At 40.2% G+C, this 72,089-nt stretch overlaps 1 protein-coding gene across 3 annotated transcripts; it reads right to left on the bottom strand.

Annotated features, from left to right (window-relative positions):
- Nucleotides 1-12,099: 12,099 nt before the first annotated feature.
- Nucleotides 12,100-58,089, bottom strand: LOC131255056 (translocase of chloroplast 90, chloroplastic). 3 transcript variants are annotated; one of them, XM_058255753.1, is made up of 3 exons: nucleotides 57,789-58,089; nucleotides 33,933-34,060; nucleotides 12,100-14,881 (listed from the first exon to the last, which is right to left on the bottom strand). In XM_058255753.1, the coding sequence occupies exons 2-3, from the start codon at nucleotides 34,057-34,059 to the stop codon at nucleotides 12,627-12,629; spliced, it is 2,382 nt and encodes a 793-aa protein (XP_058111736.1). In that variant the 5' UTR covers nucleotide 34,060; nucleotides 57,789-58,089; the 3' UTR covers nucleotides 12,100-12,626. The 3 variants fall into 3 exon arrangements, with proteins under 3 accessions (XP_058111736.1, XP_058111737.1, XP_058111738.1); XM_058255754.1 differs by lacking the exon at nucleotides 33,933-34,060; XM_058255755.1 differs by lacking the exons at nucleotides 33,933-34,060; nucleotides 57,789-58,089 and adding an exon at nucleotides 21,953-22,297.
- Between the last annotated feature and the right edge of the window lie 14,000 nt (nucleotides 58,090-72,089).

The raw sequence follows: 72,089 nt of genomic DNA, 5'->3' as shown, positions 1-72,089 counted from the left end.
GAGCTACATAGCCATCGGTGAGGAAGTCGACAAACTCCTTGAGATTGGGTTCATCAAGGAGATTTACTATCTCGATTGGCTGGCCAATGTTGTACTGGTTAAAAAGGCCAGCAGAAAATAATGGGTTTGTGTAAATTACACCAACCTGAATAAGGCATGTCCAAAAGATAGTTTTTCCATTCGGAGGATCAACCAGTTGGTGAATAGTACTGCCTAGCACGCGCTCCTCGGCTTCATGAATGCATATTCAGGATATAATCAAAAAATGACTTTTGTCTGCTACTGAGTAATGCCCTTCGGGCTAAAAAATACCGAAGTAAACTACCAGCACCCAGTCAATAAAATGTTCGCTAAGTAGATCGACAACATGATGGAAGTCTAAGTCGACGACATGCTTGTCAAGAGTGCCGAGGTAAGAGACCACGTGGCAGATCTAAAGCAAATATTCACTATCTTAAAGAAGTATCGAATGAACTTGAACCAAAATAAGTGCGCCTTTAGCATCAGCTTGGGAAAGTCCTTAGGCTTCTTGGTCGACTAAAGAGGGGTAGAAGCCAACCCTAACAAGATATAAGCCCTCTTAGAGATGAGCTCCCCCAGAAGGATAAAAGAGATTCAATGCCTAACTAGCAAAGTAGCAACCTCAAACATATTTGTTTCCAAGGCCACAGACAGATGCTTGTCATTCTTCAAGCAGTTGAAGGGAAACATGAAGCTGACCTGGACGGATGAGTGTGAGCAAGCATTTCAACAAGTCAAGGAGTATATGGGGTCCTCTCCACTACTCTCCAAGCCAGAGCTAGGGGAGCCGCTACTACTGTACCTAGCAGTGTCAACCACATTGATCTGTTCGGCCTTAATACGTGAGGTGAGAAACAGGAAGCTACCAGTTTCTTATGGGAGCAAATCTATGGTCCAAGCCGATACGCGATACTCATACATAGAGAAGTTAGTGCTAGCACTAATCATGTCATCTCGACGTCTCCAACCATACTCCAAGCTCACACTATTGTGGTTTCAACTGATCAACCACTCCACCAATTTTACAAAGACCAGAAGCGTCAGGATGGCTGGTGAAGTGGCCAATTGAGCTCAGTGAGTTTGACATCATATACCGACCAAGGGCAGTGATCAAGGGACAAGCCGTCGCTAACTTCATCGCTGAATTTACTTACCCCATTCCTCAATAGGAGACAAAAGACGAGTAGGATGTCGACCTACAAGAATGGACCCTTCACGTGGACGGGTCATTGAACTCCCGGGGAAGCAGGGTAGGACCGATCCTCGTCACACCTGACCAATCCAATATAGAGTATGCCCTAAGGTTTAGGTTACCAGCTTCTACCAATGAAGCAGAATACGAAGCACTCATCGTCGGTCTCAGACTAGCCAAGGCAATGGAAGCCCGAGCATTGAAAATCTGCAGTGACTCCCAGCTCGTGGTCAACCATGTCACTACAGAATATCAAGAACGATGAGAGAGAATGATCGCCTATCTGCAAAATGCACGGGACTTGCTCAAAGAATTCAACAAGTACGAGGTCATCCTGGTTACTAGGTCAGAAATTTTCAAAGCAGATGCCCTAGTTAAGTTAGTCGTGGCGGTCAACGACGACCTCACCAAGACCGTGGCGATCGAATTTCTACAAGAGCCCAGCATTAACTAGCCGGGCCAAAAAGAGACCCTCCCAATAAACCAATTGTCGGGCTAGATGGACCCGATCATACGTTATTTACGACAGGGCGAGCTACCTAAGGACAAGCTAAAGGCTTGCAAAATCAAAAATCGTTCTGCTCAGTACATGATCCTTGGAGATGTCTTAGACAAAAAAGGGTTCTCGTTGCCATCTATGACATGCTTACAATTTGAGCTCTAAGGGAGATCCATGAAGGCATCTAAGAAAACCACATGAGCGGGAGATCCCTAGCCCAGAACGTGATTCGACAAGGATACTACTGGTCGACCATCCATGAAGATGCAAAGCAGTACACGAGAAAGTGCGACAAGTGCCAACACTTCTTTGTAGTGCCACGACAACCACACGAGTAAATGACCTCAATGAATGGTCCCTGGCCTTTCGCGCAGTAGGGGGTCGACATCATAGGACCGTTGCCGATGGGCAATGGATGGACTAAATTTGTCATTATCATCGTTGACTACTTCACCAAGTGGGCAGAGGTCAAGCCCTTGACAAAGATTATCGAGTAGAAGACCACTGACTTCACCTGGAAGAATATCATTTACAGGTTCGGTATCCCACACACTATTATTACTGACAACAATGAACAATTTGACAATACTCGTTTCTGAGGATTGTGTGAAAATATCAGCTTTCGCAATGCCTTCACTTCACCTTGGCACCTCCAAGATAATGGACAAGTGAAAGTTGTCAATAAAATCATAAAAATCCAATTAAAAACCAAGCTCGAATGTTCAAAGGAGCCTAGGCTGATGAGTTGACGCATATTTTATGGGCATATAGAACCACGACCTATAAAATGGCTAGGGAAACTCCATTCTCCTTGGCCTTTGATGCGGAAGCGGTAATACTAGTTGAGATCAGGATGCCCTCGAGATGAACAGAGTTGTTCGACATGGAAGAAAACAACGCACATCTAATGTTGGATTTAGATATGATTGAAGAACTAAGGGAAAAGGCACAGCTAAGGGTTTCTTCTTATCAACACAGCACTACTCAGCACTACAACACAAGGGTCAGAGTGTGCAGATTCTGAGCAGGGGACTTGGTCCTTCGAGAAATCTTCTAGAAAACCAATGAACCCGACTCAGGAGCCCTGGGACCAAACTGGGAAGAACCATATAAGGTAGTTAGTATGATCCACTTGGGAACATACTAACTAGAAGACATACAGGGGTCAGCTCTTACCCCATCCACGAAATGCTGAGCACTTAAAAATCTACTATCAATAAGGGAAGACATGAGGAAAATCTACAACCCATCAACTGCTCACCTCACGAGCAAGCTACTGACCGTCGAATAATTGCTACATGTAAAGGATTCCCTTTATGAAGGAATAAGACTTTTTTTTCTACTAACTCCATGACTAAAGTTCACATGCTCGACAATTGGGTCACTAGGTTAAGCCGACTATCTTATCTACTAAGTAATAATGCATGACCATCAACAAATAAAAATGTAAAGCTGGACAAAAAGAATTCTTCTCATTTATAAGGGAGAGTGTTACATAGTTGTCTAAAAAGATATACATTTACCAAAAAGCCCATCCCTATGGCAGTTTCTCAGCCTCAGGAGCAGCAACTTCGGAGGCTTCAGTGGCATCATCATTAAGGCACCCTAAGTCGAGATCAGGGTACCGGCGCTGAACATCTTCCCGGCAACACTTTAAGCCAGTGTTGAACGTCTCCTCCAGCTCAGTCGCATGATCCTCATATGCCTTTAGGGCCTCCATTGTGGCTTCTTCCCTCCCAGGAATCGCAACCTCAACATCTACTAGCTTGGCCTCTGCCACAACTGCCCGAAGTCCTACCTTGGCAAGGCAAGACTCCACTTCAGAGGCCCCCGCCTTCACCTCAACCACATGGGCCACCAAGTCAGCCTTCTCGTGTTGCTCCATAGCTAGTAGAGAGGACCTAATGGCTTGGTCCTCCTTGGATACCCTTAGGGCCTCACGAAGGACCTCGACCTCAACATGGGTCAACGCCTGGGCCCTCATAGCCGCTTTCAGCTTCACAGTCTTGACCCTAAGCTCGACCTCAACGGACTCAACCCTCCAGGTTTCTTCTTCTAAGAAGCCCCTTAGGTTGGTCAGAATGTGGCAGGCAGCGAGAACCCCAATGGTGCTCTGCAAACACGAAACGGATAGAGGTCAGCAAATGCAAACAAAAGAAAAAGGAAAAAAATTTATAAAATAAAAAAATAAAAGGCTTCGACAACATTAGCTTGATCTACATCGACACCACGGAGCCAAGAAGGAGATCTGGATGCATGGAAAGAATCGCATTAACCTCCTCATCGGGCACATGACCATGGCCCCAGTTAGCCAGCACAACCATATGTCATGGGAGAAGTGCATGGACCACTGTCCTCGACATCCTAGCACCCGCAGCCCCCTCAGGGGCAGAGCTTTGGTGCTTAGAAGCACCCCTAGCAGCAGCCTCCGCCCATTCCTCAACACAGGCAAGAGACGATTCCAAATCTGCTACCTCTCTTAAAGGCATGCTTGGGGAAGGAAACCTCTGTGTAGCCACAGCCGAGGCAGCTTCCTGGAGCACCGCAAAAACCGCCTTATGGCAACTCTTGCTATAGCGTCCCCTCCGCCTGGGTAGTTGGGGGAAGAGTCTCAGAGGCATGCCTTGTTGCCAACCTCTCTATCGGCCTCTCTGTCGAGGACCCCGCAACCTCGACCCTAGGCGCGCGCCGAGCAGGCACCTAAGGAGTGACCTTCCTAGCAGCAACCTTCGACCACTCCATCTCCGCCACAAAGGTGAGCCTTAATCTCTTTGCCCGGGGACGATCTACCATTTCTGTATTTAAAAAAAAAAAATTGTGCAATAGGTAAAACAAAAGTGCGTATACACTTACAAAAGCATTGCAAGGAAAAATATATATCTGATGACCCGGTCGCTGATAGGCCGACCTGCTCTAAGACAGTTGGAGTGATCAACCTCCTGCAATCTCGTTAGGTTACGGGATGCTCTCGAGCAATCCTGGCCTAGTAAAGGAGAGCCTCTGAGAGATTGGGTCAAAACTGAGGAAGAGCTGCAAAAAAGAGTAATTAGATAAGTTAAAAACTACAAGAAGATAAATAAAAAACATCTTACAAACATAAAAGCCACAACTTAGGACCCAACCTGGGAAGGCAAACACAGTGAAAACTCGAGCCCGCAGCCTACCTAGCTCCGATGCAGGGGCCTCCCACTCTCCTATAGCGAAGAACCACCTATCCTTCTAGTTCTTATTAGAAGAGGGGTTATTGGTCTGGCCCTTGATCGATCAGGAGGAAAAATAATACCAGCCACGAGAGCCCAGGCTGCTCTTGGCCTAGTACAAGTATAAGTGCTCGTCTGTAGAGAACTCAGAATGGTTAATCCAATGTCATAAGATATAGCACCCAAAGACAGCTCGCCACACATTAGGGTAAAATTGCCATGGGGCAAGCCTCAAGCAGTGCAGGACCTCTCTCGCTAGTGGATAAAAAGGCAATTGATGGCCGTAAGAGAAGAAAATTAGATAAAGAAGTACCTCCCCCAAGAGAGGACAAACTGGAAGTTCTCTAGCTCGAGGTAGCCGCAACCCCACCAAATTGGGGATCCCAAACTTTGACCAGAGGGCTTGTAAATCCTATGGCCGTAGCCAGGAAATAAAAATATTAGTCAATAAGGCCGCCACATGCGAAGACGAGGAAGCTGCATCAACTTGAAGTGGCGAAGCCTCCCCACCGCGAGGTCCCATCGCTGGCTATGTCTCCCTCGAAGACACGGCCAACCTAGAGTCTGTACTATCATGTACGAATTCCCCCATAGAAGGCTCCTGAGACAAAAGCAACCCTCAAAATGTCATCGGCAGACATAGCAGAAAGAAGAAGAGGGAGAGACACAGAAGAGACGTACCGGAAAGATCAAATCTCTGAACAAACTGAAGAAAGGATGGAAAACTAGGATAGAGGAAGAAGGAAACAGATCGGCACAGCTCGAACTTCGTTAGACTGGTAGGTTGACAATGAAGGGAAAGCCTCTATTTCTAAGCATCCCAAGGGATAATGCCTTTAATGGTAACAGCATTCATGAAGGCATGAAGGGATGTCTCGATCCATGATCTTCACCACGTTACAACATGGGGTTCACCCAAGAGAAGTATTAATGAAGCAAAGATAAATGCCCACCTATGAGTCGTCTGAAAGACGAAACGGCGCTCGTCACTCTATGTACGACTCCTCGTATGACAAAACTGTCATAATATCTTTTTTTTCCCACAACAGGTGCCGTCCTTTTCGATTCCCGCTCTCATCACTAGGTGATAAAATCGAGAAAGACAGACGAACTGAGCTAACCACTCACAGTTAAAATTTCAAATTCCTGCACTCATACATTAGTTTAAATCCTTAGTTTTCGAACTCATGGACATGTAACTCAGAAGTATAGGGCAACTGTTATGGGGAAAATCGAACTGACCATCCATATGAGACACGTGGCAAAGAACCAATAGGGCAACCTCCCTGAGCCACCAATGTATCTACCAACGGAGAAGCCGAGCTAAGCTCCAATGAAGGACCCATTTGCCAAGCTAAATTGGTCAATCTCAGAGCTCGGCAATAAGATTCATCAACCGACTTGATCATCTCGACCAAACTATCTAACTGACATCAATCTCAAAAACTGACATCGATCTCAGAACAGAAATATCTAGAGAGAATCTTGCATCATATTAGGGCAAGATCGATCCGACAAGATCCTAGTCAAAATCACGCTAATTGAGGTAAAATTAGAGATGTTCTCGAGAGCATATTCATACTCCAATACGGGCTCCTCCAATACATCTAACATATCCACTAAGATACACAGACTGTCATAAAAACCTATAAATATACTGCCTTGCTTTGGGTAAAAGGTAAGCTCAAGAATCTTGGCTCTAGTCACATAGACTCTAGGTTGGTTAACCTAATTTAGGCATTGGAGGGTCCTCGGCCACTATTAGCACTCCCATTGTCAATTTATCTTTAGTGGTGCAGGTACCCATTAACCTAAAGGTGGAGCTGCAGGTTCAACCATATTCGAGCGATAAATATTCTAGCAATAACACTATCAACTATAGTGGGCATTCCCTTCATGACACACCGTAGAATATCGCACCATGATGGTAATATAAGATGTTGGATGTTCCCTTGTTCAATGTTATGTTGACGGTTGATAAATTGGGTTTGGAAGCTATCCATTCGAATCTTTCAATGGGATGGATGGGATATTCTTATGATGTACTATATGTGCAATCCATTCGAATCTTTCAATGGGATGGATGGGATATTCTTATGATGTACTATATGTGCAATCCATTCGAATCTTTCAATGGGATGGATGGGATATTCTTACAATGTAGTATTTGTGCAATTGCCCATACACTATGGTTTTCACCCAATGCATACTTTAGATCAGCCGTACATTCAAACTTGTGGGGCCACCATGGATGGGCCAAGAGGGTTCAGCTAAGAAAGTTGAATAAGTGTCCGTTCTGGGCCGTATTGGGCCCACTAGGCCACAGGCCCAGGCCAGGCCTAAAATTTTATTAAAGGCCCTGGCTTAGGTTGTGTCTAAGACTCCAGCCTGGCCCACCCATTTGGTGTTTAAAATGCATTTATGTCATATGAGTTTTGCAATGACTGTGTTCGTTTCAAAAAGCTTGGATACTTTCATTGTGATGGATGATACGTAGGCACTCTAGAGATTACTTAGAAAATGCATACAATAAATCAAGTTAAACTGTCCAAAGTATAGTGCCTATTTAGTGGTCCAAATTTAATATTTGATCAATAAACTGCCTCACCCATTACCCAGGCTCACCTAATCCGCTCCCCGTGAACATGCCACATCCTAAAAATTATAATTATAGAAACACACTCATCAAGTGAGCCACACACGTACGTTGAATTTGGACCATCAAACTCCTGTTTCTAATTCCCATGATTTTGACCTGCCTAAGGAGTGAGCCGGCCTGACTTTTGGACCTTATCAATGTGGCCTATGAATTGGTAGGCCATAAATCGAGTTATATATGCCAATTGTGCAATCTGTAAGTGCACGTGCGTCATCTGTCACATTTTTCCAGATTATCAACATCTCTCTGCTTACCTATGACTGAATAATCACATGTGTTCAAATGCATATTAGTTATCATCAGTTCTAGAATTGGGGCCCACCATGATCTGTGAGTGCCATCCAACGCGTCCATTAGATGACCTTCACAATGTTAGGTCGGCCAACCATGATGAGCCATCCAATGCGTCCATTAGATGACCTCCACAATGTTAGGTAAGCCCACTATGATGACCTGGTCCATTAGAGGACCACTGGGGACTTTGGAAGCGTAACCGTGAGAATGGGAAGGGGGAAATCGGGCCATTGAAAGTTGGATGTAGAGTGTGTGATCCACCATGTTGTTTCCACGCTTCATCCAACCCAGCCTCGTAGAGAGCAAGGCCTTTTATAGCCCAACTAAGGCTAGGGCCAAGGCTCAAACCTGGCCAGCCAGGTCCATTGCCAACACCATTACATAGTGTTGTCAATTGGGTATCCGAACGCATATTACTCAATGGCGACCTGATTTTAACAGGTCGGGTTCAAAGTTTATAGAAATCAGGATAGACTCAAGTCTCACCTTTTTGGATCTGGTTAAAATCAGGGTGGGCCAGATTAAGTGGGTCTACTTAGTTTCAATATTAATATTATACACATTAAATATATATTGATTATGTTAAAGTCCTTTTGAGATACATTGATACACCATTCTCAAACAGCTCGAGCTTTTAGAAAAAGTGGTTGTTTGACATGATATCAAAGTAGAGTAGCAAAAATGCATCCCTAATATATTTTCCCATAGAGGGATAGGTGTGAGGAAAATCAAGCCCGGCCTATTTATGGTATGAGTATCCCTCCATCCTTGCCCAATATATTAATCATAAGTTTAAAAAATAAACATTAACTTGAAATCTAGTCTAGTCGAAGCTCGAACATCAGATGAATTCTCAAAAACTCGTACAAATGTTTCAATAAAAATATTTGATATTTTCGAAGTATAAATTATACATAAATAATGTGGAGTTGTGATAATTTAGTCAGGTTTTATAGAGTTTTGCCAAGTTTTAGAGTTGAGTTTTTGTCGAGATCCTTTTTTTTTTTTTTTTTTTTGTAACAAGTCATTGCCAGATCTAGTCTCTGTCTGAGTAATCAGACTTTTGAACCGGGCTACTCAAGCCAAGTTTCTTCGAGTTTCTAAACTATGGGTTCTACGGCCATTCTCCACGCCAGATCCAAAGCCTATGATCGGAGTTAGAGATGCAGTCCCCTAACTTAAAAGCCAATGAAAATGAAACAAACCCATGTTAAAAGGTAAAAAGGAAAAGCATTTATACAATCTTGAAATAATATGCTTTAATTGTTAAAACATTTTTCACGAGGGTGCCGATGGGCCAACAGGCTGGGAGGGTGAGCCCAACTGTCCTTTGCGCTTGTCTTGGGCCTATTTAGCTTGACCCGAGAGATGCTAGGGCCTTATATGCATGCTGGGCCTGGGCTTAAGGCATTTAGCCCAACCCAGTGTGGCCTAGCCAGCTTTATATGCACCTGTTCTGCATCCTATAAATGTGTGCCATTCCAATCCTCCGTTGGGTTGAATGTGGTTCATTCGTTTCTTTTCACCGGTGTGCCTATCTCATTGCACATTTCTAGCTCACTTCATCAACAGATTGACTAGGAACAACATTCAAATGAGAAATAGGGATTTTATCAATTTTATCTACCTGTTAAGGTTGCATCTTGACCATTGATGTTGATGATCATTGGTCTTTTGTAAACATGTTATTGTTACCATAATTACTATACACTTACCTTAAGCATACATGAGAACATTGATTAAAGGAGAGGGGTTTTTACGTTCTCCTTGGGAACTTGAGTTTGGGCACAGCTATTGCTAGTGAAGGGAGAGTTGTGTTCCATGGAACATACTACCAAATTAGTCAATGACCACATAGCAGGTTACAAATCTATGGTTATCCTGTGTTAATAGACCAATGACAAGTCAAGATGGAAAGTCTCCGCCATCTGGCTCTATCATGAGTTGGTGCCTTTACCAAACCAAACATGAAAGTGTGAATAGTCCACGGATGTGAGATCTTATTCTTAGACCGGTTAGAGAAACTTGCATGGGAAGATAGATTACTTTAGTATCTAGATCAAAAGACTCATCACACAGTCCAAATCAACTTATGTATATACTATTTTTTACTAATCCTTAAACTTAAGGATGTATTAAGGATGTATGGGAAGTTTAAGTTCCTAGTATAATAAACTTCTACTCCCTATACGAAGCTGATTTTTAGTGGATCATATGAGGGTCTAGTTTGATACATGCATTAGTATATGATTTAGGTCCATATATTCCAAAAAGGGAACCACTACTTCACTAGGAATACTATTATGGCTTAAATCTGATATATTGGACTACTTATCAAGTAGTTATTCTCCTGGGCCTAGCACTCGAAAGGTTTCAAATGATTTTTTACAAATGCATTCAAATCTTGATCTTTTGTAACGGGTAAAATATTTTAATCTCACTTGATGGCAGATCCAATAGTTGAGATCTTGTGGCCCATTACTTAGTTTGCACCAAAATTGAATCAAGATTGGATGGTTATGGACAATGAATGAATGGGTTCAATTTGGATACATGTTTTAAGGCAAGGTTACAGACTTCCAATGTAATAGAGTAAAAGAAGTTGTATAGTAGTAGAAAATCATATTGGTCTCTTCTTAAACCCTTGCTCCTTACAAAGATCCTATCTCAAAGAAATTACAAGAGAAAACATATACATTCCCACCCCTAGGTGTCACCTCTCTCTCTCTCTCTCTCTCTCTCTCTCTCTCTCTCTCTCTCTCTCTCTCTCTCTCAACATGCACACATGTGAGATCCACCCTGGGACAGTCATATCTCTCTCCCAACATGCGCACATGTGAGATCCACCCTGGGACAGTCATATCTCTCTCCCAACATGCGCACATGTGAGATCCACCCTGGGACAGTTATCTCTCTCTCTCTCTCTCTCTCTCTCTCTCTCTCTCTCCCTCTCTCTCTCTCAACATGCACACATGTGAGATCCACCCTGGGACAGTTATCCACACTCACCTGCTCTAAGCCAGCATATTAGCTCTCATTATTTTCCTTCATTAAGATAGATGGGGGAGAGATTTTTTTTATTTGGAGGATCAACATCAATATGGTGTATAAGCTCTCATTATTTTCCTTCATTTAAGATAGATGGGGGAGAGATTTTTTAATTTGGAGGATCAGCATCATTACGTCAACAATTTTGTAGCATCTTCAAAATATGTCATTCTAGTTGGTTTTTTTTTTTTTTTTTTTTTTGGGGGTTTTATAGAAACTTGACAAAACCTAGTCCAGGATCCGTACGTTAATGGCCCATTGCCTACCCCCATGCTTGGTAAGTTGGATTTCTCTTGCAATAGAGAGAGAGAGAGAGAGAGATCTTGTTTTTTAAACCGTGGGGGAAAAAAAATTAATCTGAACCATCCCTTCATAAAGATGAGACTTGTTAAAATCTAAACCACCATTCACGTGGTTACCCCCACCCGAGGTTTTGCACGGTATGCTCATATTTTCAGTCCAAACAAGTGGAGCCCGTGGCTTACATCCCAATGTAGATGGACCATGCTCCAACACTCACACATTGGTGGTGGGTGGATCCTAACCACCAATATTACCTTTTTTTCAATTGAATGTGAACCATTGCAGTATCTCTCTTCTTCACAACCCACAAATTGAGTACTGAGGAGATTTTTACAGTCCATCCAGGATGGTCTGGATTACTGAACTATGGGCCCCACTCAGCGGAACTGAAAACACATGCATACCATTTAAAGACCTCGATCCCTATAATTCCTCTAAATTTGTAGCTTGTAACAGTCAAACAATGCAGTGCACAATCATGAAGAATAAAATGGTGTGATAGAGGTGATTTGAGTGTAGGCACAAATACAAAGCTTCATATAAAAATGTAGAATCTAACAAAATGAATATAAGTTTAAAAGATAACCAAAAAAAAAAGGTCTAGCTAAACAGCTTCCCAACACAGCCACTTTTATACAGGTGTTTGCTCATCTAACTGTGGTTTGTATTTTCAGAGTACTGAAATCGACAATATCACATCTGTATCTACTGCAATTTAAAATTTTAGCGAATAAAATCATGAGAAAAATATTGATACTGTAGCAGGGTGTGATTATCAATACTCGGGCACATGTCCATCGTACATGTCATGCATGCAACTTAATCCAAACTATCCAAATACAGAGATGCACAGAAGATATTTCATCAACTTAAACAGATGATGTTGATTGAGCAATTTGTAGACATCTAATGGATTATTAAAATGAAAAATAGTTACCTGTTGGAAAGTAAGTCCATTAATCAGAAGCTAGGATTATCCAATCACTCTATGCCCCACATACAGCGGAACCTATGGTTAGGACAGCTAAGGTACAATACAACTGTGCAATGCATACAACTGGTGAATGTGCATCGCTCGGCCAGCACATCAAGTAACTCGAAACAGCATACACCTAGTTACAGAAAAAAAAAAAAAAACAAAAACAAACAACAGCATAATTTCTGACCAAATAAGAAGAATTCATTACCAGAATTTCTCAACCATATTATCACCTGATTCAACCTCATCTCGAATGATTACTGTACAATTTTTTGCTCGATTATATACTATCTTCGCTGCTCTTCCAGCTAATAAAACCAAAGGCTCAGCCAAAAGCTCATCTGTTTTATCAATACACATCCATGAACATTACTACCTCTATATACTGAAATCCCCTGTCAGAACAGAGCACTTCAACTGCAAGAAAGTCATCACCCCTCCATTTCTCTCCTAATTGAACTGTCCTCGACTGCCCTTCTTCCCCGGAAAAGGGCTCTAACAATGGGAACAAGAATTATCAATGCTATCTCAAAGTGTTCAGAGCTATTGGTCCTTATGGAAACCTGGCCCATTCTCCTACTGTTCAAATTCGCATTAACAGACATTTTCGTACCACGCCTGGGACGGAAGTCCGACTGAATACTTCCCCCAAGAACTGTCTCCTTATCAAAGTTGAGAACCGTCATGGCTAGGCCGATTTTATCATCCCTCACTGGGTAGTCTTTCCCTCTCAACGTCGCTTCTAAGCTCCCCCCATAAGCTGCTTTACTGTTGCCTCCAATACGGCCCGCGTTCAAGACAATCTTCAACCTTTTGCCAACTGAAACAGAGTCTTCTAGCTTCGCTCCAATAAAATACTTGTTCCCAAATGAAGTTAGGGAAAATCCACATCCCGTCATGTTGTGCTTCAAGTTCCTAAGTTTCGTATCTCCTCGAATGGTACAAACCAGATCTCTGCCTGAAGTTTGAATGTCAATGCCGGCATAGACAGAAGGTCCTTCCTGATTCACATATGCAGCTGCACACTCGGATTGAATCCTGAAATCATGCTTGTCCTTGCTCATCTGTCCCACAACAGAAGCATGAAGATTCTGTTTCACATCTACAGAAGTCTCCACGTTAATCCCATCAAACCCGACATCGTGATCCCAACCTTGAGAATCCAGAACGGGCCTCGCAAGCCATCTGTCATTACTTAAAAGACAGCGGTACCTGTATACGGGAAAATCAGAATCAAAACTTAGCGGAATGGTCATATCAGGCAATGGCACAGCTTCTGGAGATGTTTCATTTTCAAAATTATCGTCATTTGGTGATAATTCATCTTTGGAAAGCATGCTATTTCTGCGTCTCCTAAGCTCCTCTTTCAACTGCTTCTTCAGATACAGGGTCTCACGGTAGTCCAGTTCATCGAGATAATCGTTCTTCTGAGCATTAGTCAATCTTTCAAACTGGGCTTTCGTAAGAATGCGGATGGGAGGCAACTGATCATAGTCGTCATCATCATCCGTGTCTAAGATCCCATCCACATCACCATCTGAACCGCTCGAGGTAAACAAAGAACGGGGCTGGAGAAGAGATGAAAGGAGATGTGGCAGTGAAGGCAGCCGGGTACCAGTCTGCCCGATGTGAATACTGTCCTGAAATTTCAAAAGAGCATTTGCATCTCCTAAGACTTTCGTAGATGCACATAACAGCATGAACTGAGACCACCAAACTTGGCCATTTGGGAGAACTTTTTCTCCTTTCATATTAGTTTTACATGAAGAGTGATTCTCTACTAGTAGGATGGGATTCTCAAGTCGTGTATCTGATACTGCCTGGTGTATGTAATGTTGCACCAGACTCGTGCACCGAGTTACAAACCCTTCATAGCTGACTGGATAACCATCAGATCCCTCTGGAAGAGCTGAAGAACAATGGGTCATGACAAGGATGGTGTTGAACCAGATTGCAGAACCAAGAACATCTGTTATAAGCTTCAGCAGTGGGAAATCACTGTAACCCATGTTGATGACATCAAGGCGTTCGAAATACAAAACAATATCTGGGGGCGATTTTTTTATGTACCTCTTCACCGAGAGCATCATCTTCCTGTTCTGACGTTGATTACTGCATGAAGGTAGAAGACCTGGTGTATCAATGAATGTGATTTTGATTCCGCTGACAGTCCCCACAACTTCTTGAATATGTTTGGTGGCAGGTCGGAATGCATCAGTCGCTGCCTTTGATTGATCAAAAATTGAATTTATAGTTGCACTCTTGCCCACGCCTGTTTTCCCTAGGACAAGAATCTTAAAAGAAAAATCCAAGTCAGCTTGGCCATCTCCCTCTTGTGCTGCAGCTATTGCTCTAGCTTTATCAGTCTTATGTCCAACTCTTTTAACATCTGATTCCCCTGCTCGTATTAGGCTTGCTAGCTGTAACCGGTATAGGACCTGCGCAACCACAAGATTTTCCGATGACAGCCCGAGCCGGCGGACAAGGCATAAGAACTTGATTTGGAGTGCCTCGATTTTAGCCAATGGGCCACCCTTTTTATCATCAAAAATGTTTTGGGATTGACAAGAATCTTCAACTACAACAGACTGCGGAGGGGGCAGAGATTCATTCATCTGATTATCAGAATAACGGGAAGAAGTACCAGCAGGTACTGGTGCTGATATACTAGCCCTAGCTGGTGAACCTGAAAACAACATTATGCAAAACCGCATCAAACAGAAGTGACTAGTGTCAACAAGCAGTGTGAAGCTTAATTCAACACCAAAAACAAAGCTTTTCAACTGGTCAGATTTGCCGAACATTTAACATGGCTGATGCTACCTACCAAATGTATCAGATTTACAATCAAACCAACACTAAGCTATGCATGGCAAAAATCATTTTTTGATAACAAGCATGTGATTAAACAATAGTGGACAGGTAGAAGAACAATATGCAGGAATTTAAATTTTCTTAATTGGAGGGAGTTATAATTTTTAACTTTGATTGTAGGAAAATTCATCCATGTATAAAGGATATTTTGTAAGAATCTCTTGCATCTACAGTGAACAACTTGACTGATATTTGACTGACAAGTTTGAGGTGACCTCTAACTCTGGTGTCAGGATATCTACAATTTGGAGTTTAGACAACTGAAGATTTATTGTAGTTCTGCTGGTAGATAACAAGAACTTTGACTGAGAAATGTTTGCCTGTCACTGCAAAGAAAAAAAGCTAGCTATGAGAGAGGCAAAGGTCTGACACAAAGTGCTACTCTGGATGCTTTAGAGAGGGAATACTATCTTGCATCACCCAAAAAATAACAAAAAGAGACAAACTTTTTAATAAAATTCCAAATCTCATTAATTTAAAACAAGAATCTCCATGGTTCTTCATCTTGTTTCAACGCCTTTTGATGGCATTTAGCAAATAGCCTTTTCACCTATTAGAGGACTGGTAAATGATGATGTAAACATTATCAATCCTTTACTTAAAGCAGTCCATTCCGCTTTGTTTGAATATTTTACGACCAAGGACCAGAAAGATAAAATGACATTTTTGTCCCTACAGCTTGGTGGACTTAAAAATTGGCAGTAGACCTAAACATATTGCCAATATACCCCTACTTATAGGTGCGTACCTCAAGACGCTCGTCCACCATTAACTTTTTCAATAAACAAGGTGGTTATGGAGAGGTTTGGGACAATACATCCCAACGTATTGGGAATGTTGCCATTGGACCTGGGTCCTGTTTCAAGGATCTAAACTGGTTATACGATAGGCCTCACCATGGATGGGGTATGTCCTAAAAAGAAACTCTCAGCTTGAAATATTTCAACACTAAAATCATTTAGCTCTTTTCCTTTGACCTCCTTCAACCATTACTTTTCTGGCCATCAATAAATCTCAAAAGTAGAAGATTTTTTATTATCACCTATCCATGATGAGGCCTATCATATAAACAGTTTGGACATCTGCAAATGACCCTGATCCAACTGTTACAGTTCCCATGCAAGAAATAGGAATTCAGGTCCTGTATGGTAGCAAACCTTAGTTTGTTTTTGAGAAATAACAAAATTTTATTGAGAAAACCCAACTTAGCAAGGCTAAGATGGGATATTACAACCCTAATAAGGACAGGCCCTTATAAACATCCACCTCCTTTAGGTCGGAGATCCAATTAGCTATAAGATCTTAGCCTTTCTAACAACCCCATACATGAAATTGCTCCTATAATCGAAGCGCCAGCTGTTCTGTCTTTCCAAATGGCCCAAACAACCCCCACCAAAACCATCCTCCAAACCACCTTTCCTTCCTTTCCGACCCCGACCGCCCCAATATGAATGCCTCAATAGTTCCCAGCACAATCCAAAAGCATATGTAAGAGGGAGAAGAAACTCTCCCACACTTTCGTAGCAAAATAACAAGGAACGAAGAGATGATCAACCGACTCAGCATTGTTCAGAAGCATAACGCATATGTTGGGGATGGTCATAGCTCTTTTAAGGAGATTGTCACACCTTTTTTTTTTTCTTTTTCTTTTTTTTTTCCTTCTTCTTTTTTTTTTTTTTCTTCTTCCTTTTTTTTTTTTTTTTAATAGAGAGAGAGAGAGAGAGAGAGAGAGAGAGAGAGAGAGAGAACAACAATCTATTAAAAAGCATGCCAAAAAGCACAAACAACCCAAAAAAAAAAAAAAAAAAAAAAAAAAAAGAAGAGGAGATTGACAAAACTACCTACCTTTACATAAGAAGCCCAACCCAACACATTACATTTAATTTCCCTATTGTCTAGGAGCTTGTAAATGGAGGTAAATGGGAAATGGAATTGGAGGTAAATGAATTGAGAGTAAATGGTTTACTCGGTTGTGTTTGGATGGTAGAAAATGAAATGCATTTGAAATCCAAATATTCTATTTGGATGGGAGCACATGGGAGGAATTTGAATGCATTTGAAATTTGCAATATATTCACAGGAATATATGTGATATCTCAAATCTACTTTAATGTCTTAGTGTACATATGTGATATTTAATAGAATGATTGTAATAAACCCATTGAAATATTTACTTTAGCAAAAAATGAGGAAATATTGAGCCTTGAGTAGACCACAAACGCAAGGATCACAAACAAGCAACCTACCAACGTTAAAAAACCGTCCATTTAGATGGCCAACCTTTGGACGGTTTGGATCATTCTTTTGGTGTATTTTAGTGATGTATCCGATAATTGGATTGTTTTGGAGTATCATTAACGTACCACATGTATGACGGGCATGTGCATAACGACACCTTTGTTTACTCGTTTGACTCTCGAATGGAGCTCAAAAAGGCATTTCATCCCATTTACTTCCAATTTCCAAATCTTCTCTCATAGAGAGGATTTCATTTACATGCTCATTTACTCCCATTTCATTTCATTTCATTTACATGCATTTACTCCCATCCAAACACACATCAAATGCCATTTACCTCCATTTACTCGCAATTCCACCCATTTACCTCTATTTACTTCTATCCAAACGGCCCCTAATGACCTTATGAGACGAACCTTCAAGTGGGAAAAAGAATTTTATTTTATTTTTTTATTTTTTATTTTAAGGAAAAACCAGCTACATCCCCAGAAAAACTGGAATATCAAAATCCTTTACATCATTCAGTAAGGAAGCCCACTCATAGACAAAACTTTTAACCACAGACAGGACCACCTCCTCTAACCAAGAGATATTATAGAAGTAACGATTGTTCCACTAAAACCAAATAGCCCACAGCACGGCCAAGTGGACAAGGAACTAAATCAGCCTAAGGTGCTTAACCGTACACCCGCCAATGCCATGCCATGCCCAAAGAAGCTTGGAAGAGGATCCCGGCATGACCCACGTCATGAAGAAGTGGCCAAGGAAGTGTGACCACACTTTAGAGGTCAAAGAACAATGTATAAAAAGGTGGTCAATTGATTCCGCCTTTTGCTTGCAATGGGAGCACATATTGGGGATGAACATGCCCCTTTTTTTAAGATTGTCAATCGTTAAGACCTTTTTTCTGCCTACTAACCAGGTAAAGGCAGCATAGAACCATAGAACCAGAAGTGGCAAGAGTGATCGTTTCGGTGAGTCGGCCCGTCTATCCGAATCAAACTATAGAAGGAACAAAGCGAGAAACGGTTGGAACTATAAGCAATTCCATAGCAACAAATCCCTCTCCCTGGGAGATGGAGTTGGGACGCATTTCAAGCAGTCTAAGAGTAGCAAAAAGTCCATCTTCGAATCCACAAGATCCCTTCTGCAGGGGGGGCAATGGTCTAAAGGGCCACAATGCATATGGAGGTCGTTAGGGTTGTACATCGAGCCAAATCGAGTCAAGGTGGAACAAGCTTGGCTTGACTTGTCCTTGCTCTCCTCGAGCTCGAGCTCGCCCTCGAGCTTTCCATTGGAGCTTGGCTTGTTTGTCAAACCTTTCGAGGCAAGCTCGAGGCGAGCTAGTGGATCGAGTTGAGGCAAGCCTACTCCCAACCCAACCCAAACCCCAAATCAAAAATTCAAAACCCCGAATCTCAATTTTGGGATTTGGGTTTTTTCTATTTTTGAACAATTACATAAATTTATCAAATTATTAATAATAATAATAATAATAATAAATCAACAAGGAGATATAGATAGAGGTATCTTGTTGTTGAGAGAGAGAGAGAGAGAGAGCTTGAGCTTGGGCAAATGGCCGAGTGCGGGCCGTACGGCTGAGACAAGCTGGGCAGACGCTGTGTCAAGCTCGATTGAGTGGCTAAGTGGGGAGAGGATAAGGAGAGAGAGAGAGAGAGAGAGAGAGGAGCTCGAGCGCGGCGAGTTGGGTCAAGAAAGGAATATGTAAGAAAGTGATGGGTAAGATAGGGTTTTTTAATTTTTAAATATTATATATATATATATATATATATATATATATATATATATATTATTCGAGCCGAGTTCGAGTCAAGTTCCACTCTGCTAGACCTCGGCTCGGTTTCAAAACAAGTTGGATCATATGAAGCTTGGCTTGCCTCAATTCGACATTCAATCCGAGTCAAACTGAGCTAGTTCGAGTCAAGCAGGACGAGCTTTTCAAGCTAGCTTGGCTCATGTACAACTCTAACGGTCACTCACCTTAATGTCCCTGGACAGAGCTAAGCGGGCTAGTCTCGGGAAAGCTTGGGCAAGGGAAGAATCCCCGCACCAAGAATCCTCCCAAAAAACTCTAAAGCTATCCCCTATCGAGAAAGAGATTCCTTTCTTGAAGATTGACACAATCGAAGATATCGCCTTCCAAATGTAGGAAGCTCTATAGAGAGAGGAATCTTTCACCTCCCATCCCCCTTTCTTGAGACCGTATTTGCCTGCAACCACCTCGCGCCAAAGGCTTCCTTCCTAGAAGGCAAAGCGCCACAACCATTTGCCCAAAAGGGCTATGTTCATGCCACAGATCCTTCAATCCAGCATGTGAGAATGCTTCTGGACCTGCTGTCCAACAAAAGACTACACTCTAGTAGTCAACTAGAAATTACCAATGGGTTTTTTAAAATAATTTTTTTAAGAAATTACAATTGGAGATAAAAAAAAAAAAATGGCGGCTTTCACATTATAGTATTTTCTTCTTCTTTTCTTTTTCTTTTTAACCTTAGAATGACACATGTAATGTGAATAGTGACCAAAATGTTAACAGCAGATTCAAAAATAAAGAATAACAACTGTAGTATAGATCATCCAATGGTCCTTTTGAATTACAAATCATTTACGGTATATACATATGTAAGGAGAAAATGGGAAAATGCCATGAGTTTAAAAGAATATCACCTTAAATTGGTGAGTGGTGGCATCCAAACTTTTTCTTAAATCATAAACCGTAATGATGTTTTGAACACCCCAACTAATGATAGATGGAGTTTGTTTATGAAAGCCACCAATGCTAGTGCAAATGGTATTCCAAATTAAGACAATGTTCCCAAGGTGATTTTGGGAAAATTGGAGGAAATCCAATTCTAAGAGGATACGTGGTACTAGTGTTCGAAATATCGGTATCGCATTACGTATCGCATCCTTGGGATATAGATACGTATCGGTTATCACACAGGATATATCGTTTATATCAGGTAATTTATCGCACTTTTTGGGAAACATTGGGAAAATGGTTCAATTTTTCAATGAAACCTCAGGGACTGTTTAAAAAAAAAAAAAAAAAAAACCTTAATACACACTTTTAAATCATAACATCTCAAAAAAGAAGTGCACATAATAAGTTTCGTTTGTATAGCGTCCTAAGCTATGCGCTGTCTGACTTAACTAATGCAACTATATCCATATTGAATACATAACATTTAGAGTGTATGTGATGATCATTTCATCAAACGCTCCTAAATATTTCGAAATTAGTCTCAATTGATAGCTAGTTGAAGGGAAATTTTGAAAAAATATATTTTTTTATAATATTTTATTAATTTTTACTTCAAAATTATTTTTATTTTCTGAAAATTGACAAGGACTTAACAAATCAGTAGGTCAACCCTCATACATGCTTGATTTCATGTTTAAAATGCAGCATTGCAAGCAATTTGGGAGAAATTGTGGAAATTTTGAATTTTCCCCAAATCAGACCACCTACACTCAAGTGTCGAAATTAGAGTATGTGATGATCATTTCATCAAATACTTCTAAATACTTCGAAATTAGTCTTAATTGATAGCTGATTGAAGGAAAATTTTGAAAAAAAAAATGGAGAACATGAAGAACCAATGGATATCGAAATCAAAGCTCCAACTCCATGATTTTTCATGCAAAACATGAAGACCCAATGGATTTATAACCATTTGACACCGATTTAACATAATTTCAAAAAAAAAAAAAAGGGATCAAAAATTAAAAATGCTCACTGGATCAAACATGTAGGATATATCGGCACTACTTGTGTGTTTTGTATCGCACACGTAGAATACAACATATATCGTGGGATATATCGGCCAATATCGTCAATATCTAAAACATTGTGTGGTACAACAACAATGCTTTTTGCGCTATCCATGCACGACTGTAGCAGGAGAAAGAGATTACAGTTTGCTCAATTTTATAATAGGATTGGAAATCATCTAGTTTGATTGTTGATATTTAGAAGGCCTTCAATGATGAAGATACTGAACAACTCATCGGCCTAATAGAGTTCTTGAATAGGTGTCATTTAAGATTAGGTGAGGGGGACCAAAGAGATAGTTTATAACAGGCTAGGGCAAGGTTCTTGGTTGTTTATAATAGGCTAGGGCAAGGTTCTTGGTTGATGTGGCTCAAAATCTTCCAAGGATGTAAGTGTAACGCATCAAATTGTAGATTTTTGAGGCATGGATCATATTTTCTGTTTAGACTATTCCTCATCATCTCTGGTTGTAATTTCAGCTCTTTGAGATTTCTTTCAATGAACTTTTTCTCAAGAATTATTTTTTAAACAAATACGCAAATAAGGAAGTGGATGAGAATATAAAGAGAGCATTATGATGCTGTTTAAACAAAAATAAGTTTCTAAATGACATAAAATATCAATATTTCTTAACTCTTGTAAGCAGAGGTTCATTGTCTTCCTAAAAGGCTCTAATTAACTAACCAAGATACCAAGGGCCCCATAGAGAGGTTCCTTGGTATATGTTGTTTGCAAATAAAGTGCTGTTGGTCAATGAACTAGAGAGGGCACAAAGTTATGATCAAATCTAAGAAAAAAATTACAATATATAGATTTGATTTCGATCCATTAGTAACACAGGGAACATACCTTCCACAATTTTCCAAATCTCAATAGCATGGACAGCTTGTAGATTCACCTTTTGAGAATTTCATCCAATCCATATGCCAGAGAAATATAAAGCAATATAGAAGCTTATTGGCCAGGCACATCCCTCATGCAGTGGGGTGGTCTGTCATACCAATTCTCATATGCAATCATGCATCCAAAACCTTTGTGATGTCTTCCACTTCTACTTCATTCTAGAAACACGTCCTAAGTTCGTGTTCATTGCTCATGGTTGAACTTGATTCAATCCTTCAATCTGATTAGCCTCCTCCATCCAGTGCATTGTGAGAGTAAGAGAGAATGATTTAAGCTCCAGCAGGTTCTTTTTAAGATCCTTAATTGGCTTTTAGTGCAGTCTTCCATCTTTTATGCATAAAAGCATAGGTATTTGCCTGTTACACTCTTCAATCATACATCAGTGGTCTTCACTATAATGTAACCCACTGTTTTCCAGACAAAAAGGTCACTAGACCCCAAATCATATGTGGGAATACAGAATTACAGATGGCATTTGCCCATCCTACAAAATATGAATGCAAGTGCCTTCCACTTTCAACTTATCTTGTTGGCCCATTCTTGCCACACCATATTCAAATTACAATCGCAGTTAATCAGTAATTTGCATACCTTGTCTTCACACTGAACATTTGTATGGAAGATATTGATCTGCAACCAATCTTCCTCTTCTTCCTGTAGGTGCCGTCTGAATTCTTCTCATCACTAGTGTGACTTGTTCAAGGCCTTCGAGTATGTCTACTTCTATTTCTTCACATTGTTCCTCTTCTAGTTCCTCTTCATTTGAATTCTCTTCACAGTAGCTAATACAATTGGTAGGACATGCATTTGTGAAATGACCTACTCCCCACACTTCAAACAAGAGACATTGCTATTGTGTCTTCTCGTTGTAGTACTTGTGTCACCTTTCCCTTGAGCCCATTATTTTGGGTGGGGGAAATGAAATACTGGTTGCTACAGTGTCTTTTCTAAGAGTGTTCTGGTTGCTACAACAAAAGACATTCCTATTATCTTGAGGAGAAAAACTACATGTGGTGGAGATGTTTGTGGTACAGATAATGGTGCTGGCCATTGAGTACCCCTGGCCTTGGAAATTGTTGTCTGGTGGCTGCATTATTCATTTGCTCTTTGGATTCTTAGATTTGATGAGCCTCACACATGCTGTAGTGTATAACGGTTGGCAACTCCCAGTGAATCTCTCGCCGTAGCTCATCACAGTAATAAGCCACTGCCTGACATTCATTCTCAAAAGCTTCACATCAAACCATCAGATCATAGTATTTATATGTGCATGCCTATGTTTAGGTTTCTTTGACATATGACATAAGACCTCGAAAGTGGCCTCTTCATGGTCAAGAGGAAGGAACCTCTCTTTCAACTCGAGTCTCATCTCCTCCTAGGTACTCACAGGAGGATGCCCACCATGTGGTAGGTGTGCTTCCGAATGGCACCACCAGTTTCATGCAGAATCCTTCAATTTCAACTTGGACAATGATCTCTTCATCTCATCCTTGGTGGCATAGCATTCAAAATAGTCCTCAAAGGGCTAAATTGAATGCAATATTTACAAAAACTACATTTCTCTAAAAATCCAGTCCCTCGGGATCTTAGTTTCATAAATCTCTGTTAAGCAAGGTACAGTTTTTGTTTGTTCGGATGTCTCAACTAAAATTGGATTTCTCATCTCCTATGTCCGAAGTGAGTAGTGCATGGGTCAAAAAGAGAGGTATTAAATACCAAGAATTTCTGTAGTATGTTCGGGTTTTTAGTTTATACAAGTGGGCCCATGATTCAGTGATTCAAATTGCTGATGTGGTAGGAGGCTGGGAGCTACTGTAGATGGTCCATGAGACAAACATACTCTGGACTCTTATGATCATAGCCATAAAACATTTGGCCATTATTCATTAGATGTGGACCATGGTTGTTTTCCCTTGCAATCTATTTGTTAGCCACCACATAAAGGGGGGCTAAGATTTTCCTCAGGAGAGATATTTGACATATATGGCATCCATTTTGACCCATAGCATCTACAATTGGTTACTGAAAAAAGGACCCTTTTTGTACAAACGCTATGTATGATGTGAGTCCTCACTGGAAGAAGACATCTAGTAGTAAAAGATTTTCTAAGCCACGCCTGTAAAAGACTCCCCATTCATATACCACCATGTTTACCAATATGGCATACATGTATGATAACCAAGCTGTCGATCAGAACCATGTCATGATGTATGCCCCAGAAGAGACATGAAGCTAGTAAACATATCCAGTGAACCACAATGCTCGAAACAAGCAGGTGGTCGAAAATTACTTGACTGAGTTCTCTAAGGCCTGTTTGGTCTGTGGGATTAAATGGTATGGAATTGTATTAGATGGGATTAACATTATTATTGCACAATGATTGCATGTCTGGAAATACCATGGTATTTTAGCCATCCAATCCCCATGTTTGGGATAAAATTCTTGCTACAGGAAAAACATTGGATTAAGAAAAACCCCATTTGGTGGACCATGGAATTGTAATCAATGAACCAAATTTATAACGGATGTCAGTCACCTATACCTGTATATAACTAGAATGTCACGTGTAAAGGGCAAATATGGATGGACAGCATGGATAAAACCAGTGTTCAAAATATCGGTATCACGTTACATATCGCACTCTTGGGATACAGATAGTATCGGTTATCGCATGGAATATGTCGGTTGTATCGCGTAATGTATCGTTGTTGTTAGAAACATGGGGAAACATTGGAAATTGGTCGAATTTTTCAATGAAACTTCTGTGATTTTTAAAAAAGACATCAATCCACACTTATAAATCAAAACATTGCAAAAAAACAAGTGCACATAATAGGTTTTCTCTGTATAGGGTCCTAATCTATGCACTGTCTAACTGAATTAATGCAAGTATATTCAAAGTCTATTTATGTAATTCATAAATGTAAAAAGACGTGTGGAAACACAAGCAATAAATTCAAAAGCAAAAGAAGAATCACTAGATTAGGTCACAAACATGTTTGATTTTATGTTTGGACATAAAGATTGCAACCAATTTGCGAGCAATTGGAAAAAAAAAAAAGATATATTTTTTTCAATTTTCTGCAACTCGGTCCTTCTCCTCCAAATCTCAAAATCGAAGCTCCCAATCCATGACTTTTCATGCAAAACAGGAAAAATCATGGATTTGTAACAATTTTACACTGATTTAACGTGATTTATTGAAGAAAAAAATGATCGAAAAAAAAAAACTCACCAAATCGAACATGTGGGATATATCCTACTACTTGTGCATTTCGTATCGTATAAGTGGGAAACAAGATATATTGTGGGATATATCGGCCGATATCATTAATATTTAAAACACTGGATAAAACACATGCATCAATGCAAGGCCCACATGTGTAGTGGATTTCAAAATCCTTCGAAATCCTGCATGGGACCAAATGCATTTCCATCCCACCTAATCCCAACCCTTCCCGTCCTCCTCAAACACCGGATGGAATTTGAACGGGATCAAATGCAATTCCATCCCACCTAATCCCATCTACGCCCATGTATCAAACAGGCCCCAACTAATACAAGACAAATAGCCTAAACTATAATGATGCGAATGAATTAATGAACGGATAATTAGAGTAAATCGAAATATAAATTATTGCCAATCTATCACAAATCTAAAGAAATCAAGTAGTCGACTATGCTCAAATTCAAGGCCACATTACAATCCCGCAAATGGATCTTACGATTATCGATCAGAAACGGACTAATGGAAGGTAGAACTTCCATCTGACATAGGATTCAATCTAAATATGAGGATTGACTTGCGCTTTGTTATGGTTACAAAGAATCAAGGTTTGGAGATTTAAGGATTACAGAATTTGGGAGATTAGGCTTTGGAATTCTATCTTCTCGGGTTAGGGTTTTTAGGTCTAGGGTTATGAAGTTTTAAAGGAGAAGGATGAAAAAAGGGGGGGGAAAGAAGGGGGGAATGGGGCTGGCCATATAAACGGCCGTACGGTTGCGTCCGTATGGTCGTACAAACATGTAGGGTAGTCCGTACGGTTGTACGATTGGGTAGGGTTTAGGTCTAGAGGGTTTGGGGGATGGTGAGGATGGGATTTGGGAGGAAACAAAAGAAAAAGAAAGAAAATTGAGAGAGAAGAAGAAGAGAAAAGAGAAAGAATACCTTGAAGAGAAGATAGTTGGAATCACTCCATGGCTTCACACCAAACTCCCATCACAGGATGAATTTTGCTCCCAAGAAAAAAAAAAAAAAGCAAGAAGAAATTTTCATTCAATAACCAATAATGCCCTAGGCTTCACACGTCCAAACCTTATATACTCTATTTGGGGTCTTTTTTACAAAAAACACCCTTAATACTATATAATGTCCAAAACATCCATAATATCAACTAGATCATAAAATATATCAAAATAATCAAACTAACTAAACAAAATAACTAAAACTAGTGTCCAATATGAGTCCACAATCAAGACGACCCAACCATCACAATGGTCCAACCATCAAGATGGCCCATTGTGCGAAATCCAACGGTCTGATAGATGCATCCAATCGATCCAACGGTCCAATATTCTCAACTAAGCAACCCACATGCATCTTCCCAGTGTGGGGTCTTCGAAGATGCACAATCATGCATGTGGGGTCTTCAACGTGGTTAGAAAATCAAATTGGGCCCACTAGGCTCCATGTAATGATCACCTAGCTATAAAGTAACTGGGGCAGCTCTCCTCCTCCTCTGATAAACTTTAAAACATGCTCAAATGTCCTCATCAACTCCCCTCGGCTGAGAAGCGTTCGCCTCCAGCGAAATAAAATTGGGATAACGCTCTAAGAGATTCGGGTCTAGTCTCTGAAGCTCGGTCTCTCTAATCCACGTACTATCTGACTCTGACATGTTCTTCTACTTAACGAGATATTTCTGGAATCCTTCGTATTTGGTAAAAACCACTTGTTCATCCAAGATATCTTCTATCTCTTCACTTTTGGTAGGTATGGATGGTAAAGGAGGTAAAGGCTAGTTTGGCAAGAGCCACGAGTCACAGGACAGGTCGAAAGCACCACCATCTGGGCCAATGTGAGGGTTGGGAGAAAGGCTATTGGGTGGAGTTGTTAGACCCTTAAAAGACACAAATCTTCCACATTGAATGTAGAACTAATTCCTATGTTAGATGGAAGATCCACAACATACGCATTGGAACCTAATCTTTTCAATATTTTATAAGGTCCTACACTACGGGCTTGTAAATTCTTTACGGCCCCTTACAGATACTGTGATGGCCTTATCTGAACCATCACATAATCTCCTACTTGAAATTCTTTAAACCTGCGATGAGATTTAGCAATTAATTTGTACTTTTCATTGTTCACATTAATCTGTTTCTTAATTTCAGCATGCAAGTCATGAATGTGTGGTGCAAATGCATCTAGGGACTCTGAAGGTCTTATGGGAGACTGACATGGGAATGATATCTACTTGTAACCATGCACTACCTCAAAGGGACTCATGCCTATCGATCTATTGACTGAACTATTATATGCGAACTTTGTGACTAATAAACTCAATCCCAAGTCCTAATATGGTCACCCACAACACATCGTAACAAGTTACCTAAGCTTCGATTGACCACTTCCGTTTGACCATCAGTTTGAGGGTGGTATGCCAACGAGAACTGAAGTCTTATACCCATCATGTACCAAAGTGCCCATCATGTACCAAAGTGCCTTCCAAAAATAACTCATGAATCTCACATCTCTATCAGACATAATAGTTTTTCGCAAACCATGCAAGCGAGCTCCCTCTCTAAAGAAAAGCTTGGCAATGTTGGTGGCGTCAGATGTTTTAGAACATGGTAGAATATGGGTCATTTTCGAGAAACAATCCACTGCCATAAAAGATGGAATCATGCTTTCTGATCATCTTGGGTAGCCCAAGCACGAAATCCATACTAATATCTTGCCACGGAGTGTGTGGCACTGACAAGGGCATATATAATATAGTGTTTTGCCTTTTCTGCTTTGCCAGTTGACAAGTCCTATATTGCCCGATGATTTTGGCCATGTCTCGCTTGAGGATGGGCCAATAAAACCTATCCTCGACAAGGGCAATAGTCTTGTCTCAATCGAAATGATCGGCTACTCCTCCGACATGAAGCTCTCAAACTAGTAAACCCCGAAGGGAGGTGCGAAGAATGCAGAGTCTGTAGCCTTTAAATAAAAACTCATCGATCAAGACAAGCCCACTATCACTCCTCGACTTGTCATCCAAAAGTGACTACATACTTTCCTAAAATCTAGGCACGTAGAATACCCTTCTTTCAATTATTCGAACCCAGTGACTTCCACGCTCATGGATCGGAGTAATGCCAATTTATGACTACAAGCATCGGCAGATTTATTCTCGACCCCAGTCTTGTGTTTCAAAACAAATGTATACTCCTGGAAAAACTCAACCTACTTGGCATGTCTTGGGTTTAATTTCTTTTTGGAGTTGAGGTATCGTAAGGCCTCAGGGTCAGAAAATAAGACGAACTCTAGCGATAGTAGATAATGTCGTCAATGTGGCAAAGATTGGACTACCATGTAGAATTCTTTGTCATAGGTAGAATAACATTGCTTCGCCTCATTCAACTTCTCACTAAAATGGGCATCAAGGTGCCCTTCCTGACTACTTCACTTACACCTACGCTAGACGCATCACACGCAACCTCAAAGACTTTAGAAAAGTTAAGAAGGCGCATGCCAGGAGCATCAATCATTTTGCCCTTAATCTCATCGAACACCTTAGAGGCACATTAGTCCATTTGAACTCCTTATTTTTAATGCAATCCGCAATGGAAGCCATAATAGAACTAAAGCCTTTAATGAACAACATTGATTCACCTCGAATGAAATGCTTTGATTCTTAAACCTATATTGTAGCCTCCTGCGTCGCCTATAAAAAGTGGCTAAACCGTGGAGCTATGCACCTCATGAATGTTTTGTGGTTCAGGCCAACTTACTATAGCCTTAACTTTCTCGGAATCTACAGACATACCCTCAAATGAAACAATGAACACTAAGAAGATAACTGACAAAGAACACTTTTTCAGGTTGGCATATAACTTCTCTATCCTAAGGACCCCACAAATTTGCCTCAAATGGTGGAGGTGTTGTTCCTTTAAGGTACTATAAATGAGGATATGGTCAAAATATACCACCAGGAACTTACCCATAAAGGGCCTCAACACTTGGGTCATCACTCTCATGAACGTACTCGGAGCATTGGTCAAGCCAAAATGCATCACTAACCACTCGTATAGCCCATCTTTAGTCTTAAAGGTCGTCTTTCATTCATCTCTTGGGCGAATACATATCTGATGATACCCGCTTTTAAAGTCAATCTTGAAAAGGATCATGGCACTGGCTATCATATCCAACATGTTATCAAGATGCGGTATAGGAAATCGATACTTTACCATGATTTTGTTGATGGCCCGACTATCCACGCACATGCGCCGAGTGTCATCTTTCTTAGGCGTGAGGAGGGTTAGCATGACGCATGAACCCAAACTCTCCTGAATGAACCTTTTTCTAAGAAGCTCATCCACTTGCTTCTTCAATTCTGCATGCTTTGCGAGGTTCATTCGGTAGTGAGGAAGGTTTGGTAAAGTCAACCCAGGGACATTATCAATAGCATGCTAAATGTCCGACATAGGCAGAAGCTCCTCCGCTAGGTCCTCTGGGAAAACATCACTAAACTCCTCCAACACCAGAATCACTTCAAGTGGCAACTCTAAGCTGACCTCGAGTGTAATCTCTCTTGCCACAAGGGCATACACCATCGAATCGGATTTAAGTCTCCCTTTCAAACTCTTTGGCATTGATTATTTGGAGAGACTTAGGCTGGGACTTCCTCACATCTTTTGGGTTACCCTTCTTAATGTCCTTCTTCTCCAGGGTGCTTTTAGGCGGAAGAGTATTTAGCTTTATCCTCTTACCTTCATGAATAAATGAACATGTATTCGAATGGACGAATAGTATCACATCACGATCATACAGCCAAGGTCCGTCCAAAATGATGTGGCCTACATCTATAGGCAAAACATCACACCACAACGTGTCTTTGTAGAAAGCAAACAAAATAGGAATAAAACACCGCTAAGAAACCGGTATCGATGACACATCAACCCATGAAACTTGATAGGGCTGAGGGCGAGGGACAGGTTTCAAACCCAAACAAGATACAATGCTAGCGAAGACCACATTGGTGCAACTACCACTATCAATTATTACCTTATGGTTTTTGTCACCACACTTGATGTATGGAAAATTGAATTCCTGCGCCAATCATCACTGCGCATCTGACAACTGCAACTGGCACAGTCTCAATTCCTTATACTTCTTCATCACTAGCACCAATTTTGAGCTAATATTCTTCTTATTCGCAATCACCATGATCACCAGCACCATTATCAAACTCACCGATCATGAAGGCCCTATTTCGCTCTTTCATAGGGCAATGGTATGTCAAATGGCCGTATCCTTAGCAATTGTAACACCACGCTTGCTCACCTACCCTCGAGCCGGTACTATCCAGACCTTTGCCCTTAACATCCCTATTAGCAGATTGAGTACCAGTAGGGGCTTTGGCTTGACTCCCAAAATTAGGCTTAGCTCCCTGAGGAGTGGCCTTGACATTGGATTCTCGAGAGTTGAATCGCCTCATAAATTGCAGTTTCAGATATTGCTCCAACTCTTAGGGTGCTGATGTCGTAAAGAATAAGTTCTTGGTGAAGCTCGAGTCGAAGGCCCATCCTAAAATGAGAAAGGGTCATTAACCGGTCATGAAAGTTGATGTTGTAATCAACCACAAGCATTGATCCCTAATGAAGGGATTGCCACGGTTTTGGGCTTTTTATAATCCAGCCCAATTGCATGATTTTTTTCATAATCTAGCCCAAGCTCCTCTACTGAAAATTTTCACAGAGTAATCTTGTCATGGTTTGTTTTTATGACCCTTTTGTGTTTCCAAAATGATTTTGCTGCCAATGTTTATTCGTGCTGTGATCCATTTGATGAATGGTATAGTTTTTTACGTTTAATATATATATATTGACTAAGGGGTCCGGTTCCAGGTTCGGATCTATGGTCCGGTTCACGGTCCAGTTCAGTTCTGCAGAACCCCAGACCGAGAACCGAACCAAACTAACCGGTTCTTTGATTTTCAGAACCGGAACCGGAACTAGTGCACTTCAGAACTGAACCAAACTGTGCGGTCTAGTCGGTTCTGGTCCTGTTCTACCGATTCCATGTGCACCCCTAGGCATATTAAGCATGGGCGTCATGCTTCATTCAGCTATACTTTCAACACTCCAATGACCATGTCTTGGATTTAGCCATTTTGAGATTCTCTTCTCGCAAATGTTTGTCTTTAAATGTCTGGCAAGTGGCATTAGTAGATTGAAAGTAGGAGGGATTCCTTTGGTGAGGGACAAAAATCAAGCACAAATTTCATCTAATGCAATGGAGTGAAAGATGCAAGCCAATGAAGGTGGCGTCGGCATCAGAGACTTAAAATCTATGAATCTTACTTTGCTTGGCAAAAGGTTGTGATGATTCAAGTTGGAGGAAGGTTTGTGAGAGACAGGTGATTGCATGCAAATACAAAATAGAGGAGGGAGATGATTTTCCCAGAGGTCCTTATATAGAGTGTCGACGGTGTGGGGAAACATTTCTAGCTTGGCAAATGATGTCTACAAAGGTATCAAATTCTCAATGGGGAATGGATCATGCATTGAATTTTGGGAGGATGCTTGGTGCTCCAAGAGGCTGTTAAATCTGTGTTACCAGGGCTAGTTCATATTGCAGTGGACCTGAGGGTTGTGATTTCCGATGTTTCTATATGGTGGGTGGTCATGTAGTTTTGGCTACCTCATACCATAGAAACTTATTGATAAGGAAGTGGAGGATGTGGTTTAGATGCAAGGCATGCTCCATAGGCTTGCCCCACTGTTCATGGACAGGGATACTTGGATGTGGAGATGGGAGAAGTCGGGGAGATTCTCAGATCACTCTTTCTGTGCTGCAATTAGCTTTACAGGGCGACAGGATGGTGAGATCATAGGGTGGTCCCAAATAGCTGGGAGGGCTATGATGATGACGAGAGCTCCTAGGCAAGGAAATGGAAAGGAAATGTTATCAAATGGAGGGAGAGAGAGAGAGAGAGAGAGAGAAGAGAGAGAGAGAGAGAGAGAATGAATGAACTTTAGGAGCCGCTGGCTACTTGTTAAGTCAAAATATTCACTGGGATGGAAAGGCAGAGACAGAGAGAGGAGCACTGGCCACTGGTATGTTGAAAATGTGACAGCCTCGAAAATGGCCAGGAGATCATGCATATAGAGCAGTTTGCCCGCCTATGATAAGATGAGGTGTCTCAGTCCCTTGGACAGCAAAGGCACCCACCCACTTACTGCCCAAGAAAGCTCATGCTTTAGTTAGTTTCTGAAAGATCAAAAAATAAAATAATAAAAACTGAACTAAAACATCGAAAGTAGTGTTAGGAAAAGGAAGAGGAAAGAGCACATATGTAACAGTTATCATTGATACTCCATATATCCAAAAAGATGGATACACAAAAACACAATTCAGCAAAAAAAAAAAAAATAGAGCCAGGCATTGTTATGAGGCACAAGCTATCAAAAGATCTTTTCCCTAGCTATTTTATGTTTCAGCATTCCAACACCCTCAGTTCTGTAGGGCCGTGTTCGGGATCAAGGAAATGAAATGTGAATTTGGTAAATCAACGAACTTGTAAGGAAGTAACTTTCTATCTTTTAAAAGAGTCTCTCATTTTGAGTATTTGCCAAGTCCTTAGTTTTTGGGGGGATTTGGATTTTCCCTAAACCCTAAGGAGGTGAGGATTTGGTAAATCCATGGATTTAGCAAATCCCCAACAAAAACAAACAAGGAAGACTTGAAATCCATGGATTTCACAAATCCCTAACCCAAACCCCTCAGCCAGCCAAAACAACCCTAAAATCAACAACAGCCATGAAGCTGACCATTTCATCACTAATCTTGAAGCAAAGCAATCACATTTCTCTGCTCAACTTATTTCATAAGACCCTGGTTTTTCTATAGAATCCTGTATGCTTTCACCCCTAATACTGTTTTGGCAAAGGAATGATTCATTTGCAAAGGAATGATTCATTTGCCCAGCCAGACCATCTCACTGCTGCCATTTTTTTATCATCATAACAGCAGAACTCAATCCCATGTCTTCCCTGTCGGAGATGTATAAACTTTTTTCATCAACACAGCCACATCAACAGAAAGATCTTAAGACCAAGTGAAAATTAATTCTTTTGATTCCAGTCCATCAATGGACTTTTTTCCTTTTCCTTTTTTTTTCGGTTTTAATTCAAGCATGACTCAACAGGAATGTTGAGTTATGAAACAGAGAAACCATGCAATTTGCGAAAATCAGCATAGCCCACAGTACTGCAATCAGTTTTTAATAATAAAAAAAAGAAAAGAAAAAGGAAAGAACACATATAAAAAAAAACCTGCACGACCGTAATAATTGCTGTTCAACAAACAAAACACAGACTATAGGGGCCTGTTTACTTTTCGAATTTCCTATGAAATGCGAAATGAGCCATTATTATCATTTCCAGGTGTTTGTTTAAACAGGAATTATGGCTCGCAAAGTGAGAGTCAAATAAACTTGTATAGGAAGTAAAGTAAATTGTAATCATTATGTTTTCACATTATAAAACAGCCAATTTTACAGGGACTTCTGAGTGAAACAAACAATGTAACAAAATCATCACTACAGTCAAATGTAAGTGATGTTACCACACAATTACATGAGTAAATAATCATTACCCACTTACAGCCATTTAAATTGGAAAACCAAACAGGCCCTAGAGTTAACTGGTCTACCTCGTTCATCAGATTCTTCATCCAGCCGTTCCCCGTCATAGAACGTAATGTTAGCAGATAAAGGCCTCGCTGAAAGCAAAGACTTGGATGCTAACTGGCATGAAATCCACTCCTTAATGGCCTCCATTCTTCATGAAAAGATACACATATTTATATAATTAAAAAAAAAAAAGCATCAGCATTCAATAAGACATTGTGGTCAAAGAACGATAAACTAAAAAGATTTTTTTTCTCAACTGTACTGAAGAAAATTTAGGACATAGTGAACAACTTTGAATGAATAAACAACGCTATTAAAAAAACAGAGAAAGAAAGAGTAAAAAAATGCCTATGGGAAATGACGGAAGTAAAGAAAATAATACATATAAGAAAAGATCCAATGATGCGACTAGTTGAATTGGGAGAAAAGGACAGTCCACTTATCAACCTAGACTCTTCATAGTCTAGAGAACATTCTCCAAGCCACAGATCAGATGGCTAGGAACGTCTGATCGAAATGAGACCCATAAGCGCTCTCCATGGTGTCACATGATTGAAATGAAATCCTACCTCATTCAACCCTACATTCATCTCTAGAAAAGTTCTTAGTTTCTGGCCAGGAAATTTCCAAAGCAAATCCAGCACGCACCAGTCATTTCCATTGAAGCTACTAGCATTCTAGGGGGGGGAAGAATGCTAGGTTTCCTTGCCAAAACTCACCATTTTTTCCAGTGAATTAGCAGAGAACTTTGCCCCTTTCTCTCCAAAAAATCTGTTTTTTCTGCATCTGTTAAGCAAAAAAAATTTCCCCTTGCATGATTCTCTTACCGAGGTGCCGCTCCCACCTCATAGGCTTTTATACTAACTCACATTCTGAAATAGACTTTTACAAAATCCAGCAACTGAATCTACTCCTGCTTCCCCTTGCAATTTTTTAACTTACTAATATCAAAGAATACTGCACCTAAAATCACAAGAACTGTCACACCTGTTTCCAGGAGACATATGGTAGACCTTACAAGACCCAAACTGCTCATCTGGAGGATAGGCCCTGATAAACAAATTACACCGTTTGCATGATCCTAGCAACTTGATTTGCTTATTTTGCATAGACAACATGGCCACTGGTCAGGTTTTTTTATCTGTCAATTTTTTTCTCAAAATGGAGCAATTAGGATCGTCCAACCATTTTGACTTTGATACCCTGGGCCCACTCATGCTGGGGCCTGCCAAATGTGCACGTCTACCTTTGTTCTTGTGTTTCAATCGTCTGCAATTAGCATTCCTCTCACTAATTAGCATGAAATTGTCTGCACTTTTTGGATAAAACACTGAAATAATCATTTGCATTGGATTTCATGCTCTGACCAAATGTCAAATAAGTTCAGTGGTGAAATTAGTGACAATGATACTCGATACAGTGGACATGTTGGCTTTTGTCCTCTGTTAGACAATAGGTATTGACATCTGTGGTATTAAGTTTGTTAAGATATAACGAAATGCAGCAATGAAATAGCCACTTGTAAGCATTTTGGTGGAAACTAATTAGACAGCGCATAAGTGACCAACCATTTAAAAGAACATCCAAGAAATATAGCAGTCAGATTCATAAGGAAATAGTCAACAGATTCTAACAACTCAAAACAGAGGGTATGAGTTGATTAGCATTGACAACTTTAATTTTAATGAAAAAGAGTTGTAAAGATCTTACACATAGCTCAGTTAGCATGAGTATCCACTTACCATGGTTGAACAATTTGTGTTTGGAAATTTTCATCAGCCATTCTCCAGCATAATGTACCAAACATCTCCATGAAGCTAACTCATGAAGTTAGCCTGTTTTGCTTTTCTTGTATGCTAAAGAGCCTATGTGTGTAGTGCAGAGAATTATAGAGATGCGCAAGCATCTCTAGAATACTCTACAGTCCTTTGGAATGTCTTCTTTGGAGCCATTCATATAAAGTAACTAGAAGGTTCTTAGCGTTGTGTAAGGGAGAGGGTTCCCATTTGAGAGGCACCTCCGAAGCTATAAGACCATGAGTTCTCTTCCCATCATGTCTCTCTTGTTTGCTCTTTCTTCTCTTCCAAGTAGCTTGGCTACACTTGGATAGTTGGATGACTCGTTCACAAAAGGGGTGGTTCATAAGTTCCACACAGTAAGGTATTCCGTATCGGTAAAGGTGGCCGTAACAGTCACCACCATTACCGATACGGGGGCATAACAACCGTAATGACCCCTGTAATGGTTGAAATCTTTTTTTCCCAAAAAATTCTGAAAAAATATCTAGAAAATCCATAATAATGTAAATATTCCAAATATATATTTAATGTTTGTTTTGAACATGTTTATGGTAGCATAACGGTCCACTCCTTGGAAAGAGTTTTGTATCGGGTTGCCCGGTGAATTTATGAACATGGTTATATATCTCTAATGTTTACACATCACAATCAAGCATTAGAACTAAAAATCGGGGGGAAAAAAGGGTATAAATACCACATTTTTTATTTTTTGAAAAATAGCCCTCGAAACTTTTATTCATCCAAATCGCTTCAATCTACAGTTTTAATCCTAAAAACTATAGTACGAGTGGTTGAAATCTGTTGTAGATCGATCTAGGAGAGTTTTTGGAATAAGAAAAGTGGAAAATTGAGGAGAAATTTATTTAAATAAAAAAAATTGTGACCATTTTTCGACCATTATGGGGGTATCGTTATGCCCCATAACGGCCGATACAGTCCCAAAAACCAACTGCCCCGCTTCAACCCCGTATCTCGTAACAGTCACTACTGTTACCTATCCATATTAGCCTTTACGGCCATATCGTAATAGATACAAAACATCGTGCCACACGCTCACCACTTAGGGAAGCACTTAGGTTGTAACATGTGTAATTTAAGAGTACTAGCGTCAAAGGTAACCAACAACGACCATGCGCACCGCAAAGTCCTAAGAGGGAGGTATTGCAACGTGAGGGCAATGATAGTAACATCTCGCACAGGTAGACTTGGTTGTGGGAGATGGGCAAGAATGGTTTGAAGGGATTGGTAGTAGCATAGAGGGCCTCAAGATTTGGGTTAAGGAACTCAAGGGAGATATGTTGAGGCCCTGAATAACTTGGCTAATACTCAATGTTAGGAGATGGATGCTTTCCATTCTAAGAGACTAGAGACCCTTGCTATGCTACAAGAATAAGTTGAAGAGATCAAGGATAATTAGTGTTATGCATTCATGTTATGGAAGGGATAATTACTATTGCTATTGCTATTGCTATTGCTATTAGCCGTAACAACAATTACAACCTGTATCGTATCAATAATTATGGTGGCCATTACGGCCACTATTACCGTTCTTGAATAGCTTGGTCGTGGTTAACGGAAGTGTGGCCACCAGCCACAAGAAAAAAAAAATGAGGATCAAACACCTAACCCCAAGTCCTTCAATAGATTAAGGGATACTAAGGAGTTGGTGACATCTTCCCATGGAAGTTAGAGCCAGTGTTCGAAGTATCGGTATCGCTACAAGTTTCATTGGCCAAGGATACGGAAACAATAACGATATCACCAATAATATCCTTGATAACCGGAAATGCGGGGAAACATGGGAAAAACGGTGGAATTTTCAGCGAAACTTCAAGAGATGTTAAAACTTACATATTTGCATATTTAGAAATAAATAAAAAATTACAAAAAAGAGTGCATATATAACAAGTTTTCATTTAATGTGGCCTTAAAAGCATGTGTTATTGTAAGAAATCAGTCCAACCATCCCATCCCGCTATTTAACCATCCAACCTTCCATTCAAACATCCATCAATATTGCAAAATATCAACAAAACGTGATATTTACCAAGAAATCATCAACAATTCAAGAGGAAACGAAAGATTGTGCTCTCAATATCACGCATGTTGCGATATCAATAATATCGAGATATTATCAATATTATCAATGACAAATTGAACACTACATACAACCATGTGCCCATGAAAAAAAAAAATTTGAAATAAATTTTCTTCTAATGAACAAAATTTTGATGATATCAATACGTTGGTGATATTATTGAAATATCGTCAATACACTTATGATACAAGCATTACCTAGAATTTACGTAGTCGAAAATATTGGCGATACATTGGCGATATTGATGCATTGGCAATACAAGCGACACCTAGAATTTCCATAGTTGAAAATATCGGCAATTACATTAGTGATATTGATACGTTGGCAATACTTAGCGATACATTGCTAATACCTGAAATTTCTGATACTACCAACGTTATCGGTATCACTACCAGTGTTATCGGTATCGCTGAGCTGGAGAAAAAGACAATATCGGAGATATTTCGATAATATCGGAAATAATTTGAACACTGGTTGGAGCAATATTTTAAGGCCATCTCACTGAAGGATGAGAAGGTGAAGATACAAAGTGCAACAATGTACCTCATTGACATAGCAGGCTTATGGGGGTGTGGCATAGGCGTCATGCAAATGTTGAATGAGGCAAGTGCACAATCAATAATTAGAATGATATTTGTTTATGATGACAAGGTGTCCCCGCCCCTTTTTAAAGGCAAAACTATTCCCTGCGGATGCACGCAATCACCCGCACAACCAACAATTAGAATGATTATTATGAGGGAGATTAAGAAAGACCACTTAAAAAAATAAAGAGGGAGATTAAGAAATAGTTTTACCTCGAAAATGCAAGTTTCTTGGCATGCCAAAACCCGAAGTGGTTGAAGTACACGAGTATGTCAAGGAATTCGCTACTCTCATGCTCAAAATTACTAGCATGCTAGAGGGATTGTTCAATTTCACAAATGGTCTACAACTTGGCCCAGCGGAAACTACAACATCAAGGTTTTTAGGATGTACTTGTGACAGCCATGACAGTGGAAGATCAACTAATAGAATTCAAGAAGAGCAACTCTTCCAAATTATTATTTTTTTAAAAGAGAGTGACTCTTCCAAGCATAGTTGCACAAAGCATGAAGCAAAGAGGCAACAAATTCACATGTGAGAGAGAGGAAGCGTCTCTTTCAAAATGTAAACAAGTATAAAAAGGCGTAGGGAGCGGAAGAGGGAGCAAGATTCCGAAGTGGAGATTTGAAGCGGGAGCAGCACCTAATTAGAAGGATCTTATGACTAAGCTTACAAAGCAAAGACCCAAAGTGGCCAAGGCAAAGGTGGGAGAGAATGTGATAAAGGTCCCCCCTACAAGCAAGGGACTAACAAGCCACTAAGTGGTAAGGGTGGCAAAGACTGAAAGACATGAAGAATGCCTAAGATGGACAGGACTCATCCAAGTCGAAGGAAATCAAGCGCTCCATTTGTGATGGACCTCACTAGGCCAAGGAATGCCCAAAGATAAACATAGTTAATGCTCTTCCGATGAGAAAGATAATGAGGATAACGAGCTACAAACGGATTTGATGCGGCTCCCTAACATGATGAAGGATAAGACTAAGATGCTCAACCCATGAACAAAGGGTTCATGTATGTGGAAGAACATGTCAATGGGAGGCTAACACGGGCAATGGTGGACACAGGGACTACTGATCACAGGTCACAAACATCTAAGATTAAAGACATTCAAGGAGACAAGATGGCTCAAGGCTATCAACTCATAAGTGAAGCCAATCCATGGTGTGGCGCATGGCATGGAGCTACACATCGATGGATGACTTTCAAGTGGTTCTAGGGAAAGACTTCTTAAGTCACGTAAAGATCATGCCCATGTAATGTAAATAGGATCAGAGAGATTGAAACCTTAATTGCATAAGTGAATCCCACATACCATATTCAAAGCATAAAGATACTAAACTGAAAGATAAAAAATGTGGAGTCACTCCACACAGAGCTGACAAAGTTGCACCAACAGTTTCTAAGGATCACAACTCTAGAAGAAATTCCCATTGCAAGAAATTCAAACAAAATAATTTTTTTTTATTAATAGAATCTTGTTCATATGCATGACCTACCACCCTTTTTACATTTACAAGTGAAACTCAAACTATCCCTAATTAGTGAAAACACACTCCTAATCATATCCACTATCAATAACAAACAATTTCCTAAAACAGAATAAAAAACCAACTCATACTAAAACTCCAAACAATGTTTTTTTTTAATTTTTTTTTTGAAGGATGATCTTTATTAAAGGCAAAAGCCAAAAGAAAAACAGCAAAACACAAACAGAAAACAGAAACAAACACTAAAAATACAACAAACCAGCCCTATGGTCAAGGATCCCACTCCTTAAACAACAGAGAAATTCTGGTGATAGAGATGGAAAGGGGGTGCCTAGAGTCTATGAAACAACAATCATTCCTTTCCCATCAGATGCTCCAGAAAACCACCACCATGGCCTGCTGCCAGACCTTGTTGTCCTTCACAGAGGGACACCCCCCTAACCAAGAAGGACCCAGCTCTCTTATAGAGCCAGGCATAACCCAAACAGCCTTGAGAAGAGAGAGGATGTAGTCCCATATCCCCCTAGCAAAAGAACAGTGCGAGAAGATGTGGTCCCCTGATTCTTCAGCTTGCAAACATAGGAGGCAAACGTTGGGAAGGATAATACCTTTTTTTGCGAAGGTTATCCACTGTAAGAATTTTACCCCTTCCTACCAGCCAGCTGAAAACTAGGACCTTGGGCGGAGCCTGAATGCACCAAATGGGGGCTAAAAAGCTGAATTCTGATCGCAGGTCCACCGGCTGGATCACCTTCAAGAAAGATCGAACAGAAAAATGCCCTGATTTGTCAGCTTGCCAATAGGGAGCATCTCTCTCATCTGGAGATGGTTGCACTCCCTCCAGGAGTGCAAGTACTCTGATCATCTCTTCAGCTTCCGCATCATTGAGGTTGCGGAGTGCAAGTACTCTGATCATCTCTTCAGCTTCCGCATCATTGAGGTTGCGTCTACACAGAGGAATCCATGATCCCCCCTTGCTAGAGGCTGAGAAGCAATCGAAAACAGAAACATCCTGACGCAGGCTTAGATCAGCAACCAGCGGGAAAAGAGATCTGAGACTAGAATCTCCTAACCAAACATCATCTCAGAAGAGAACTCTATCCCCCCTGCCTATGGAGTACCCAATCTGGGAGAAGACTTCATTAGCCAGCCTGGAGACAGACTTCCAACAGTGAGTAGCTCTGTAAAGAGAGGAACTTTTGGTCCATTTATCCCAGGGAGAAACTCCATATTCGGAAGCTATAACCTGACGCCATAAGTTTTTCTCTTCCGTCATGAACCTCCACACCCATTTCCCAAGGAGCGCCCGATTAACCACCCAACCCCCCCCCCCCCCCCGCGCCTTCCCTTCTTCTATTGGGTTGCAGACCTCTCACCAAGACAAAAGGTGAAATTTAAAATTCTTATCACCCCTTGCCAGATTAAAAAAAAAAATTAAAAAATTTAAAAAAAAAAAAAAAAAAAATATATATATATATATATATATATATATATATATATCTCTACAGCCTTTCCATTCTAGCCCAAACCGACTTGGGGCATTGAAACAGAGAAAAATAATACGTGGGAAGGTTAGACAGGAAAGATTTGATCAAAGTTACCCTCCCCCAGTGTTCCCATTGTCGACGAAATGTCGATATTATCGCCGATAATATCGGTGTTGCTAGTCTAGCGACACCGAAACCCCACTTTTCGTCTCTTCGGATTATCGGCGAAATATCGAAGATATCAGCGAAATATCAGAGATATCGGCAAAAATCTTGGATTATTGCCGACAATATCAAGATTATCGTACTGTAGCTACCAACCACGATACCTATCACGGGAAAACTATAGCCAACAACCCATAAATCCAATAAATAGGTAAGAAAACCCCTCTTTTAAAAAATCGAAAAAAAAAAATATCAAAACTGGGAAGATCCCCTACTTGTTAATCGGAACTCGGAGCTCAGAAGAACGCCTCGATCAACAGCGCCGGTCTTCAAATATTGTAGACATTCCGTTCCGATTTGCAGGTAAGAAAATCCCCCTTTCTTCGGCAACAACCCTCCTTCAAAAACCCCCTTTCTTCGGTGGCAACCTCTCTTCAATGAAATTTTAGGTATTAAAAAAAAAAAAATTTAAAAATTTAAAAAAAAAAAAAACCCTCCAGGCCCGGAAGATTTATACTGACGCATGATGCGGTTTAGCTAGTGACGCTACCATGTGGCTAGTTGTAAGTGCTATGTGGGCCCCACAATGATCTATGTGTCTTATCAACACCGTCCATTCATTTTTACACGTCATTGTAATTGTTTGCCCATAAATGAGATTGATCAAAATCTCAGGTGGACCACACCATGGGAAAACAGTAATGATTGAACGTCTACCATTAAAAACCTCTTAGGGCCCACTGTAACGTTTATTTGACATCAAACCTGTAGATTAGGTCATACGGACCTGGATGAAGGCAAAAAACAAATATCAGCTTGATCCAAAAATGTTGTAGCCCTAGGAAGTTTTTAATGGCGAGAGTTCAATCAACACTGTGTGGTCCAATTGAGATTTTGATCCACCTCAATTTTGGGTTCATACCATAAAATTATCTGTAAAATGGATTAGACGGCATGGATGATACACATACATCATGTTTAGGTCCACAGAGCACCGACCACTAGCCATTGGCTACTCGCAGGGAGTATCCAATCCATTTGAGGAAGCGGATTGCGTAGTGAGTAACTCCTACGCTTAACGTACTGAGTAAACTCTGTGAGGTCCACCATGATTTATTTATTTTATCCACTCCGTCCATACATTTTAACAGATAATTTTAGGCCTTGAGCCAAAAAATGAGGCATATCCAATGTTCAAATGGACCACACCACAGGAAACAGTTGAATTGAAAGTGCACCGTTGAAAAAGACTTGGAGGGCCACGGAAGTTTTGGATCAAGCTTATATTTGTGTTTTCCCTTCATCCATGTCTGTACGATCTTATGAACAAGTTGGATGAAAAATAAACATCACTGTGGGGCCTAGAAAGGTTTCAACGGTGGAAATCATTATCCCCATTGTTTCCAATGGTATGATCCACTTAATCTTTGGATATGCATCAATTTTGGGCTCAACCCCTTAAATTAGATGGAAAAACGGATGGACGGTGTGGATAGACCACATACATTCAAGGTGGGCCCAAATGAGTTTACTCAGTATGATAAGAGCGTATTAAGGCGTACTGAGTAACTCAGCACGTTCGTTTGAGGACGCGGAATTCCTGTGTAAGCCTTTCACAAGAAGTTCTTGCTACATAGGGCCCACCATGATGTTGATGAAAAATCCACCTCGTTCATTCATTTTTTCAGATCATTTTAAGGGGTTGAGACCAAATGAGACCCTATGTAGCAATAATTAGGTGGATCCAAAACTCAATGTGGCCATACGAGAATGAAAACTAGAGAGATTTTTCCACCATTGAAACCTCCTTGGGCACCATCTAGATGTTTATATGCCATCCAAACTGTTTATAAGTTCATTTTGACTAGGATGAAGTGAAAACACAAAACTAGTAGCTTTATACTAAACTTTTGTGGCCAAACAAATGTTTAAATGGTGGCCCCTGAAAATCGTTTAGCCCCTGAAAATCCTAGATTTTGGGCAGTTGGAAATTTAAATTCAGGATTTGAAAATAGGGTCATGTTTAGCAACCTTGAAAATCCTGGATTTCAGTTCCATCCAGATTTCAAGCCCATGAAAAAGGGCCCTTTTTCTAAAATATGGGAAAAAGCTAAGTTGTAAGATACAAGATTTTCAATCCTTTCCAATTGTCATAGCTACCCTCTCCTCCCTTTTAGGTATTCACATTCATTCACATTGTTGGATATATTTACTTACATTCACACCGTGATGATAGGATGTTAAAGAAATCAAACATATGTAGTCATTCTGTGGGCTACACCATAGGAAAATTTGACAACCACCAAAAAAAAATAGAAACTTGTTTCAATTATGGAATTAATAGGCCCACTTTTGTGGGCCACCTAATGCTTCAAATTGCCTTATTTTGCATCAAAGCTATCTTACAATGGGCTCGGTACAATAATTATCTTACAAGTTACGCAAGTGTGTCATGTTAGAATATTTAAGACAATTTACCTATCACATTCATTACCCTATAAATACACATAAAATAACTCCGCAAATCTGTAAAGTCAAAATCCAAGTTAACAAACACATTTTTTTATTTCCAAGATTTTGAAAATCCAAGCAGCCAAACACAACTGAAAATCCATGGTTTTAAATCCAGAATTTAAAAACTAGGGTTTAAAATCCATGCCGCTAAATGACCCCTTACTGCTACGTGAACAATCCCACGTCTGGCATGTGGAGGCCACATTAGAGAAGTTCTAGGAAGTTATGATAGTTACCTAGAGAATAGGAGTCTTTTGATCATGAGATGTCCATGGTACGACTAAGTGTTAAAATGTGACCTGCCTTGTAAACAGTTATGAGAAGTGGCAGATCATCATTGAGAAAAGTAATTGTAATTAATTATTTCCTATAAGCAAATATGGTAGGTTGCAAATTGTCATTGGGTGAGTAGTTGTCATTATTTAGGTATATGTCTATTTAACTATGGGTGAATACATGGCAAAGTGTGGTTGATTCAATTCTAGGCTCTCTCTCTCTCTCTCTCTCTCTCTCTCTCTCTCTCAATATATATATATATATATATATATATATATATATATATATATATATATATATTTGTGTGTGTGTGTGGGCACAGGACGACTCGATACGGCTAACTCGACTCGTCCGACTCGTTCAAATCCAACTTGACCCGAACCGAGTAGGCTTCGCCCAATCCAAACTCAAACCAAGTCGAGTTCGAGTTACCTAGTAACTCGACCCGAAACTCGATCCAGTTAGACTCGACTCAATCTGAAACCCGACTCAACTCAGGTTTGGGTATATATATATATATATATATATATATATATATTAAATAATAATAATAATAATAACCTATTTTCTATCATCTCTAACCCTACCCGCCGCACCCTACCCCGACCCGATCCCAAACTCTCTCTCTCCCTCCCTGATCCTCCTCATCTTCCAAGCTCGGCAACCACCCACCACCATCACCCTCCTCCTCCTCTCTCCTCTCCACTCTCTCGGTCTCTCCCTCCCTCATCTCTCAATCCGACTCGGTGCTAACTCGACCCAAGTCGGTACTTCTGACCAGATCGAACTCGGTCCGGATCAGTCCAGGCCAGACCGGACTCGGATCGAGTCAGGCATGCTAGACTCGGTATCAAGTCGGATCAGGTTTGGGTCAGATCTATTTCAAAACCGGATTGAGTCGAGTCAGCCCTAACTCAGTCTGACTCGACTCGATGCCCAGCTCTGTGTGTGTGTGTGTGTGTGTGTGTGTGTGTGTGTGTGTGTGTGTGTGTGTTTTCTTCTTCCATTTCATAAATATTGCATTCTCCCCAAAATTCTCCACATCACCTATAGAATTCCCTCATTAACCCTAAAATTAATTCCATATATGAATGTGCACATCATATGGTATCAAATAAGGCTTTTATGGTTAACAAGATCGGGATATCCAAGCATGAAAATGACATCAAGACCTGGTGGGAAAGGAGAGAACAACAAGATCAACATATATAGGAGGTCCTCCAAAAGTTATCCGCTCTAAACGCCTAGTATGGTCAAATCGCTACTAACCAACATCGGGACCACTTAAAGAGATTGTACGATCATCAATTCAAAGTCGAAGAAGCTAGTGATTCCGTGCATCCGGGTACATCAGGCAGCAACCAAACCCGAGCCATTAGGCTCGATTTCCCTCGTTTCAATAGTGAAGATGATATGGAGAATTTCGGGGAGAATGCAGTCTTCACGATATGGAAGAAGGAAAAAAAAAAAAAAAAACATAGAGAGAGGGAGGGAGAGAGAGTGTGTAAGGAAAAAAAAAAAAGAAAAAAAAGAGGAGAGTTTGGAATTGAATTAGCTACACTTCACCATATATTTACCCATAGTAAAAATAGAAAGATACATAATTGATAACAACTAGTCAACCAATGACAATTCCCACCCCTAACCCACCCTCTACCCCTCCCAGGGAGGGAGAGAGAGTGTGTAAGGAAAAAAAAAAAAAAGAGGAGAGTTTGGAATTGAATCAGCTACACTTCACCATATATTTACCCATAGTAAAAATAGAAAGATACATAATTGATAACAACTAGTCAACCAATGACAATTCCCACCCTTAACCCACCCTCCCCCAAACTGTTTACAATATATCTCACATATTAACACCTACTACCAGTATTCGCATTGTCGACGAAATGTCGATAATATCGGTGTCGCTAGACTAGCGACACTGAAAACCCCCTTTTTCGTTTCTCTCTGGATTATCAGCGAAATATCGGCGATATCGTCGATAATTTTGGATTTTTTGCGACAAAATAGGTAAAAAGGAAAAAAATCGAAAAAAAAAAAAAACCTTTGATTTCGGTAATACCTTGTCTAATGGTTGATCGAAACTCGGAAGAAAAGAACCTGGCAGCAATCGACAACTCTCGTCTTCGACGGAGGTAAAGGAATCTGAAATTTTCCCTTTTCTTCGTTCGATTGGAAGATTTTCAGCGAAAAATCCTAGGATTTTGAAACCCAGTCGAAAATCCCCCCTCTCCGGCGAAAACCCCTCTTCGCATACGAAAAAACCTCTTTTATTTTTTTTCTTTCTTTTTTTTTTTTCCTTTTATGCCTCAAACCTACAGAAGCAGACCGCGCATGGTGCGCTTCAGCGTACTGAGTAAACTCTCTGGGCCCACCTTGAATGTATGTGATTTATCCACGCCGTCCATTCATTTTCTAGTTCATTTTAGGGGTAAATCCCAAAATTAAAGCATATCCACAGCTCCAGTGGACCACACCACAAGAAACAATGAGAACAATGATTTTCACTGTTGAAACCTTCTTAGGCCCCACAGTGATGTTTATTTGTATCAAACCTTTCTGTAAATAGAAAAAGGCATGGCTGAAGGGTTAAAATAAATATCAGCTTGATTTAAAATTTTTGTGGCCACTAGGAAGTTTTTAATGATATGCGTTCAATTCACACAGTTTCCTGTGGTGTGGTCCATTGAAGATTTGAATCTGGTACATTTTTCGTATCACGCACTAAAATAATCCATCATATATGATGGACAGTGCAGATGTAAGGTAAATACTTTATAATGGGTCCCACAGTTAGGGATGCACGGGAAGCGGATAGGCTGGTGTACCTCACACCGGACGCGGATTGCGTCCTACCCCCGCCCGGACGGTAATCCGTCCGGGCAGGGCTCTGTGGGGCCCACTGTGATGTAAGTGTTTTATCCAAGCTGTTAATCGATTTTCTCAGATCATTTTAAGTTATGATCCAAAAACTGAGCAAGTTACAGGCCTTAAGTGGACCACAAAGTGGGGATTTATTTTCCACCATTAAAAACTTCTCGGGAGCTGGAGAAGTTTCAGATCAAGTTAATATTTGTTTTTTCACTTCATCCACGTCTACATGACCTTATTAATAGGTTGGATGATAAAAAAACATCACGGTGGCCCTTAGAAAGGTTTCAATGGTGGGTGTCATTATCACTGCAGCTTCCTCCAGTGTGGTCCACTGGAGCTTTGGACCTACTTCAATTTTAATTACATATCTTAAACTGATCTAAGAAAATCAATTAACGGCTTGGATTAACGGCAGTCCACGTCCACCTCACACCAGCTATAAAGCTACTGTAAGTACGTGTCGTGCGAAGACGAGCACCGACGCTACTCGAGCTCCGAGTTGTACGAACGATTCAAAGGAGATCAAAGTTATATTGGCCCCATAGTGATGTATTTATAATATTTATACCATTCACCTGTTTTTAGAGTTCATTTTAAAGCATTATCCAAAAAATGAACTATATCCAAAGATTATATCGACCACACCATAGATAGCAGCAAAGATAATGATTTTCACCATTAAACAATTTGCAGGGCCCATCATAACGTTTATTTTGCATCTAATTTGTTCATAAAAACACAAATATCTGAATGAAGAGGAAAAACAATTTTCATATTGATCCAAAACTTTTGTGGCCCCAAAAAGGGTTTAAGGGTTTCAATGGTAGACATTCAATCCCCCACTGGTTTTTGCAGTGTGGTCCACTTGATAGTTATATCTGTCTTATTTTTCGTTTAAAACCATAAGACGAGCTCTTCAAGTGGATGAACAGTTTGGATATAAGACATACCTCATAATCAAACCCACAGAACTTGTTGACGTCAATAGCTGGTGTGATGTACACCAGCCATTCTGCCTCCCGACCCACCTAGCTAGGTAAATTTTGGGATTCAAAAAAACTACAACGGAAGTGGATTGCATACTGAGGAAACTCAGTGGGCCCATCGTAATTACGTATTTGATCCACTCTGTCCATCCATTTTATTAAATGATTTTAAGGCACAAGCCAAATAATGAAGCATATCCAAAGCTTAGGTGGACCACACATGAAACTATGTGAATTGAATGTTTACCATTGAAAAATTCTTGAGGGCCAAATTTCTGATTTTTATTTATCCATGTGATCTTATGAACAGTTTGGATGACAAATAAACATCACTGGGCCCTATGAAGATTTCCATGGTGGAAATCATTATTCCCACTATTTCATATGGTGTGGTCCACTTGAAACTTAGATAAATTTATTTTGGTTATTATTAGAGTAATTTTTTATGGAAACGTATGCTTTTTTGGCCCCATTAAATGAAAACTTATTATTTAATGTATTTTTTTACAAATTTTTAATTTTTAAATATACAAATATATGTATTTAGGCATGTCCTGAAGTTTCATTAAAAAATTTCACCGTTATCTCCATGTTTTCGCATTTTTCTCCGCATTTCTGGTTATCGGCGATATTATCGGCGATAACAATATTATATCTTTATCTCTGGCCAGCGAAACTTGTAGCGATATCGACAACTCGAACACTGCCTACTACCATGATCATCTCATGATTAAAAGACTCCTATTCTCTAGGTAACCTCCATAACTTCCCAGAACTGCTCTTAACTATGATGTACGTGGATTGTTCACGAAAATGTATCCTTGTGCTCAAGGGTGAAATCATGAAATTTTTCAGAGAAGGTCGAGTAAGAAATCCGTGTGGCAACCTCCACTTGTGACCCCTTCCATTGAATGAGAACTTCTAAGACTGCTCGATTGCCTTTGTTGACCATCCTACGGTCCAAAAACACTTGAGGTCAAGGTTGTGTGATAACAGATCTATTGAGAGAAGGGCAAATGGGTCAGACTTGGACATGCTGGCCAAGTTTCTTTTTCAAGGAGAAATGAAAAACTGGGTAAATTTTTTAATCTAGCAGAAACGCTAATTTGTAGACAATGGGCCTCACACACTATAGCACTTGAAATGGCCCATAATATCTTGCTTAAAGTTTCAGAGATATATGAACTGCCATCGAGGAATGGTGATAAGGTTGCAAACATAAATAGACCCAACCTCCAACTTGGAACTCAGAGTCCATCCAATGGACCTTAGCAATCTTTTTCATCCTATCTTGTGCAATGGAGAGGTTATATTTTAAAATCTTGAGAATCTCATCATGAGAATGGAGCTCTTCATCAATTGTCTGAACCTTGATGGTCCTAAGAACATAGAAAATTAGAGTATGGGGCTTCTAGCCATATACAGCTTCAAAAGGAGATTATTGCGGATGAATGGATTGTAGTATTATACCAATACTTAGCCCAAGTAATCATTTTCACCATCCTAACAGACAGTCACTAATGAAGCATGATAGTTAAGTTTCCTACGTTCGATTGGATCACCTTTGATTGTCCATCGGTTTAAGGGTGATAGCTGGAGCTCATATACAATTGGGTACCCTACAATTTGAAAAGTTCTTGCTAGAAAAAGCTAGTGAAAGTGGGATCCCTATCACTTATAATTGATAAGGACAACCTGTGTAATTTCACAATATGTTCAACATATAACGGCGCCACGTAGAATGTCATATCCAAGTGATGTAGTACTATAAAATAGACTATTTGCGTGTAAAACATGTTGTATAGCTATTAGATCTCATAAATATAAAGGTTTTTCTTAAACAAGCATAATCATATATTAGCCACCTCCAAAGATAGTTTGTAATTTTTCTATAAATAGGGTTTTTGAGAGGGAAAAACCTAGAAAAATTACAAACTATCTTTGGAGGTGGCCAATCTATGATTATGCTAATTTAAGAAAAAATCTTTATATTTATGAGATCTAACAACCATACAATGTATTTTACATGCTAATAGCCCATTTTATTATACTACATCACCTTTACACAACATTCTATGTAGTGCAGTTTTTTTTTACGACAACAGGGTGTCCCCGCACCTTTTTAAGGCAAGACTATTCCCTACGGATGTATGCAATCACCTACAAACCACATGCATCAGGTAAAACACGGGGAGGGGAATCGAACTTGCGTCTGTGGGGAGCGAACCCATGACACTTACGTGGCACAGTTATATGTTGAACATATTGTGAAATTACATAGGTTGCCCTCATCAATCATAAGTAATAGGGACTCCACCTTCACTAATTGTTTCTGGCAATAACTTTTCAAATTGTAGGGTACCCAATTGCAAATGAGTTCCAGCTATCACTCTCAAACCGATGGACAATCAAAGGTGGTCCAATCGAACACAAGAAACTTAACTACGATGCTTCACCAACGATCGTCCATCAGGATGGTTAAAGTGGTTACCTTGGGATGAGTATTGGTATAATACTCAAATCAATTCATTCTAGTTTGAAGTTGTATACGGCTAGAAGCCCCATACTATATTTTTTTGTGCCTGGGACCACCAAGGTTCAAGCGATTGATGAAGAGCTCTGTTCCTGTGATGAGATTCTCAAAATTTTAAAATATAACCTCTCCATTACGGAAGATAGGATGAAAAAGATTGCTAATGTCCATTGGATGGACCGTGAGTTCCAAGTTGGAGGTTGGGCCTATCTACGTCTACAACCTTATTGTCATTCCTCCGTGGGATGGTGGAAACCTGTCAATGAAGTCCATTGAAATATTTGTCCAAATGTGATTAGGTAAATCCAATGGCTATAGAAGACCCGATGGAGCAATGCATTCATATTTGTGCCGCTACAAGTGTCACACTCCCTAATGAACTACCATATCTAGGCTCTCATTCCAGGCAAAAAGAAAATAGATTTAGTTCTTCAAAGAATCTTGAGATATTGATACCCCAAATATCCAGTAAAAGGTGTGTCGTGGAGTTCCTTTAACACCTTTGGAATTAAAGTCCATTTTGGAATCAACAAGGCGCGCCTTTTGTAATAAAATATTTCATTTTTATTGGAATATTTTAGTGGGTCTATTCTCCTTTATCCCAACATTTTTGGATCTCCATAAATAATGATAATAATAATAATAATAATAGCAACATGTCTTAAAGGTAGCAACTGTGGAGATCATTCCACCAAGCGGACGTTGGAGCAGATAAGGCACCACATATTCTCTCCTGGTTGGCATGAAAGTGCATCATCCATCTTATTTTCTCTTCCCTTTTTTATTCAATGTAATAGTCGTATCCTAAAAGTTTGTATTGTGTGCGTGAAGGATATGGTAGCAATTACCTGTGTGCATGCAACATGGGCACTCTTTAAATAAGTCTAGTATCTGTTAGGTTTGTTTGTGGGATCGGGTGTATGTGGTTTGTGAGTAGTTATTAGCTTGTTGAAGAAGTCTAGTATATTAAGCTGTTGGTCTTTAGGATAGTTGTTATTATGTAGGAGATAATGGATGAATGGCCATTGTAAGGAGCCAATAAATATATGCCTGATAGTCAAATAAATATAAGAGAAGAATTACCCAATTGTGACACTTGGAGGTTGGTTTTCTCGAAGCAAACCAAATCATTTTCTCTTTGTAACGTAACCTTACTTCTCAATCTCATCAAAATAGGCCCATGCAGCAAGATAGGAAAGGCTAAGGCCCGTGTTGGTCTAACAAAACAAAGTAAATATGAAAGTTTGGTATCAGAGCTAAAGATGAAGGATCAACACATCAGTAGGCTTGAAGACGAGGTAGGGTCACTGAGTGGAACTAAGGCCCATGTTGGTCTAGCAAAACAAAGTGAACAAGATAGTTTGGTATGAGAGCTGAAGATGGAGGATCAATGCATCAGTAGGCTTGAAGACGGGGCAGGGTCGTCGAGTGTAGGATAAGAGAGAATGTTGAAGGAGGTGCAGGAAATGTTCTTAGCTATGAATTCCCATTTTGATCAGCTTGTGGCCAACCGTGGTCGCGGGTAGGTAGAGAGCCCAGCTCATCAAAATGGGACCAACTGACCATTTGGCAATTCAAGGTTTAACTCGAGCAGTTCATTTGGCATTATTACACTTAATATTGCCAAATTGGACTTCCCTCATTACAAAGGCAATGAAGAAACAATCAGCTGGATTTGCCAAGATGAGCAATTCTTCGAGTTCCAACAGACTCCCATGGAGGATCGTGTTTCATTAGCAGCGTACCACTAGAGAGTGAGGTTCAATTGTGGTATCAATTGCTTAAGGAGGAGAACAGCGTTATCACCTGGGACACTCTTTAAGGAGGGATTGCATGCTCGGTATGGTCCCTCACAATTTGAAGACTACTTTGGGGATCTCACCAAGCTCAAACACACGGGATCTATTCATGATTATTAAAGGGAATTTGAAAGGCTACTTAGTCAATTTGGAAGAATATCACCATCCCAACAAGTGGGTTGCTTTGTAAACGGCCTAAAGAACAAAATGTGTGCTAATGTGCAGGCAGCTCGCCCTGCAAACTTATCCACTACGGCAAGTTTAGCTCGCCTCTATGAGGCCAAAAATCAATCTCAACAGCGAGTTATGCTTTTCAAAGCAAAGAAGTCTTCCATTACTCAGCCACTCGCCTTGCTAAGGACTCAAGTTTCCACCATCAAAATACTTTCACCTACAAAGCTCAAGGAGAAAAGAGATAATGGACTCTGTTTTAATTGCAATGAGAAGTTCAGCCCAAGCCACCATTGTACAAAGCTCTTGCTTATTGCAGGATGTTGGCCAAATGACAATGGTGAGGACTCAACGGATGCAGTTGCAAGTGAAGCCCAAGATTAAGTTGTCAACGAGACTCCAGAGATCTCCTTAAACACTATCAATGGCACTCACACTCCGCAGACTATGCAAGTTAAAGGCAAAATGGGTCGTCGGGTACTTACTATTTTGGTGAATTCAAGCAATACTCATAATTTTTTAAATGATAAAAGTGGGCTGCAAACAAAGAAAGAGGGGTGTTTTGAGGTGGTAGTTGAAAGTGGGGAGAAGTTAGCTAGTTCTGGGTGGAATCAAGGAGTTCGTATGACACTCCAAGAAGTTTCAATAGTTGTGGACTTCTATCTCCTTCCCTTACAAGGGTGTGATGCAGTGCTTGGGGCCTAGTGGTTAAGGACACTAGGCCTCATCGTCTGGGATTTTTTTTTAATGCAAATAAAGTTTTATCAGGGTGAGAAAAAAGTTGAGTAACAAGGGATTTCTACACCAACAGATAAATTTTCTAACATCAACAAGGAGGCCAAGAAGAAAGGGCGTGGAGCCCTTTTACAACTATACTCTCACCACAAGGGTTCCACCATCCCAATCACTTATTATCTATCCAGATGAACGACTAAAACACATTCCAGAATCTTTCCAAGACATGTTTGCTTAACCCGAGGGGTTGCCGCCAACCAAATCATGTGACCACAAGATTCCCTTGGTTCCAGGGAGTGGGCCTATCTATGTTAGGCCTTATTGTTACCATTGTTTGCAAAAGACTGAGATTGAGAGATTAGTCAATGATATGCTGGCCTCATGCATCGTTCGGCTCAGTAACAGTCCTTATTTTTCTCCGGTGTTGCTAGTAAAAAAGCATGATGGGTCATGGAGGCTCTATGTTGATTACAGAGATTTAAATCAAATTACTAATAAGGATAAATTTCCGATCCTTGTCATCAACATTTTGTTGGATGAGCTGCATGGAGCACAATTCTTCTCCAAATTGGAACTTCGATCAGGCTATCATCAAATTCATATGCACCAAGCAGATATTTCAAAGACAGCCTTCCGAACTCATCATGGACATTATGAATTTCTCGTAATGTCATTTGGCCTTTCCAACGCACCACCAACATTTTCAAGCACTCATGAATGAAGTCTTCAAGTAGCAATTACATAAGTTCGTTTGTGTTTTATTCAATGACGTTTTATACGATGACATTTTAATTTATAGTAAATTTTGGGAAGATCATTTGAAGCATATAGAAATTATTTTATCTATTTTGAGAGGTCACGAGCTGTTTGTAAAGCTGGAGAAGTCCCAGTTCGGTCAAAACTAGATTAAGTATTTGGGTCATGTCATCTCCCATGAAGGAGTGGGCGTCGATCCTAATAAAGTTGCAACCATGGTGGATTGGCCGAAACCCACCAAAATCAAAGCCTTGCATAGATTTCTTGGGTTGACAGCAAGGTATTCAAAATCAGTTACATAACGGCCGTAACGGCTGTTATGTAACGGTAACAATCATAACCGTTACGCGTTACGGGGTCGAAACGGCCACAACGGCCATTACAGAAAAACAGGTCGTAACGGCCCCGTAATGTTCTAGTGACAATTTTTTCAAAAAAAAAAAAATAACGGCCGTCGTAACGCCCGTTACGGCCCATATCATAACGGTAACGGTGGTGGCCGTTACGGCCACCGTTACCATTTTGGAACACCTTGGTTGACAGGTTACTACCGTGAGTTTATTAAGGGATATGGGAAAATTGCTAGCACACTGACATCCATGTTAAAAAAGGATTCTTTCTCTAAGAACCCTTTAACAGAAAAGGCGTTTGAGCACCTTAAGATGGCAATGACGCAATCCCCTATTTTAGCACTTCCCGATTTTTCTAACCCTTTCATTGTTGAATGTGATGCCTATAGATCAGGAATTGGAGCGGTACTAATGCAAAAACAAAGACCCATTGCATTCTTCAGTTTAGCTCTTCAAGGCAAGAATTTGGCACTACCAACATATGAGAAAGAATGCTAGCATTAGTGCTAGCGATGAGCAAATGGAGGCCATATTTATTGGGTCAAAACTTCATAGTCCGAACGAATCAACAAAGCTTAAAGTTTCTTTGGGAGCAAAGGATTACCATAGTTGCGCAACAAATGTGGCTTGCCAAGTTGATGGGATATGATTTCATCATCGAAGACAAACGAGGATCTGAAAATTGATGCTTTATCTCATGGCAATGAGAGGAGGAGTTTACTGTGATTTCCCAACCCATACCTAGGTGGTTGGATCCTATCAAGGAAGAAAACAAGACACATCCCAAGCTTCGACATTTGGTTACGTTGTGTCTAGTAGGGGAAGCTATAGGCCCTTAGGAGTTTCCGGGGGGGGCGATTCTTTTCTTTAAAAGCAGTACTTATTTAAGAAAAGATTCCCCTCTTATGACAACTATCGTAAAGGAGATTCACTTAAGTACTCACAAGGGCTACCATAAAATGCTACATCGGGACAAATCTATTTTCTATTGGAAAGGCATGAAGCAACAAATCAAGGATTGCATCAAGATTTGTGATACATCATACATTTCAACATCACAAGGCCGAGAACACCTCCTTCAAGCTTTGTTACAACCATTGCCAATCCCTACTCAAGTGTGGTCGGACATATCGATGGACTTTATTGAAGGGTTTTCCCCCATCCCGTGGTAAGTCAGCTATTTTTGTTATAGTAGATCGACTCTCAAAATATGCCCATCTTATTCCCATCTCACATCCACATGTCTTTCAGTATGGCTCAAATTGTCTTTGATCACATTTTTAAGTTACATGGCATGCCACAACCCATCATTTCGGATCGTAATCCTACCTTCGCAAGTGTCTTTCATAAGGAATTATTTAGGTTGAATGGGACTGATTTTAACTTTAGTTCATCATACCACCCACAAACGGATGGACAAACCGAAGTAGGTTTTTTTTTTTTTTTTTTTTACACACGCACACACACTCACGCCATGGTGGGATTTCACCACCTATGGGTACTCGAACCCTCAACCAGGTGTTGAAACTCCTGAGAGTCAACCACTGGAGTAAGAGTAAGGACCCAACTGAAGTAGTTAATCAAAAAGTTGAGATCTATTTGAGATGTTTTATAAGTTCTCAACCAAAGGACTGGGTCCAATGGATTTCATGGGCTGAATTTTGTTACAACACAAGTTGGCATTCTTCCACACACACACCCACAAAAAAAGACTCCATTCAAAATTGTTTACAGCCAGGTCCCACGTACATTGGTATCATATGTACCTAGAAGTAACTACCAAGGTGGAAGTCCTTGATCATGAGTTGAGGGCCCGAAACCTTGTCTTGAAGGAGTTACATGCTCGGTTGCGTGAATCTCAAGCTCATATGAAGAAGATATATGATAAGTGCCATGTAGAAAGGGAGTTGGCAATAGGGGATTGGGCCTATTTGAGACTTCAACCTTATCAACGGTCTTCTCTCTCTTTCAGAACAAATATGAAGTTACCTCCTCAATTTTTTGGGCCATTCCAAATTATTAAGAAGATGGGACCGGTGGCGTACAAACTAGATTTACCTTTTGAATCACGTATTTATCCGGTTTTCCATATGTCCTCACTTAAGAAGCAGCTTGGAGCCAAAGACATTGTTCAGCCTTCATTTCCCCCTATCAACTCTGAAGATGAATCTCTTATGCCAACACCACAAGGTATTCCTAGTCATAGAAAGAATAGACGTCAGGAAGAAGTCTTGGTTCACTAGTAGGGCCTTTCACTAACTGAAGCGTCTTGGGATAATTTCAACGAGCTTAAACTATGTTTCCCGAATGTAGTCCTTAAGGACAAGGACAAAATCAGAGGAGGGGAATAGCTGTCATGTTTACTTTGCTTTGCTAGACCAACACAGGCCTTAGTCTTCCCTTGCTTGCTACGTGAGCCTATTTTGACGAGATTAGAAAGTAAGATTACGTCACGAAAAGAGAATGATTTGATATACTTCGAGGGAAAACCAACCTCCAAGTATTGCAATTGGGTAATTCTTCTAATGTCTTTATTTGGCTCTAAGACGCATATTTATAGACTCCTTGCAACTGTCATTCATCCATTACCTTCTGAATAATAGCAACTATCCTAAAGGCAATCAACAACTTATTTAATATTCTAGACTTCTTCAACAAGCCAATAACTACACACAACCCATGTACGCCCGACCTCACAAACAAACCTAATAGATACTAGACTTATTCAAGGAGTGCCCATGTTGCATGCACTGTGGAATTACCACTACATCCTTCACACACATAACAGTTTGGAGAGCTATTTTTGTTGGGTAGGCATAGTGATCCCTTGTTCAAGGAGATATTTAAGGCTCCTCTGATCTGTTTGGATAAGGGTCTGCCCAACAGATAGGGCCTCCATAGCTTGGACAATAGCAAAAATTTCCATATCCACATAGACCTGGACATGTTCAAATTTTCACAAATACACATGGACATCCAAGCTCTTTCACAAATACACAAGCACCAATAAATAAAATCATGAAATGTGAGGTTCCATAGCTCTAATGACAGAAGAAATAGCAACGTTCCATTGAAGTACACATGAGAATTATGCTAAATTGTCCACACAAGTTCCGTGCTGATGCATGGTACGAACATAAAACAGTTATACGATTATTTTTGTTTGTATATATCAATGGATAGATAATAACAGAATAATAAAATCAAAAAGAAAATAGTAATAAAAAGAAGATGGGTAATAAGTGTCCGCACCTGATGAAATCATTGAGAAATCGAAGGAGTTGAAAAACGCGCCCTTTGTGTTTGCCGAAACGCCATTGAAAGAAACAACAATAGAATACAGGTTCTCCCTCTGGGAGGTGTTTTAGGGCAGGCGTTTGATGGGAGAATCGCACTTAGATTGGGTTACGTCTCTTTTCTTTGTTTGAGATGAAGATTGAAGATGAAGATGGAAGATGGAAGATGGACGACGGTGATGATGATGGTGATGAGAAGGCAGCGGTTTGGATAAGAGAGAGAAAGAGGGGATGAGGAGCCTCTGTGGACCTCCAAAACGCTACCTCTATTTTTGTCTCCGTCTCTGTCCGTGGTATTCCTTTTGGGAAGGTAGATTTGCTGCGACTTGGGATACAGGCAGGTGGAGCGACCCTAACCGTGGGGCCCACCTCGATGTATGTTTTGTATATCCACACCGTCCATTCATTTTTCCATCATATATTTAGACTATAGCCCAAAAATGAACCAGACAAAAATCTCAGGTGAACCACACCACTGGAAACAGTGGTTATTGAACGCCCACCATTAAAAACTTAGGGCCCACTGTAATGTTTATTTGTCATCCGATAATATGACACAGACATGAATGAAGGGAAAACACGAATACCAGCTTGATCCATAACTGTTGGCGCCTAATAAGGTTTTAGTGGTGGGAATTCAATCCCTACTGTGCCGTACATCTGAGATTTGTATCGAGTCATCTTTTTTAAGCCATGTCCTAAAATAGGCTGGCAAAATGAATGGATGGCATGGATATACGAGAAATAGAAGCCCCACGGTCAGGGACGCACCCACTTAGCTGGATCTGCACGATTGCCTGCGCCGCCAGCCGCCGGAAGTTACTGCGGTTGGAAACTAGATAGGTCGGTCTCTGTTTGTGATAAATTCATCTCATCCATCTTTTTTGCTTGCTTACAATAGGATATAAGTTCAAAAATGATATAGATTCACAACTCAAGTGGACCACACAACAGGAAAAAGTAAGGAGGAAAATGCCTACCGTTGAAACTTTTCAACGTCCACCGTAATGTTTATATCCCATCCAAACCGTTCGTAAGATAATTCCCACTAGGATGATACACATAGTATAGTGGATGATATGCAGGCACTTAGAAATTACTTTGTAATTGACTACGGAAGCCAAAATCAACTAAGTTATGGTTATCTGTGTGGGCAACCAAAAATTGCAATTATATGATTATTTTAATATCAGATTGGTGGGCATTTATTTGGACGGTTCAAATTAAAAGGTCTCAAAAGCTACTATTTCAACGAGAAAGTGTCCGCTAATTAGAGGGTAGAATACTTTAAGCAATACAGACCTTTGGGGACGCGGCTTATGCAGAGTCCCGGTGGATGGCTAATTGTGGGGCCACTGTGAGGCATGTACCTTACATCCACGCCGTACATCCGTTTTGACGTATCATTTTAGCGCATGATGCCAAAGAAGCAGATCATAATCTCAGGTAGACCATTCCACAGGAAATAGTGGTGATCGACAATTAGAAACTTCTTGTGAGCCACGAAAGTTTTAGATTAAACTGATATTTGTGTCGTCCCTTCATTCACATTTTTTTTTATCATCCGATTACATAGAAAATAAACATTATGGTGACCCACGGATTTTTTAATAGTGAGTATTCAATCACCACTGCTTCCTGTGTATGATCCACCCTTGAGATTTGGATCTACTTCAATTGTTTGGAATCATGCCCTAAATTGAGCTGTCAAAACGGATGGACAGCGTGGATGTAAGTCACGTACATAAAGGTGGGCCCCACAGCCAGGGTACCCGCGTGAGTTTTCGGGACTACTTTACAATTTCTGCGTGGCTGCATATAAAGCTTGAACACTGCCTGTTATTACTCTCCATTTTATACTCTGGCAGCACGTATTGGTTGATGCGCAGACACTGAGAAATCATACACCTTGCATTCCAGGTACTCAATTTCAACTGTCCAAATGTAAGCCCAGTTAAATGTCTCGTGAACCAAAAACAATTACGCTACTTTGAATACTTAGCTGGCGGATTGGTGGACACTGAAATGGCAGTTGAAATAAAGACATCGAACCTTCGAAATTCTGCAAACAAGTGTTTAAGAACTTACGTTAGAATCATTCAACCACTGTTTTGTTTAGCATGATGGCTTATCAACGGTGTGTTCTGCAATTTAAATGGTCTAATCTAAGTTGATGAATGCCACATACGCTATTTTCTTATTGCCCGTGTATCGTCCTTCATATTCTGTCAGAGTATCAAATCTCTTCATATTTGTAATTGAGTTTTTTCCTACTGTAGAGCTTACTTTTAAGCCACCTACTTTAGAACGCCAATCCAAACTTACTTTCCCAAACTAATCCCCGGTTGTACGGCACACTTTTAATGGACCAAAATGCCTCTACTTCATCAAAAACGTTATTTCCGAAAGTTGTCGTTTCCTATGGCTATGGATTATAACCGTAGCCATTGAAAACTCACCGTGAACTGATTGAAATTGACCGCGAAGTGAATAAAATTGACTGCGAAGTGAATGAAATTCACCGCGAATTGATTGAAATTGACCATGAAGTGAATGACATTGACTGCGAAGTGAATGAAATGAATGAAATTGACCGCGAACTGGTTGAAATTGACCGCGAAGTGAATGAAGTAAATAAAATTCACCGTGAAGTGAATGAAATTGACTGCAAACTGATTGAAATTGACCTCGAAGTGAATGAAATTCACCATGAACTGATTGAAATTGATCGTGAAGTGAATGATGTAAATGAAATTCACCGCAAAATGATTGAAATTGACCGCGAAGTGAATGAGGTGAATGAAATTGACCACGAACTGATTGAAATTTACTGCGAAGTAAATGAAGTCAATGAAATTCACCGCGAACTAATTGAAATTCTCCTTGAAGTGAATGAGATTGACTACGAAACGAATGAGGTGAATGAAATTGACAGCGAAGTGAATGAAATTCACCACGAAGTGAATGAAGTAAATGAAATTCATCATGAAGTGAATGAAATTCACCAATTCAAACTCCCTAAAATTCATAGCTTAATATAAATAGTAAAATTTTCTATTTATAGCAAGTGTCCTATATGGCTTAACCACTTTATTCTTCTAATATTTCTAAGCACTTTTCATGTTGGTCATAACTCATAAAGCTCAAAGTATGAAGAGTTGTAATCAAGCTAAAACTAACTATAAATAGTAAAAATGGAAATAAATTAGATTTTTGACCATCGACCTGATGAAATCTTGAAAAATAACTAGGTTGGTTGGCTAAAGTAGCTTCTCCTACCTCAAAATCATAATTGGTACGTCAATTAACTCATTCTGGTTTGGGAGATATGCTTGTTATATGAATAAAGAAATAAATGAATAAAAAGAGAGAAAAAAAAATTTCTATGCTTATATATACATATTTACATAAATATGTATTACAGAAAAATGTGGGGGAAACAATATCTCCTTGTAAAAATAAAAATAAAAACTTGGACAGACTACCGCGGCACTATTGCTAGACCGGCGGTAGTGCTGCCGCATAAAACAGGAAGCGGATTGGTTGGCGCAAGTTCTGTCGGTCTTATCATAATGTATGTGTTATATCGAAACCGTCCATCCATTTGGTGAGCTCGTATTAAGGCTTGAGACGAAAAATAAGACGGATCTAACTATCAAGTGGACTACACTGTAAAAAGCAGTGGGGGATCGCACGTCTACCATTGAAACCCTTTTAAGGGTTATAGAAATTTTGGATCAATATGAAATTTGTTTTTCCTCTTCATCCAGGTTTTTGTGACCTTATGAATAGATTGGATGGAAAATAAATGTTATGATGGGCCCTACGATATTTTTAATGGTGAATAATATCCCCGCTGCTGTTTGTGGTGTGGTCCAATTGATCTTTGGATATGATTCTTTTTTTTATATATAATGCTTTGAAATGATCTTGAAATATGGATGAATGTTGTGGATATAATAAATGCATAACTGTGGGGCCATGTAACTTTGATCTCTTTTGAACCGTCCATACAACTTGGAGTTCGATGAGCGTCAACGCTCGTCTTCACACACCAGCCAATCCACTTCTGAAAGGAATGGAGGGGTATTTTGGTCTGTTGAAAAGTCGCCTGTACAGCAGGAGCTTATTTTGGTAAGGTAAGTTTGGACAGGAGTAATAATGTACGTGGCTCAAAAGTGAGGTATACAGTGGGAAAAACTCATTTGTAATTTGTGGGGGACTTATTCAAGAGTTTTTTTACCATTGTACGCCTCACATTTAATCCAACAACCTTATCATGCCCGTCCAAATTTACTATACCAAACTACACCCCTTGTGTACGGGCGACTTTTTGCCGAACCAAAATACCCCCGCCATTCCTTTCAAAAGCAGATTGGCTACTGTGCGAAGACGAGCGCTAATGCTCCTCGATCTCCGAGTTGTACGAACGATTCAAAAGATATCAAAGTTGCATATATATATATATATATATATATATATATATATATATATATATATATATATATATATATATATATAAAGAATCATATCCAAAGATCAATTGGACCACACCACAAATAGCAACGGGAAAATTGATTTTCACTGTTAAAATTTTCGTAAGGCCCCATAACATTTACTTCCCATCCAATCTATTCATAAGGTCACAAAGACTTGGATGAACAGGAAAAACAAATTTCATATTGATCCAAAACTTCTGTGACCCCTAAAAGGGTTTCAATGGTAGACATTCAATCCCCCACTGCCTTTTACAATGTGGTCCACTTGATAGTTAGATCTGTCTTATTTCTCGTCTCAAGCTTTAATACGAGCTTGCCAAATAGATAGATAGTTTGGATATAACACATACCTCATGATAAGACCCACAAAAGCAATGGGGGATTGCACCAACAAAAAAAAAAAACCTGCACAGGTACTGCCGGTACGGCGGTAGTGCCGCGACAGTTTGTACAGTTTTTTTTTTTTTTTAAGGAGAACTTTTCTCCCCCTATATTTTTCTCTAATACATATTTATGTAAATATGTATATATAAGCATATAAAACCAATTTCTCTCGTTTTATTCATTTCTTTCTTTATTCATTTAATAAGTGTATCTCCTGAACCAGAAAGAGTTACTTGACGTACTATATATGATTTTGGGGTAAGAGAAGCTACTTTAGCCAACCAACTTGGTTATTTTCCAAGATTCCATCAAGTCAATGGTCAAAAATCCATTTCTTTCACTTCATGGTGAATTTCATTAACTTCGCGGTCAATTTCATTCACTTCGCGGTGAATTTCATTCACTTTGCAATCAATTTTATTCACTTCGCGGTCAATTTCAATCACTTCATTTACTTCGCGGTCAATTTCATTCACTTCGCGGTGAATTTCATTAACTCCGCGGTCAATTTCATTCACTTCGCGGTCAATTTCAATCAGTTCGCAGTAAATTTCATTCACTTCGCAGTCAATTTCAATCAGTTCACGATGAATTTCATTCACTTCGCAGTCAATTTCAATCAGTTCGCGATGAATTTCATTCACTTCATTCACTTCGCAGTCAATTTCAATCAGTTCGTGGTGAATTTCGTTAACTTCGCGGTTAATTTCATTCACTTTGCGGTCAATTTCAATCACTTCGCGATGAATTTCATTCACTTCGCGGTCAATTTCATTCACTTCACGATCAATTTCACTCCACGGTCAATTTCGTTCACTTTGCAATTAATTTCATTCACTTCATTAACTTCGAGATGAATTTCACTCACTTCGCGGTGAATTTCATTCGATTCACGATAACAAGGGGGGCAAAGCGTGGACAAGGGAAGGCCATTAGGTGAATCGACCTAGCTGCTAGTAAGCTTCTCAAGGAAGTGAACAAGTGTGTGAACATTGGCAAGCCAATCTTTGGAAGTGTGCCCAGGGTCGAAATTGGCGATGAGTTCTGCTACAGGGTAGTGCTTTCCATCATTTGTTTTCATTGGCCTTATCAGGGTGGTATAGATTACACAAAGGTAAGGGGAATGATTTTGGTTACAAAAAATCAACATTCCTCCTAGTTAATCATGTAACTCATTAAGGTCCATCAACATTCCTACGAAGTGATTGATATTAACTGTGGAGTGAACTTCATCATGAAGTGAACAAAATTTACTGCGAAGTGAATGAAATTCTAGGTGGACCACACCACAGGAAACAATGATCAATGGCTATTAAAAACTTTTTATGGGCCATGAAAGTTTTGGGTCAAGTTGATAGTTGTGTTTTTCCTTCATCCATGTCATTGTGATCCTATTAACATGTTGGATGGCTAATAAACTTCGCGGTGAGTTCTGTTTACTTCGCAGTCAATTTCACTCACTTCGCGGTCAATTTCGTTCACTTCGTGGTCAATTATATTCACTTCATTCACTTCGCGGTGAATTTCCTTCACTTTGGGGTCAATTCCCTTCACGTCGCGATGAATTTCATTTAATTCATCTACTTCGCGGTGAATTTCATTCACTTCGCGGTTAATTCTATTCACTTCACAGTGAATTTCCTTCACTTCGCGGTCAATTACATTCGCTTCATTCACTTTGCGGTGAATTTCACTCATTTCGCGGTGAATTTCTTTCACTTCACAATGAATTTCATTCAATTCTTCTACTTTACGGTGAATTTCCTTCACTTCGCGGTCAATTACATTCACTTTGCGGTCAAATTCCTTCACTTCGCAGTGAATTTGCTTCACTTCGTGATCAATTCCCTTCAATTCGTGATGAATTTTCTTTATTTCGCGGTGAATTTCATTCAATTCATCTACTTCGCAGTGAATTTCCTTCACTTCGCGGTCAATTCCATTCACTTCATTAACTTCCCGGTGAATTTCATTCATTTTGTAGTCAATTCCATTCACTTCGCGCTCAATTTCCTTCACTTCGCGGCCAATTCCATTCATTTCGTTCACTTCACGGTTAATTTTATTCACTTCGCGATTAATTCCATTTACTTCACGGTCAATTTCAATGGCTATGGTCATAATCCGTTTCCGTAGGAAACCCTAACTTTCGGAAATAACATTTATGATAGAGTAGGGGCATTTTGGTCCAGTAAATGTGCATCTTTACGATAGGGAGTACTCCAAGAAGGTAAGTTTGGAATGACTTAACAAGGTACATGGCTTAAAAGTGAGGAGTGCTGTGGGAAAAGGCTCTCCTTATTCGACACTCTGGCAGAGGGTGATGGTTGATACGCAGTCACTCAAAAAACTGCCCAATCTGTGGGAATAGGAGTAGATAGGTCACCTCTGAAAAGTGAGACTAGTTGAACAATCTTAACCTCTATCTGAGAATACTTGTTTGCTGGATATTGACTGGCCATTGGCCATTTTCACCTCAACCGTCAATAAATGAACAACAATCTACTGGTTAAGCAATCGAATTTAGTGGAAATTTCGCCTATGATCCACCTAAAGTGGGCCTCAACATTTGGACGGTTTTATTTGAGTTTCATATTTGAAGCATGTACAATTTTTGTGCCTTCGTATCAACTATCACACTCTGCTTGTGTATCAAAGATTTTTCTTTTGACCTTTGTCATATATGGTGCCGACGTCTATGGATTGTACAGGAGGTTCGGGCTTTCATCTTGTACAAGTGGGTCCCATGGATCAGTGACCCAAAACGTTGATATGTTGGAACTCAAACCACATGGTCCACGCATCAAAAATCTCTCGGATTAGATGATCCCGGACGTAGAATTTTCAGCTCTTGTACAGGTTGAATTGAACTGTTGATGTCTCTTCTTGTACAGCTGTTTCCCACCTAATGAAAGGTTTTCCCACCTCTAACTATAGCACAGACATCAGAGTGCATAATATCAACGGTTTGGATCACTGAACAAGCCCACTTGTACAAGCTGAAAACCGGAGCCGCAGCAATGCAATCTCTGGCCGAGCAGTGGATCCAGTGGTAGGTGAAACGTGCGATGCACGAGGGGGAAAAAGTCGTACATGTATCAGAGATATATGATATAAAGATGATTGAATAATAGTGCAACACGTGTTCCTCACCAGACCAACTTATGGCTTGTTTTCCAGCACGTGACCGGTGGGACCCACTTGATGGCTGGACCGCAGGGAACGGATTGGCTGCTACTCCTGCCACTAGCCCCGTGGCTGGTGGTCGGTGCCCTGTGGCCCCCACCATGATGTATGTGATTCATCCATTCTGTTCTTCCATTTTTTTCATATCATTTCAGGGTTTGTTATAACAAATGATAGGAATATAAATCTCAGGTGGACCACACCACAGGAAAACAATAGTGGTTAGATATCCACCATTAAAATCCTCTTGAGGACCACTGTACTGTTTATTTGACATCCAATCTGTTGATTAGGTCATACACACCCAGATGAAGGGAAAAAACAAAGATCAGCTTGATCCAAAACTTTTATACCCCAAAAAGTTTTTAATGGTCGATGTTCATTCAACACTGTTTCCTGTAATGTGGTCGACTTGAGATTGGGATACACCTAAATTTTGGTCTCATATTATAAAATGATCTATAAAAATATATGGACGGAATGGATGAAATACATATATCATGGTGGGGCCCAAAGAGCACCGACCATCAGCCATTGGCTGGTGGCAGGGGGAGTAGCCAATCCGTTTCCTGGACCGTATCGAGCACAAAATGTCAAAATTAGCACGTGTGGTGGAAGTGGACTCCGAATCCTCATAGGGGCTATGGAACTGGGGCTCCGTCGGAATTCTGAGTATAAGTTAAAAGGAAGGCAATTTTGGTGCATGAGAGACGTTATAAATAAAAAGGAGGGTTTGTCTTTTACGGCGTCTTTGTATTCCTGAAAACTTTCGGATGCGTACTGAGTTACTCAGTACTCTCATCGTACTGACTAAATTCTGTTGGGCCCACCATTAATGTATCTGGTCTATCCACGCCGACCATCCGTTTTTCCATCTTATTCTAGGGGTTAATACCAAAATTTAAGCATAACCAAAGATCAAGTGTACCATACCATTGGAAACCATTGGAATAATGACTTCCACCGTTGAAACCTTTCTAGGCACACAGTGATGTTTATTTCTCATCCAACCTATTCATAAGATCACACAGACATAGATGAAAGGAAAATATATATAATCTTGATCCAAAACCTGTGGTCCCTAAAAAATTTTCAACAGTAAATGTTCAATTCACACTGTTTTCTACAGTGTAGTCCACCTGAGTTTGGAAATACTTCATTTTTATGCTAAATCCCTTAAATTATCAGTTAAAATGGATGATCGAAGTGAATATAATACATAAATCATGGTGGACTTCACAGAGTTTACTCAGTAAGGTGCTGAGTTACTCATTACGCAATCCGCTTCCAAACAGGAAGAGGAAGAGGAAGGAAGCAGATTAGCTAGTGTACCACACGCCAGGCTATATAGCTGATGCTGTCGTGCGAAGTTATGCCAACGGTTCGAAGGAGATTAAAGTTACATGGGCCCCACAATGATGTATTTATTATATTCACACATTTCATACATTTTTTGAAATCATTTTAAAGAATTATCCAAAAAATAATCGTATCCAAAGGTCAAATGGACCACACCCGTAGATAATGACTTTCACCATTAAAAAATTTGTAGGCCCACCATAACATTTATTTTCCATCCAATCTGTTCATGAGGTCACAGAGACCTAGATGAATAGGAAAAACAAATTTCATATTGATCCAAAACTTCTGTGACCCCAAAAGGGTTTCAATGGTAGACGTTCAGTCCCTCACTGATTTTTGCATTGTGGTCTACTTGATCATTAGATATGTCTTATTTTTCGTCTCAAGCCTTAATATGAGCTTGCAAAATGGATGGACAGTTTGAATATAACACATACCTCATGATGGGACCAACAAAACTTGCTGACGTCAATACACCAGCTATATAGATGGTGTGTGGTACTGTAACGCCCCGAAAATCGGCACCCGAGTACATAAACTCCGTTTTCGAGTTTCCAGGTGTTAACCAGATAAAAACGCACGTGTGTCCTTATTTAGATTTAAATTCATTTCACACATAGATAATCAAAGTAGCGCAATTCAAATTAGCGAATCCAAAGCGAGATAGAGGTAACAATAGATTCAGAAATATAGGGCTAAGAGTTAAAAAATACAATTTCAATTGTGATGATCGCCCAAAATGAGATTATACTAGCCACAATATACATACCCAAGATTATTAAAGTGTAAAACTTTCAGTTTACTCCCAATTCTCCAAAACATGACGGCGTTGACACAACCCGATATAGGCCTACCTGTTTGAGGTTTCACTAGTACCTGCATCAATGATATACCTGTTTGGTGTTTTAAAACACCATCCCAAGTGGGAGTGAGTAGCTAACTCAGTGGTTCCATTAGTTTTAAGTACACATGCTATCTGTCACGCCCCAGACTCAAAAACCGGGCTCACAAAATTTTCGATCACCGAATTCGGCGCCGACAACCTCCATAGAACCCCATTCTCGGCTCCCGACACCCATTTACCAGGTTCCGATCTTGGGATCCTACAAGAAGGATTTCTAATATCAATTTGATCCATAATGAGCATAACCATAAGCATAACCCACGAACAATAATCACAAGAACACCGTCACAAATCCACTATAATAAAAAACTTTGAATATAGAGCGTATAAATGGAAATACAAGATAATGATAATAACAGAAACTCCAAAAGCTCAGCTGCACACTCCAACTACGACAAGGCTACGGCTGCGTCCTGACGTTACCTGCACGTAGCAATTGTGCATAAGCTTATAGAAAGCTTAAAGGGTGGTGTAGGTGTGTGCGCAATATAAGCATGCTCAGAATGCAAGGTCAGAGAAATGCAGAATCATGCTGATGAGTACATGAATGAAATCAGCCGTACCAAGGCTATGCGGTGCAAGATATGAATGTTACTGGCCATAATACGGTCATGCGATGCGAGATGCAATTCAAGCATGTTAATCCTCATCATATATCAGTACAGTTCTCATTCTGGATAATCACCGGGGTCAGTACATTCCAAATGGCACTGCCGCTCTCTTAGCCGCATGTAATGACCCTGAAAATTTTGTGCCAAGACCCGAGTACTACCTCTATTCTTTCCTTAGTAGCTTTTTGGGGTAATTAGCGCTAAACTCGATTGCTTGTGAAATTTGCATCAATCACTTTAAATTGGATCTGCATGACTCAAAATCTATAGATTAGTTACCGCTAGGTTACTCTGAAATCTGGGATTCATCGCTAAATCCAGTTGTTCTGGAGAATTTTTGGAAGTTCTGAATCGGACCTGGACCGCGCGTCGAAAGTCCGATAGTGATGATCTTAAGCTGTTGCAGTCACCATGGTCGACTTGACTATACCTCAAAAATCAAGTCCATGTGATGTTCTGGGTCGATTTGATTGAGTTCGGAGTGAAGAGTGTGAGAACGGTTGGAAATTTAATAAGATTTTATGAAATCTAAGTCGTGTCGCTTGCGCGACGATTTTAAGACCCAATTTCACCCTCTGATCAGGGAAGGTGGCCCAGGCATGTCCTTGTGCTTGTGGACCTGATCGAGATTCGGTAACAGTTGAATTGTGTGTGGTCCGCCATGGCTGATCTGAAGATCCGGTCGGTACGAAAACTCAGCTTAACCTAGATCCATGGTCAGTGAGCTTAAGTCCAACCTTTCGTGGTAATAGGCCCACCGAAAGTGTTTCGTTGGATCGAGAGAGGCCTGTTTTGGTTATACCCTAAGTATACCTTGGCCCTGGGGTTATTTTCATCAATATTAGGCCTATTTATAGACCTTAAAACCCTAGCTCTCTTTTCAATACGAATTTCCTAATCGTAGCTAAGAAAGAGAGAGGAAAAGAGAGAAAGTGAGAGAGAAGTTGGTGAATCATCTTAGATTCTTTCCTGTTCTTCTTCATCCTTAAACCTTCACTTTTGAATCGTTATTCCGGCGATTCCGAGTTCATCTTTGGGTAAGTTAACCTAACCCTAATCTGTGTTAGAGCTTAGAATAATCTTTGTGTTGTTGTAGCTCATTTCTATTCTTGTTTTAGATTGTCCTGTCGCCGTTGATGAAGACATATCGTCTGAAATCAGTTCGGTGTTCTTTTTTGGCTTAAGGTGCGGACTTTAATCGTATAGGTTATGGTTTTTAAGGCTTTCAATGCCAGTGAATGGTTTATTCTTGCTATGGATGAGATTTCACATACCAAATGTTATGTTTATGTTGCGTTCTTGATATGCATGTGTTACATTGAGATTTGTGTATTCTATGTGTATGTATGAAGTACCGTATGCGTATAAAATATGAACATGTGATTGCCATGATTATTTGTCGTGTACTTATGCTAGATGCATGTGTGACAACTCCTTGGTAAAAGGAATTGTCCAAATGTGTGTATTTCAACATACGTCATGTATGTTGAACTATGTATTCTAAGTGTTTGTAGAAATGCCTGAATGAACTAAAGTTTAATATATTATACTATTTGCGGGCGTTGAGAAGCGATTCTCAACACTCCTATTGATGTGTATGATTTACTGTATGTAAGTTACATTCCTTGTTGTTTAATTTCAAGTCTTACTTATGCTTAAATCCAAGTTAAGTTGATATTCTTTAAATGCTTATATACCACATGATTTGAGTTGTTGTTCCTTTACTATTCTAAATTTCTGATATCAATATCTGTTATAGTGGAATGTGTTTGGGACTATGAATAGTCCAGGAAATCGGTAATCGGCCTTAAGATCGTGGCTGAGGTTGCTTTCGCCACGTAGGACGTGATTAGACGAACCCGAGTCGTATTAGAGTTGTCGGCAGTGGTTTGGCCACGCGGAGTGTTTGCGCACTCTATGTCATTCAACCCAACGTGCACTCGTGCTAGTCGAGTTCGTCAAGTAATCCGATTGTCCGATGTATGTTCACCATGTATGGACGCTACTGTTTGAATCTAGGGTACCGAACTTACCAATGAAATCCTGTAAACCATTGTACCTTGATCCGCTAAGACTCATGAGCCGGACATGGTGGTATGGGACACCGTGGTCAAGTTGTCGGCCTACGCTAGGTTGACGAGCCTCCCCGTAGTGACCGGTCAGCAACCAAACTCGTGAGCCGATTATGGTGGTATGGGACACTATATTCGTGCTGTCGGCCTACATTGATTGGTGACGAGCCCTTTGTAGTGACCTCGAGCATGCCTGGATACCGCATTAAGGTGACGAGCCTTATTGTGGTAACGACGGTATGATAAGCGTGCATTGATTGGTGACGAGCCCTTTGCAACGACCTGAAAACATATGATCGTATGAGATTGTCTAGGACTGACGACCCTAGAATGGATCACTGTTTGGATGGTGATATGAGGAAGATACCTTAGCTTCCCAATCCTGCTGTATGAAAAGGACTAATAACAACTTGGTAATCATGTTCATGCACCGCATTTGCATGTGCTTTGTAGATGTGACGCACTTTGAGGCAATGTCATGCGTAACGTAAGATGAAGACGCTGAGGGTGTACACGTGAGGGCACGCATCATTCTGCATGCATCCTTGCATTAACAAGAGTACTTAGGACATGTTTAATTGTTCTGCTTTATCATTACTGCTTGATTGAACTGATAACATGTTAACCTGTGCTTTATTGTTCCACTGAGTTGATCACTCACTCCCACGTTCTGGGGCGGTGTTAAACACCTACCAGACTCTGTCTTAGTTGCTGATGTTGCAGATGTTGATGAGACTCCTGAAGCAGAGCGGGAGATCGATGATGATGAGGCTGCTTTCTCTTTTATGCAGTTTTCAGACGGGTTCTAATGAGCCTTGTTCTGATGTGCGGGATGCTGGAATTTCTTTTGGAAATTAAATGATGTAATTTGATACTTGTAATTTTGATAGTAACACTTGTATTACGACCTGGTATGTATATGTATTTCAAGGATTTGCACATGTACACATATGATTCTATAAGTCTTCCGCTTGCTTCCTTCACTTATCCCTGAATTATATTTGCTATTTGGCTTAATCTATTCCATGTTTTATGCACTAATACAGACAACATACATTCATCATTAAATATGTTGCATAAGTGATGTTTTGGAACTCGGGAGCTAAGTTATGCTCGACCCTCGAATTCCAGGGCGTTACATCGCACAGTCCAAGTGAGCGTAAGAAACCTCACTATCCGCCTGGCCAATAGTCTGTCAATACCTATCCGGCACGTCGATAGCGGACCCATTCATGAGCT

Source organism: Magnolia sinica, chromosome 9 (assembly GCF_029962835.1).
Source record: "Magnolia sinica isolate HGM2019 chromosome 9, MsV1, whole genome shotgun sequence".
NCBI lineage: Eukaryota > Viridiplantae > Streptophyta > Magnoliopsida > Magnoliales > Magnoliaceae > Magnolia > Magnolia sinica.
The sequence above is the reverse complement of the archived record's forward strand: the minus strand, read 5'-3'. Positions and strand labels throughout refer to the sequence as shown.

Bases quoted from the DNA above. Each gene is read 5' to 3' on its own strand.
- LOC131255056 (XM_058255753.1), bottom strand. From the start codon at position 34,059: ATGGAGGCCATTAAGGAGTGGATTTCATGCCAGTTAGCATCCAAGTCT. The intron at 14,882-33,932 runs GTAGACCAGTTA...TGTTGTTTTCAG, and splicing joins TGAAGAATCTGATGAACGAG to GTTCACCAGCTAGGGCTAGT.